The sequence below is a fragment of the Carcharhinus amblyrhynchos genome, chromosome 19 (assembly GCF_965287045.1).
Source record: "Carcharhinus amblyrhynchos chromosome 19, sCarAmb.v2.hapA, whole genome shotgun sequence".
Classification (NCBI taxonomy): domain Eukaryota; kingdom Metazoa; phylum Chordata; class Chondrichthyes; order Carcharhiniformes; family Carcharhinidae; genus Carcharhinus; species Carcharhinus amblyrhynchos.
This window is the reverse complement of record NC_137342.1, coordinates 3,319,615-3,387,053: the sequence shown is the minus strand read 5'-3', so window position 1 is coordinate 3,387,053 and position 67,439 is coordinate 3,319,615. Positions and strand designations below refer to the sequence as shown.

The 67,439-nt window shown below is 47.3% G+C and overlaps 1 protein-coding gene across 1 annotated transcript; it reads right to left on the bottom strand.

Moving 5' to 3' along the window:
• Positions 1–25,681: 25,681 nt before the first annotated feature.
• LOC145355583 (coiled-coil domain-containing protein 38-like) lies at positions 25,682–66,244 on the bottom strand. The gene is made up of 7 exons (XM_080207834.1): positions 66,038–66,244; positions 49,895–49,952; positions 43,274–43,425; positions 39,377–39,509; positions 29,366–29,568; positions 26,785–26,872; positions 25,682–25,696 (listed from the first exon to the last, which is right to left on the bottom strand). The coding sequence occupies exons 1-7, from the start codon at positions 66,046–66,048 to the stop codon at positions 25,682–25,684; spliced, it is 660 nt and encodes a 219-aa protein (XP_080063960.1). The 5' UTR covers positions 66,049–66,244.
• Between the last annotated feature and the right edge of the window lie 1,195 nt (positions 66,245–67,439).

Genomic DNA, 67,439 nt, shown 5'->3' with positions numbered 1-67,439 from the left:
TTCCCATCAAACACCACCCTCTGTCTCCTATCTGCTAGCCGATTACCCCAATTCCATTGATTATTGTTTCCAAAAATTTTAACCCACAATGAAAAAAATAAATCACCAGGCACTTGGAGAGGTTTGAGTTAATTACGGAGAGCCAGCCCGGGTTTGTAAAAGGAAAATTCTACTTGAGTTAAATTTTTGATGAAGTAATAGGTTGTTGAAGAGGATGCTATTTACATGGATTTTCAGAAAGTGGACAGAATACCAGTTGAAAGGCTTCTGTTAGCAACAGAATAAATTACCAGTAAAGTCAATGAGGAGGAGAGAAGGAATTACTTGCCCAAAGAAAGGTAAAACTAAAAGACAGCACCTTGCAGGACAATGTAACAAAGCATCTACATATTAACAGGGACTTGAGTGGCACAGTAGTTAGCACTGCTGCCTCTCAGTGCCAGGGACCCAGGTTCAATTTCTGGCTTGGGTCACTTTGTATGGAGTTTGCATGTTCTCCCAGATGCCCCAGTTTCCTCCCACAGTCTGTGTAGGTGCATCATCTCTCAGTGTACCCAAAGAGGTGCTGGAGTGTGGCAACTAGGGATTTTCACAGTTACTTCATTGCTGTGTTAACGTAGGTCTGCTTGTAAAACTAACAGTTAAACTTTGGGCACTGTGGCATAAATGTCAAGCAGAATCTGGGGTACTGGTCCATAGCTCATTAAAACTACAAGTCATGTGTACTGACGACAGTAAAGAGAATTATAGCAGATAGTGTTGAGGGATCAGTATTTTCCAATACATTCATTCCTATCCATGTGTAATTGCATTTATGATCAACAAATAAAAATGAATCTTAAGACTCATTTGCACACATACACATGTGAACTTTAAAATTTATGGTTAAAAAGTTGAGTTAATAAGATTGGGAATGTCACACTAATCTAGATTCTCATCGGCACTGAATAGGTGATTGATGTTTGAAATAAAAACTAAAAAGTATTGGAATACTCAGAATTTGAGGAGAGCAGCAGTTAATATTTTAGCCAACTGATAGTTCATTACGACAAGGAAACAATAATCAAAATGTAACAGGATTTTTAGCATGGTGTTATGTGATAGTTCAGTAAATTTGTGCCTGTAATATATATTATGCGTTTTCTACCTAAACTATATTTGGATTAAATGGTATCACTATCGCCACTGTGACTAGTCAGTGATTTATACTGGACCACAATGAGTCAATATAATTTCCGGGGGTGATTGGGAACTTGTATTGGTCACTAGTTTGAAATACTTATTTTGGTACAAGTACTGCAGGGACTCAAGTTAGATCGGCTAGGCAGCAAGATAACACATTTACATCACACAAGATCCAGGTAATGACCAAGAGAGAGTCTAACCAATTCCCTTTACGTTCAGTAGCACCACCAACATTCTGGGGGAGTTGCTGTCGATCAGAAATTTAACTGGACCTGCCCCATAAATATGCAGGTCAGAAGCAGGGAGTAACTTATTTCCTGACTCCCCAGTGCCTGTTCACTACCCAGTGGTACAAGTTGGGGGTGCGATAGAATACTCTCTGCCTGTCTAAATGAGTGTGGATCCGGTGCTCCAAAAGCTTGACTGACTGATATTCCATACAGCATGAACTTTAACATTCACTCCATCCACCAATGGCGCAGTGTCAGCCATCTGTACCATCTACAAACTGCACCCCCCAGCAACTCGATAAGGCTCCTTTGACAGCACCTACACTTGATCCCTTTCACCTAGGAGGACTAGGGTAGCAGATGATTTGGAACACCACCACTTGCAAGTTCCACTCTGAGACCCACGCTATTCTGGCTTGGAAATGTGGGTGGGATTTTACGGCCCTCTCTCGACCTGAGACCGGAAAAGTCCTGTCCAAACATCTCCATTGTCCGCCCCTCAGCCTCTCTAATTCCGTGCTGTGCAGGCGTATGTCTGTTCTTGCTGTTACCGGGCCAGAACCCTTGAGCTCCCTCCCTAACAGCACGGTGGGTCTACCTACATCACATGGACTGTAGGGGTTTCAGAAGGCATCCCCCACCCCCTCCCCTGGCCCTTCTCAAGCAATTCGGGATGGACAATTAATGCTGCTCTAGCTAGTAACGTCCACATTCCTTAAACTAACTTTAAAAAAAAATGCTGGTCTAGCCAGTGATGCCCAGATCACATGAAAGAATGAACGAGAATACCCAGGGATGGGATGGGAGACAGTAACGTTTGTGGAGATGTGTGTGGAAAATAAAATCTTTGTTGCTTTCCTGGCTAGGTCACAGTGAAATATTACAGGTCTATTTAAAACAGAAAGAGTAATTTAAAAAAAAAATTGCATTAAGAGTAGTGCGAGAGTAGAAGGCAATTTTACAATGAGCATTCCTGCTCTGTAGCTTTGCAAAGTGAGTGTACAGAATTCCACGTGACCACACAGCCTTTTAGAAGAAAACTAACATCAACAATTTGGTTTTGAGGGGTCCAGTGTTCTCTAACGCTGGGCTACCAATTAGCACTTTCTTGGAATAGAGTTTAGGAAAATGACCGTACAAGGAGCAGACCATTCAGTCTTCCCAGCTTGCTCCACTCTTCAATAAGAATATAAGAAATAGGAGCAGGAGTAGGCCATCTAGCCCCCCGAGCCTGCCCCGCCATTCAATAAGATCATGGCTGATCTGAAGTGGATCAGTTCCACTTTCTCCCCATAACCCTTAAGAACCGTAGAACCCTACAGTGCAGAAAGAGGCCCCTTGGCCCATCGAGTCTGCACCGACCACAATCCCACCCAGGCCCTACCCCCATATCCCTACATATTATACCCACTAATCCCTCTAACCTACACATCCCTGGACACTAAGGGGCTATTTCTTAGCCTGGCCAATCAACCTAACCCGCACATCTTTGGACCGTGGGAGGAAACCGGAGCACCCGGAGGAAACCCACGCAGACACGAGGAGAATGTGCAAACTCCACACAGACAGTGACCCGAGCCAGGAATCAAACCCAGGTCCCTGGAGCTGTGAAGCAGCTTAATTCCCTTGTCTATCAGAAACCTATCTACCCATGACTTAAATATATTTAGCGAGGTAGCCTCCATCACTTCAACGGGCAGAGAATTCCAGAGATTCACCACCCTTTGAGTGAAGAAGTTCCTCCTCAACTCTGATCTAAATTGCAACACACCACCACCCCCCCCCCCGCCCTTATTTTGAGGCTGTGCCCTCTAGTTCTGGTTTCTTTTCTAAGCAGAAAGAATCTCTCTACCTCTATCCTATCTAGCCCCTTCATTATCTTCTAAGTCCCTATAAGATACCCCCCCCTCAGCCTTCTAAACTCTAACGAGTACAGGCCCAGTCTATTCAATCTCTCCTCATAGTCCAACCCCCTCATCTCCGGTATCAGCCTAGTGAACCTTCTCTGCACTCCCTCCAAGGCCAATATATCCTTCCACAAGATCAAGGCTGATCTGAGTGTGACCATGTGTCTACCCTCGGTAAACTTTGCACCCCTCTCTTTATCAAGTACATATTTATTGCTTTAAAAGTATTCAAAGGCTCTGCTCCCATTTCCTTTTGAGGGAGAGAATTCCAAACACTCCTCAGATGTTCATAAGAAATGGGAGCAGAATTAGGCTACTTGGCCCATTGAATATCTTCGCCATTCGATCATGCTCCTAATCCTCATTTTCCTGCCTTCTCTCCATAACCCTTTAACCCATTACCAATTAAAAATCTAACTCCTCCTTAAATTTATTCACTGTTCCAGCATCCAACACACTTTGGAGTAGCGAACATTACAGATTCACAACCCTTTGGGAGAAGTCGTTTCTCCTCGACTGTTTTAAATTTGCTGCCCCTTATCCTAAAACTATGGCCTCTTGTCCTAAAATGCCCCACAGGAGGAAGTGACCGCTCCCCGTCTACTTTATCCATGCCGTTTATCATCTGGTACACCTCAATTTGATCTCCCCTCATTCTTCTAAATTCCAACAGGTATTGGCCTAAACTGTTCAATCTCTTCATACGACAAATCGCTCATCTCTGGAATCAATCCAGTGAATCTCCTCTGAACTGCCTCCAATGTCACTACATCTTTCCTCAAATCTTTCCCTGAACAGCTTCTAGTATAATTACATCCTTCCTTAAGAGAGGAGCCCAACACGGTACACGATACTTCAGATGTGATCTCACCAGTGCCCTGTACAACTGAAACATAACCTCTAAACCTTTGTAATCATTTCCCCTCATAACGAATAAGCTATTAACTTTCCTCATTACTCATTTTACCTGCAGCAAGTAAAGCAGAAAGTCTTTTAACATTTAAAGATGACTGGACTGTCACAGTAAAGTTTACTTTCACTTTGAGAAAGATTGTATCTCAACAGCTTTTCATTTTTTAATTTAAAGATTCCAGAAGTATTCGCTCATTTACTTACATTAGGGTACAAGCATCACAGTATCGTTTACAATAGTACAATTTTCTACAGACTCTATAGTCAATGATATGATTGGAAAAAATAAAATCAGGGTGGCACATTAGATCAACCAGAAAGAACAAATTTTCATTTCTGCAGCCTCAGGCCTCACGAGAATGAATTGGTCATTTCGAGTGCCTTATTTCCTGGATTACTGACTGAATAGTAGATGGACATTAACATAGAACACAGAACCCTACAGTGCAGAAAGAGGCCCTTCGGCCCATCGAGTCTGCACCAAACACAATCCCACCCAGGCCCTATCCCCCATATCCCTACACATTTACCCGCTAATCCCTCTAACCTACACATCCCTGGACATTAAGGGGCAATTTCTTAGCACGGCCAATCAACCTAACTCGCACATCTTTGGACTGTGGGAGGAAACCGGAGCACCCGGAGGAAACCCACGCAGACATGAGGAGAATGTGCAAACTCCACACAGACAGTGACCCGAGCCGGGAATCGAACCCAGGACCCTGGAGCTGTGAAGCAGCAGTGCTAACCCACTGTGCTGCCCTTCAGTAAATGTAGATGCTTCAGTAAATATACACATGAAATACATTTACCTGTACTGAGTGAGTGTGTGTGTGTGAGTGTGGGTGTGTGGGTGGGTGTGTGAGAGAGAGAGAGATTTCTACTCAACACTGGATTAAAACAGTGCGTATCTATTTCTTGACATGCAAATGTGTTAAAGCAGATCATGGGGTCATTTTGGAAGAACTTTTACGAATTGAACTTATCTTAAAGCTTGTAATAAATTAATTGTTCACCATTAAATTTCATACTGAAATGTGTTTATTAAATCATTCCTGACGTACTGCCAATCGTTATGACAGAGTGAAAAAAGTGAATCGGAATCAGGACTTTGCAAAGCATTATCCAGCCAACGAAGTCTTGTTGAATTGTAGTTATTTAAGTTTGGGGGAACAACAGGGACAAGGGTGTGAACTCGGAACATGTGACGATGTTTTTTTTTCCTCTGCTGTGTGTTAAGGAATTTGGTGTGAGGAACCATTACCATGGATTTGCCTGGGAGCAAAACCCAGATATACTCCACTTAGCAACAAGAGAGAATCTACCTGACAACAGCAATAGCCTACGTTGGGGCTGCTGCCTTTTCCCAGTAATGAGATTAGCAGGCATCTAGGCAAGACCACATCTGGAGTATTATGTACAGTTTTGGTCTCTCTATCTAAGAAAGGATATACTTCCCATAGAGAGGGTTCAGTGAAGGTTTACTAGACTGATTCCTGGGATGGGATGGTTGTTATAACTGGAATTTACTGGAATTTAGAAGAATGAGAGGATTGTATTGATACTCAAATTCTGACAGGGCTGGACAGGTTGGATGCAAGATGTTTCCTTTGGTTGGGGTCTAAAACAAGGGATCACAGTCTTAGGATGCATTTAGGTTTGAGATGAGTAGAAACCGCTTTCACTCATGGTAAACCTGTCGAATTCTCTACCACAGAAGGCTGTGGTGGCTAAGTCATTGAATATATTTAAAAAGGGATAGCTATATTTCTAGAATTTAAAGGCACAAAGAGTTATGGGGAAGTAGTGCCAGTATGGTACTGAGATTGATGATTAGCCATGATCATATTGAATGGCAGAGCAGACTTGAAGGGCCAAATGGCCTGGTCCTGTTTCTAGTTTCTGTGTAAGTGCCAATGAGGGTATCGTGAAACCATTCTTCACCAGGTGTGTCCAACTTTACATTCTTAATTCATTTCATGTTTACATGTCAGTAACTAATAAGACACCGTTTTAATCCAGTTTGGTCCAGTAGAAATCAATGGCTAGCGTGCCAAAACACACACCTGCGCGCACACGCACATAAGTAAATGTGTTTCACGTGTGTATACTTACTGAAAAGTCTCCAACTATACAGTCAGTAACTCAAGAAGTAAAGCACTCACCACATCCACTCTTTGCTTTTCATTTGGAAATACAACGTTCTTTGACTTTTTCTCCTGGATTGTTTTCTTGGACATTCACTCCAGTGAGATTTCAGAGCGATCCAGAAGTAAAGTATTCACAATTATCAAGAAATGCCTAAAACAGTACTAAGATTGCATGCAGAGTATATTACTTAATTTTATACTGAATTGTAATTAGCACAGCCACATACCCAGTGAGCACTGTGTGGCTCGTGGATTCGACAATACTTTAGTCCCCGCTACAATAAAAGTGATCAGTTGATGGAATGGTAACCATGCGATGTGTCACACAGTATAAAAATGCAAGCATCCGACAAACTCCCTGTGCCTTTAGAGTGACCTGTGTAAAGGCAGTCAGTGTGGACCAGGTACATCAATGTTACCAATATTAACTATGAACTGATATATCAATGAAACAATTCGCAAAACAAAGACCTGTCTGCTGTGTTAATGATCTTCAAGTCTTGGTTCTTAAGTAAAAAAGAAGCTTTCGTCATTGTCTTCCACAATTTCACTCTCCGCTACATCTTTCCTTTCATCTTTAACTTTGGGAGGTTCTGAGCGAAAGATCAGCTTTCGACCAGTCTGCAGGAAGATAAATAGTTCAAAAATTCCTCCAGGTCTCAGCCCTGCACTGCCCCAGGCATCGCAACTTGGAAAGGTGAAGGCTTTAGAGAGTGTGCAGTAAAGAGTTATGAGAATGTTTCCAGCAATGGGAGACTAGTGAACAGATTGGAGAAATTGGGGTCGTTGTCCTTAGAAAGAAAAGGTTTAGAAGAGAAAGATGTTCAAAAATCATGAGGGGTCTTGATAGAGAAAATAGAAATTGTTCCCACTGACAGGAAGGTTAACACGAGAAGAAGGATCTTTACAGGGTGAATGCTGAAGATCGGGACTGCAGTGTCTGAGTGTGTGCTGGGGGTAGATTCAGTTAAGATCGGGACTGCAGTGTCTGAGTGTGTGCTGGGGGTAGATTCAGTTACGATCGGGACTGCAGTGTCTGAGTGTGTGCTGGAGGTAGATTCAGTTAAGATCGGGACTGCAGTGTCTGAGTGTGTGCTGGGGGTAGATTCAGTTACGATCGGGACTGCAGTGTCTGAGTGTGTGCTGGGGGTAGATTCAGTTACGATCGGGACTGCAGTGTCTGAGTGTGTGCTGGGGGTAGATTCAGTTACGATCGGGACTGCAGTGTCTGAGTGTGTGCTGGAGGTAGATTCAGTTAAGATCGGGACTGCAGTGTCTGAGTGTGTGCTGGGGGTAGATTCAGTTACGATCGGGACTGCAGTGTCTGAGTGTGTGCTGGGGGTAGATTCAGTTACGATCGGGACTGCAGTGTCTGAGTGTGTGCTGGGGGTAGATTCAGTTACGATCGGGACTGCAGTGTCTGAGTGTGTGCTGGAGGTAGATTCAGTTAAGATCGGGACCGCAGTGTCTGAGTGTGTGCTGGGGGTAGATTCAGTTAAGATCGGGATTGCAGTGTCTGAGTGTGTGCTGGGGGTAGATTCAGTTAAGATCGGGACTGCAGTGTCTGAGTGTGTGCTGGGGGTAGATTCAGTTAAGATCGGGATTGCAGTGTCTGAGTGTGTGCTGGGGGTAGATTCAGTTAAGATCGGGACTGCAGTGTCTGAGTGTGTGCTGGGGGTAGATTCAGTTACGATCGGGACTGCAGTGTCTGAGTGTGTGCTGGGGGTAGATTCAGTTACGATCGGGACTGCAGTGTCTGAGTGTGTGCTGGAGGTAGATTCAGTTAAGATCGGGACTGCAGTGTCTGAGTGTGTGCTGGAGGTAGATTCAGTTAAGATCGGGACTGCAGTGTCTGAGTGTGTGCTGGGGGTGGATTCAGTTAAGATCAGGACTGCAGTGTCTGAGTGTGTGCTGGGGGTAGATTCAGTTACGATCGGGACTGCAGTGTCTGAGTGTGTGCTGGGGGTAGATTCAGTTAAGATCAGGACTGCAGTGTCTGAGTGTGTGCTGGGGGTAGATTCAGTTACGATCGGGACTGCAGTGTCTGAGTGTGTGCTGGGGGTAGATTCAGTTAAGATCGGGACTGCAGTGTCTGAGTGTGTGCTGGGGGTAGATTCAGTTACGATCGGGACTGCAGTGTCTGAGTGTGTGCTGGGGGTAGATTCAGTTACGATCGGGACTGCAGTGTCTGAGTGTGTGCTGGGGGTAGATTCAGTTAAGATCGGGACTGCAGTGTCTGAGTGTGTGCTGGGGGTAGATTCAGTTACGATCGGGACTGCAGTGTCTGAGTGTGTGCTGGGAGTAGATTCAGTTAAGATCGGGACTGCAGTATCTGAGTGTGTGCTGGAGGTAGATTCAGTTACGATCGGGACTGCAGTGTCTGAGTGTGTGCTGGGGGTAGATTCAGTTAAGATCGGGACTGCAGTGTCTGAGTGTGTGCTGGGGGTAGATTCAGTTACGATCGGGACTGCAGTGTCTGAGTGTGTGCTGGGGGTAGATTCAGTTAAGATCGGGACTGCAGTGTCTGAGTGTGTGCTGGAGGTAGATTCAGTTAAGATCGGGACTGCAGTGTCTGAGTGTGTGCTGGGGGTAGATTCAGTTAAGATCGGGACTGCAGTGTCTGAGTGTGTGCTGGAGGTAGATTCAGTTAAGATCGGGACTGCAGTGTCTGAGTGTGTGCTGGGGGTGGATTCAGTTAAGATCGGGACTGCAGTGTCTGAGTGTGTGCTGGGGGTAGATTCAGTTAAGATCAGGACTGCAGTGTCTGAGTGTGTGCTGGGGGTAGATTCAGTTAAGATCGGGACTGCAGTGTCTGAGTGTGTGCTGGGGGTAGATTCAGTTACGATCGGGACTGCAGTGTCTGAGTGTGTGCTGGAGGTAGATTCAGTTAAAATCGGGACTGCAGTGTCTGAGTGTGTGCTGGGGGTAGATTCAGTTACGATCGGGACTGCAGTGTCTGAGTGTGTGCTGGGGGTAGATTCAGTTAAGATCAGGACTGCAGTGTCTGAGTGTGTGCTGGGGGTAGATTCAGTTACCATCGGGACTGCAGTGTCTGAGTGTGTGCTGGAGGTAGATTCAGTTACGATCGGGACTGCAGTGTCTGAGTGTGTGCTGGGGGTAGATTCAGTTAAGATCAGGACTGCAGTGTCTGAGTGTGTGCTGGGGGTAGATTCAGTTACCATCGGGACTGCAGTGTCTGAGTGTGTGCTGGAGGTAGATTCAGTTACGATCGGGACTGCAGTGTCTGAGTGTGTGCTGGGGGTAGATTCAGTTAAGATCGGGACTGCAGTGTCTGAGTGTGTGCTGGGGGTAGATTCAGTTACGATCGGGACTGCAGTGTCTGAGTGTGTGCTGGGGGTAGATTCAGTTAAGATCAGGACTGCAGTGTCTGAGTGTGTGCTGGGGGTAGATTCAGTTACGATCGGGACTGCAGTGTCTGAGTGTGTGCTGGGGGTAGATTCAGTTAAGATCGGGACTGCAGTGTCTGAGTGTGTGCTGGGGGTAGATTCAGTTAAGATCGGGACTGCAGTGTCTGAGTGTGTGCTGGGGGTAGATTCAGTTAAGATCAGGACTGCAGTGTCTGAGTGTGTGCTGGAGGTAGATTCAGTTAAGATCAGGACTGCAGTGTCTGAGTGTGTGCTGGGGGTAGATTCAGTTAAGATCGGGACTGCAGTGTCTGAGTGTGTGCTGGGGGTAGATTCAGTTAAGATCAGGACTGCAGTGTCTGAGTGTGTGCTGGGGGTAGATTCAGTTACGATCGGGACTGCAGTGTCTGAGTGTGTGCTGGGGGTAGATTCAGTTAAGATCAGGACTGCAGTGTCTGAGTGTGTGCTGGGGGTAGATTCAGTTACGATCGGGACTGCAGTGTCTGAGTGTGTGCTGGGGGTAGATTCAGTTAAGATCGGGACTGCAGTGTCTGAGTGTGTGCTGGGGGTGGATTCAGTTAAGATCGGGACTGCAGTGTCTGAGTGTGTGCTGGGGGTAGATTCAGTTACAATCGGGACTGCAGTGTCTGAGTGTGTGCTGGGGGTAGATTCAGTTACGATCAGGACTGCAGTGTCTGAGTGTGTGCTGGGGGTAGATTCAGTTAAGATCGGGACTGCAGTGTCTGAGTGTGTGCTGGGGGTAGATTCAGTTAAGATCGGGACTGCAGTGTCTGAGTGTGTGCTGGGGGTAGATTCAGTTACGATCAGGACTGCAGTGTCTGAGTGTGTGCTGGGGGTAGATTCAGTTAAGATCGGGACTGCAGTGTCTGAGTGTGTGCTGGGGGTGGATTCAGTTAAGATCGGGACTGCAGTGTCTGAGTGTGTGCTGGGGGTGGATTCAGTTAAGATCGGGACTGCAGTGTCTGAGTGTGTGCTGGGGGTAGATTCAGTTACAATCGGGACTGCAGTGTCTGAGTGTGTGCTGGGGATAGATTCAGTTAAGATCGGGACTGCAGTGTCTGAGTGTGTGCTGGGGGTAGATTCAGTTAAGATCGGGACTGCAGTGTCTGAGTGTGTGCTGGGGATAGATTCAGTTAAGATCGGGACTGCAGTGTCTGAGTGTGTGCTGGGGGTAGATTCAGTTACAATCGGGACTGCAGTGTCTGAGTGTGTGCTGGGGGTAGATTCAGTTAAGATCGGGACTGCAGTGTCTGAGTGTGTGCTGGGGGTAGATTCAGTTACAATCGGGACTGCAGTGTCTGAGTGTGTGCTGGGGGTAGATTCAGTTACAATCGGGACTGCAGTGTCTGAGTGTGTGCTGGGGGTAGATTCAGTTACAATCGGGACTGCAGTGTCTGAGTGTGTGCTGGGGATAGATTCAGTTAAGATCAGGACTGCAGTGTCTGAGTGTGTGCTGGGGGTAGATTCAGTTACGATCGGGACTGCAGTGTCTGAGTGTGTGCTGGGGGTAGATTCAGTTACGATCGGGACTGCAGTGCCTGAGTGTGTGCTGGGGGTAGATTCAGTTACGATCGGGACTGCAGTGTCTGAGTGTGTGCTGGGGGTGGATTCAGTTAAGATCGGGACTGCAGTGTCTGAGTGTGTGCTGGGGGTAGATTCAGTTAAGATCGGGACTGCAGTGTCTGAGTGTGTGCTGGGGGTAGATTCAGTTAAGATCGGGACTGCAGTGTCTGAGTGTGTGCTGGGGGTAGATTCAGTTAAGATCGGGACTGCAGTGTCTGAGTGTGTGCTGGGGGTAGATTCAGTTAAGATCGGGACTGCAGTGTCTGAGTGTGTGCTGGGGGTAGATTCAGTTAAGATCGGGACTGCAGTGCCTGAGTGTGTGCTGGGGGTAGATTCAGTTAAGATCGGGACTGCAGTGTCTGAGTGTGTGCTGGGGGTAGATTCAGTTAAGATCGGGACTGCAGTGTCTGAGTGTGTGCTGGGGGTAGATTCAGTTAAGATCGGGACTGCAGTGTCTGAGTGTGTGCTGGGGGTAGATTCAGTTAAGATCGGGACTGCAGTGTCTGAGTGTGTGCTGGGGGTAGATTCAGTTAAGATCGGGACTGCAGTGCCTGAGTGTGTGCTGGGGGTAGATTCAGTTACGATCGGGACTGCAGTGTCTGAGTGTGTGCTGGGGGTAGATTCAGTTAAGATCGGGACTGCAGTGTCTGAGTGTGTGCTGGGGGTGGATTCAGTTAAGATCGGGACTGCAGTGTCTGAGTGTGTGCTGGGGGTAGATTCAGTTAAGATCGGGACTGCAGTGTCTGAGTGTGTGCTGGAGGTAGATTCAGTTACGATCGGGACTGCAGTGTCTGAGTGTGTGCTGGGGGTAGATTCAGTTACGATCGGGACTGCAGTGTCTGAGTGTGTGCTGGGGGTAGATTCAGTTACGATCGGGACTGCAGTGTCTGAGTGTGTGCTGGGGGTAGATTCAGTTACGATCGGGACTGCAGTGTCTGAGTGTGTGCTGGGGGTAGATTCAGTTACGATCGGGACTGCAGTGTCTGAGTGTGTGCTGGGGGTAGATTCAGTTACGATCGGGACTGCAGTGTCTGAGTGTGTGCTGGGGGTAGATTCAGTTACGATCGGGACTGCAGTGTCTGAGTGTGTGCTGGGGGTAGATTCAGTTAAGATCGGGACTGCAGTGTCTGAGTGTGTGCTGGGGGTGGATTCAGTTAAGATCGGGACTGCAGTGTCTGAGTGTGTGCTGGGGGTAGATTCAGTTACGATCGGGACTGCAGTGTCTGAGTGTGTGCTGGGGGTAGATTCAGTTACAATCGGGACTGCAGTGTCTGAGTGTGTGCTGGGGGTAGATTCAGTTACAATCGGGACTGCAGTGTCTGAGTGTGTGCTGGGGGTAGATTCAGTTACGATCGGGACTGCAGTGTCTGAGTGTGTGCTGGGGGTAGATTCAGTTACGATCGGGACTGCAGTGTCTGAGTGTGTGCTGGGGGTAGATTCAGTTAAGATCGGGATTGCAGTGTCTGAGTGTGTGCTGGGGGTAGATTCAGTTACGATCGGGACTGCAGTGTCTGAGTGTGTGCTGGGGGTAGATTCAGTTACGATCGGGACTGCAGTGTCTGAGTGTGTGCTGGGGGTAGATTCAGTTAAGATCGGGATTGCAGTGTCTGAGTGTGTGCTGGGGGTAGATTCAGTTACGATCGGGACTGCAGTGTCTGAGTGTGTGCTGGAGGTAGATTCAGTTACGATCGGGACTGCAGTGTCTGAGTGTGTGCTGGGGGTAGATTCAGTTAAGATCGGGACTGCAGTGTCTGAGTGTGTGCTGGGGGTAGATTCAGTTACGATCGGGACTGCAGTGTCTGAGTGTGTGCTGGGGGTAGATTCAGTTAAGATCGGGACTGCAGTGTCTGAGTGTGTGCTGGAGGTAGATTCAGTTAAGATCGGGACTGCAGTGTCTGAGTGTGTGCTGGGGGTAGATTCAGTTAAGATCGGGACTGCAGTGTCTGAGTGTGTGCTGGGGGTAGATTCAGTTACGATCGGGACTGCAGTGTCTGAGTGTGTGCTGGGGGTAGATTCAGTTAAGATCGGGACTGCAGTGTCTGAGTGTGTGCTGGGGGTAGATTCAGTTACGATCGGGACTGCAGTGTCTGAGTGTGTGCTGGGGGTAGATTCAGTTAAGATCGGGACTGCAGTGTCTGAGTGTGTGCTGGGGGTAGATTCAGTTACAATCGGGACTGCAGTGTCTGAGTGTGTGCTGGGGGTGGATTCAGTTAAGATCGGGACTGCAGTGTCTGAGTGTGTGCTGGAGGTAGATTCAGTTACAATCGGGACTGCAGTGTCTGAGTGTGTGCTGGGGGTAGATTCAGTTAAGATCGGGACTGCAGTGTCTGAGTGTGTGCTGGAGGTAGATTCAGTTACGATCGGGACTGCAGTGTCTGAGTGTGTGCTGGGGGTAGATTCAGTTAAGATCGGGACTGCAGTGTCTGAGTGTGTGCTGGGGGTAGATTCAGTTAAGATCGGGACTGCAGTGTCTGAGTGTGTGCTGGAGGTAGATTCAGTTACGATCAGGACTGCAGTGTCTGAGTGTGTGCTGGAGGTAGATTCAGTTAAGATCGGGACTGCAGTGTCTGAGTGTGTGCTGGAGGTAGATTCAGTTAAGATCGGGACTGCAGTGTCTGAGTGTGTGCTGGGGGTAGATTCAGTTACAATCGGGACTGCAGTGTCTGAGTGTGTGCTGGGGGTAGATTCAGTTACGATCGGGACTGCAGTGTCTGAGTGTGTGCTGGGGGTAGATTCAGTTACAATCGGGACTGCAGTGCCTGAGTGTGTGCTGGGGGTAGATTCAGTTACGATCAGGACTGCAGTGACTGAGTGTGTGCTGGGGGTAGATTCAGTTAAGATCGGGACTGCAGTGTCTGAGTGTGTGCTGGGGGTAGATTCAGTTAAGATCGGGACTGCAGTGTCTGAGTGTGTGCTGGGGGTAGATTCAGTTAAGATCAGGACTGCAGTGTCTGAGTGTGTGCTGGGGGTAGATTCAGTTACGATCGGGACTGCAGTGTCTGAGTGTGTGCTGGGGGTAGATTCAGTTAAGATCGGGACTGCAGTGTCTGAGTGTGTGCTGGAGGTAGATTCAGTTACAATCGGGACTGCAGTGTCTGAGTGTGTGCTGGGGGTAGATTCAGTTACGATCGGGACTGCAGTGTCTGAGTGTGTGCTGGGGGTAGATTCAGTTAAGATCGGGACTGCAGTGTCTGAGTGTGTGCTGGGGGTAGATTCAGTTAAGATCGGGACTGCAGTGTCTGAGTGTGTGCTGGGGGTAGATTCAGTTAAGATCAGGACTGCAGTGTCTGAGTGTGTGCTGGGGGTAGATTCAGTTACGATCGGGACTGCAGTGTCTGAGTGTGTGCTGGGGGTAGATTCAGTTAAGATCGGGACTGCAGTGTCTGAGTGTGTGCTGGGGGTAGATTCAGTTACAATCGGGACTGCAGTGTCTGAGTGTGTGCTGGGGGTAGATTCAGTTACGATCGGGACTGCAGTGTCTGAGTGTGTGCTGGGGGTAGATTCAGTTAAGATCGGGACTGCAGTGTCTGAGTGTGTGCTGGGGGTAGATTCAGTTAAGATCGGGACTGCAGTGTCTGAGTGTGTGCTGGGGGTAGATTCAGTTACGATCGGGACTGCAGTGTCTGAGTGTGTGCTGGGGGTAGATTCAGTTAAGATCGGGACTGCAGTATCTGAGTGTGTGCTGGGGGTAGATTCAGTTACGATCGGGACTGCAGTGTCTGAGTGTGTGCTGGGGGTAGATTCAGTTACGATCGGGACTGCAGTGTCTGAGTGTGTGCTGGGGGTAGATTCAGTTAAGATCGGGACTGCAGTGTCTGAGTGTGTGCTGGGGGTAGATTCAGTTACGATCGGGACTGCAGTGTCTGAGTGTGTGCTGGGGGTAGATTCAGTTAAGATCGGGACTGCAGTGTCTGAGTGTGTGCTGGGGGTAGATTCAGTTACAATCGGGACTGCAGTGTCTGAGTGTGTGCTGGGGGTAGATTCAGTTACGATCGGGACTGCAGTGTCTGAGTGTGTGCTGGGGGTAGATTCAGTTAAGATCGGGACTGCAGTGTCTGAGTGTGTGCTGGGGGTGGATTCAGTTAAGATCGGGACTGCAGTGTCTGAGTGTGTGCTGGGGGTGGATTCAGTTAAGATCGGGACTGCAGTGTCTGAGTGTGTGCTGGGGGTAGATTCAGTTACGATCGGGACTGCAGTGTCTGAGTGTGTGCTGGGGGTAGATTCAGTTAAGATCGGGATTGCAGTGTCTGAGTGTGTGCTGGGGATAGATTCAGTTAAGATCGGGACTGCAGTGTCTGAGTGTGTGCTGGGGGTAGATTCAGTTACGATCGGGACTGCAGTGTCTGAGTGTGTGCTGGGGGTAGATTCAGTTAAGATCGGGACTGCAGTGTCTGAGTGTGTGCTGGAGGTAGATTCAGTTAAGATCGGGACTGCAGTGTCTGAGTGTGTGCTGGAGGTAGATTCAGTTAAGATCGGGACTGCAGTGTCTGAGTGTGTGCTGGAGGTAGATTCAGTTAAGATCGGGACTGCAGTGTCTGAGTGTGTGCTGGGGGTAGATTCAGTTACGATCGGGACTGCAGTGTCTGAGTGTGTGCTGGGGGTGGATTCAGTTAAGATCGGGACTGCAGTGTCTGAGTGTGTGCTGGGGGTGGATTCAGTTAAGATCGGGATTGCAGTGTCTGAGTGTGTGCTGGGGGTAGATTCAGTTACGATCGGGACTGCAGTGTCTGAGTGTGTGCTGGAGGTAGATTCAGTTAAGATCGGGACTGCAGTGTCTGAGTGTGTGCTGGGGGTAGATTCAGTTACAATCGGGACTGCAGTGTCTGAGTGTGTGCTGGGGGTAGATTCAGTTAAGATCGGGACTGCAGTGTCTGAGTGTGTGCTGGGGGTAGATTCAGTTACAATCGGGACTGCAGTGTCTGAGTGTGTGCTGGGGGTAGATTCAGTTAAGATCGGGACTGCAGTGTCTGAGTGTGTGCTGGGGGTAGATTCAGTTAAGATCGGGATTGCAGTGTCTGAGTGTGTGCTGGGGGTGGATTCAGTTAAGATCGGGACTGCAGTGTCTGAGTGTGTGCTGGGGGTAGATTCAGTTAAGATCGGGACTGCAGTGTCTGAGTGTGTGCTGGGGGTAGATTCAGTTAAGATCGGGACTGCAGTGTCTGAGTGTGTGCTGGGGGTAGATTCAGTTACAATCGGGACTGCAGTGTCTGAGTGTGTGCTGGGGGTAGATTCAGTTAAGATCGGGACTGCAGTGTCTGAGTGTGTGCTGGGGGTAGATTCAGTTAAGATCGGGATTGCAGTGTCTGAGTGTGTGCTGGGGGTAGATTCAGTTAAGATCGGGACTGCAGTGTCTGAGTGTGTGCTGGGGGTAGATTCAGTTAAGATCGGGACTGGAGTGTCTGAGTGTGTGCTGGGGGTAGATTCAGTTACGATCGGGACTGCAGTGTCTGAGTGTGTGCTGGGGGTAGATTCAGTTAAGATCAGGACTGCAGTGTCTGAGTGTGTGCTGGGGGTAGATTCAGTTAAGATCGGGACTGCAGTGTCTGAGTGTGTGCTGGGGGTAGATTCAGTTAAGATCAGGACTGCAGTGTCTGAGTGTGTGCTGGGGGTAGATTCAGTTAAGATCGGGACTGCAGTGTCTGAGTGTGTGCTGGGGGTAGATTCAGTTACGATCGGGACTGCAGTGTCTGAGTGTGTGCTGGAGGTAGATTCAGTTAAGATCAGGACTGCAGTGTCTGAGTGTGTGCTGGGGGTAGATTCAGTTAAGATCGGGACTGCAGTGTCTGAGTGTGTGCTGGGGGTAGATTCAGTTACAATCGGGACTGCAGTGTCTGAGTGTGTGCTGGGGGTAGATTCAGTTACGATCGGGACTGCAGTGTCTGAGTGTGTGCTGGGGGTAGATTCAGTTACAATCGGGACTGCAGTGTCTGAGTGTGTGCTGGGGGTAGATTCAGTTAAGATCGGGACTGCAGTGTCTGAGTGTGTGCTGGAGGTAGATTCAGTTAAGATCGGGACTGCAGTGTCTGAGTGTGTGCTGGGGGTAGATTCAGTTACAATCGGGACTGCAGTGTCTGAGTGTGTGCTGGGGGTAGATTCAGTTAAGATCGGGATTGCAGTGTCTGAGTGTGTGCTGGGGGTAGATTCAGTTACGATCAGGACTGCAGTGTCTGAGTGTGTGCTGGGGGTAGATTCAGTTAAGATCGGGACTGCAGTGTCTGAGTGTGTGCTGGGGGTAGATTCAGTTACAATCGGGACTGCAGTGTCTGAGTGTGTGCTGGGGGTAGATTCAGTTAAGATCGGGATTGCAGTGTCTGAGTGTGTGCTGGGGGTAGATTCAGTTAAGATCGGGACTGCAGTGTCTGAGTGTGTGCTGGGAGTAGATTCAGTTACGATCGGGACTGCAGTGTCTGAGTGTGTGCTGGAGGTAGATTCAGTTACGATCGGGACTGCAGTGTCTGAGTGTGTGCTGGGGGTAGATTCAGTTACAATCGGGACTGCAGTGTCTGAGTGTGTGCTGGGGGTAGATTCAGTTACGATCAGGACTGCAGTGTCTGAGTGTGTGCTGGGGGTAGATTCAGTTAAGATCGGGACTGCAGTGTCTGAGTGTGTGCTGGGGGTGGATTCAGTTACGATCGGGACTGCAGTGTCTGAGTGTGTGCTGGGGGTAGATTCAGTTACAATCGGGACTGCAGTGTCTGAGTGTGTGCTGGGGGTAGATTCAGTTAAGATCGGGATTGCAGTGTCTGAGTGTGTGCTGGGGGTAGATTCAGTTAAGATCGGGATTGCAGTGTCTGAGTGTGTGCTGGGGGTAGATTCAGTTAAGATCGGGACTGCAGTGTCTGAGTGTGTGCTGGAGGTAGATTCAGTTAAGATCGGGACTGCAGTGTCTGAGTGTGTGCTGGGGGTAGATTCAGTTAAGATCGGGACTGCAGTGTCTGAGTGTGTGCTGGAGGTAGATTCAGTTAAGATCGGGACTGCAGTGTCTGAGTGTGTGCTGGAGGTAGATTCAGTTAAGATCAGGACTGCAGTGTCTGAGTGTGTGCTGGAGGTAGATTCAGTTAAGATCGGGACTGCAGTGTCTGAGTGTGTGCTGGGGGTAGATTCAGTTACGATCGGGACTGCAGTGTCTGAGTGTGTGCTGGGGGTAGATTCAGTTAAGATCAGGACTGCAGTGTCTGAGTGTGTGCTGGGGGTAGATTCAGTTAAGATCAGGACTGCAGTGTCTGAGTGTGTGCTGGGGGTAGATTCAGTTACAATCGGGACTGCAGTGTCTGAGTGTGTGCTGGGGGTAGATTCAGTTAAGATCGGGACTGCAGTGTCTGAGTGTGTGCTGGGGGTAGATTCAGTTAAGATCGGGACTGCAGTGTCTGAGTGTGTGCTGGGGGTAGATTCAGTTACGATCGGGACTGCAGTGTCTGAGTGTGTGCTGGGGGTAGATTCAGTTAAGATCAGGACTGCAGTGTCTGAGTGTGTGCTGGGGGTAGATTCAGTTAAGATCGGGACTGCAGTGTCTGAGTGTGTGCTGGGGGTGGATTCAGTTAAGATCAGGACTGCAGTGTCTGAGTGTGTGCTGGGGGTAGATTCAGTTAAGATCGGGACTGCAGTGTCTGAGTGTGTGCTGGAGGTAGATTCAGTTAAGATCGGGACTGCAGTGTCTGAGTGTGTGCTGGGGGTAGATTCAGTTAAGATCGGGACTGCAGTGTCTGAGTGTGTGCTGGGGGTAGATTCAGTTAAGATCGGGACTGCAGTGTCTGAGTGTGTGCTGGGGGTGGATTCAGTTACGATCGGGACTGCAGTGTCTGAGTGTGTGCTGGGAGTAGATTCAGTTACGATCGGGACTGCAGTGTCTGAGTGTGTGCTGGAGGTAGATTCAGTTAAGATCGGGACTGCAGTGTCTGAGTGTGTGCTGGAGGTAGATTCAGTTACGATCGGGACTGCAGTGTCTGAGTGTGTGCTGGGAGTAGATTCAGTTACGATCGGGACTGCAGTGTCTGAGTGTGTGCTGGGAGTAGATTCAGTTAAGATCGGGACTGCAGTGTCTGAGTGTGTGCTGGAGGTAGATTCAGTTACGATCGGGACTGCAGTGTCTGAGTGTGTGCTGGGAGTAGATTCAGTTACGATCGGGACTGCAGTGTCTGAGTGTGTGCTGGAGGTAGATTCAGTTAAGATCGGGACTGCAGTGTCTGAGTGTGTGCTGGGGGTAGATTCAGTTAAGATCGGGACTGCAGTGTCTGAGTGTGTGCTGGAGGTAGATTCAGTTACGATCGGGACTGCAGTGTCTGAGTGTGTGCTGGGAGTAGATTCAGTTACGATCGGGACTGCAGTGTCTGAGTGTGTGCTGGAGGTAGATTCAGTTAAGATCGGGACTGCAGTGTCTGAGTGTGTGCTGGGGGTAGATTCAGTTAAGATCGGGACTGCAGTGTCTGAGTGTGTGCTGGAGGTAGATTCAGTTAAGATCGGGACTGCAGTGTCTGAGTGTGTGCTGGGGGTAGATTCAGTTAAGATCGGGACTGCAGTGTCTGAGTGTGTGCTGGGGGTAGATTCAGTTAAGATCGGGACTGCAGTGTCTGAGTGTGTGCTGGAGGTAGATTCAGTTACGATCGGGACTGCAGTGTCTGAGTGTGTGCTGGGGGTAGATTCAGTTACAATCGGGACTGCAGTGTCTGAGTGTGTGCTGGGGGTAGATTCAGTTACGATCGGGACTGCAGTGTCTGAGTGTGTGCTGGGGGTAGATTCAGTTAAGATCGGGATTGCAGTGTCTGAGTGTGTGCTGGGGGTAGATTCAGTTAAGATCGGGACTGCAGTGTCTGAGTGTGTGCTGGGGGTAGATTCAGTTAAGATCAGGACTGCAGTGTCTGAGTGTGTGCTGGAGGTAGATTCAGTTACGATCGGGACTGCAGTGTCTGAGTGTGTGCTGGAGGTAGATTCAGTTAAGATCGGGATTGCAGTGTCTGAGTGTGTGCTGGGGGTGGATTCAGTTAAGATCGGGACTGCAGTGTCTGAGTGTGTGCTGGGGGTAGATTCAGTTAAGATCGGGACTGCAGTGTCTGAGTGTGTGCTGGGGGTAGATTCAGTTACGATCGGGATTGCAGTGTCTGAGTGTGTGCTGGAGGTAGATTCAGTTACGATCGGGACTGCAGTGTCTGAGTGTGTGCTGGAGGTAGATTCAGTTACGATCGGGACTGCAGTGTCTGAGTGTGTGCTGGAGGTAGATTCAGTTACGATCGGGACTGCAGTGTCTGAGTGTGTGCTGGGGGTAGATTCAGTTACGATCGGGACTGCAGTGTCTGAGTGTGTGCTGGGGGTAGATTCAGTTACGATCGGGACTGCAGTGTCTGAGTGTGTGCTGGGGGTGGATTCAGTTACGATCGGGACTGCAGTGTCTGAGTGTGTGCTGGGGGTAGATTCAGTTACGATCGGGACTGCAGTGTCTGAGTGTGTGCTGGGGGTAGATTCAGTTAAGATCAGGACTGCAGTGTCTGAGTGTGTGCTGGGGGTAGATTCAGTTAAGATCGGGACTGCAGTGTCTGAGTGTGTGCTGGGGGTAGATTCAGTTAAGATCGGGACTGCAGTGTCTGAGTGTGTGCTGGGGGTAGATTCAGTTACGATCGGGACTGCAGTGTCTGAGTGTGTGCTGGGGGTAGATTCAGTTAAGATCAGGACTGCAGTGTCTGAGTGTGTGCTGGGGGTAGATTCAGTTACGATCGGGACTGCAGTGTCTGAGTGTGTGCTGGGGGTAGATTCAGTTAAGATCGGGACTGCAGTGTCTGAGTGTGTGCTGGGGGTAGATTCAGTTACGATGGGGACTGCAGTGTCTGAGTGTGTGCTGGGGGTAGATTCAGTTAAGATCGGGACTGCAGTGTCTGAGTGTGTGCTGGGGGTAGATTCAGTTACGATCGGGACTGCAGTGTCTGAGTGTGTGCTGGGGGTAGATTCAGTTAAGATCAGGACTGCAGTGTCTGAGTGTGTGCTGGGGGTAGATTCAGTTAAGATCGGGACTGCAGTGTCTGAGTGTGTGCTGGGGGTAGATTCAGTTAAGATCGGGACTGCAGTGTCTGAGTGTGTGCTGGGGGTAGATTCAGTTAAGATCGGGACTGCAGTGTCTGAGTGTGTGCTGGGGGTAGATTCAGTTACGATGGGGACTGCAGTGTCTGAGTGTGTGCTGGGGGTAGATTCAGTTAAGATCGGGACTGCAGTGTCTGAGTGTGTGCTGGGGGTGGATTCAGTTAAGATCGGGACTGCAGTGTCTGAGTGTGTGCTGGGGGTAGATTCAGTTAAGATCGGGACTGCAGTGTCTGAGTGTGTGCTGGGGGTAGATTCAGTTACGATGGGGACTGCAGTGTCTGAGTGTGTGCTGGGGGTAGATTCAGTTAAGATCGGGACTGCAGTGTCTGAGTGTGTGCTGGGGGTAGATTCAGTTACGATCGGGACTGCAGTGTCTGAGTGTGTGCTGGGGGTAGATTCAGTTAAGATCAGGACTGCAGTGTCTGAGTGTGTGCTGGGGGTAGATTCAGTTAAGATCAGGACTGCAGTGTCTGAGTGTGTGCTGGGGGTAGATTCAGTTACAATCGGGACTGCAGTGTCTGAGTGTGTGCTGGGGGTAGATTCAGTTAAGATCGGGACTGCAGTGTCTGAGTGTGTGCTGGGGGTAGATTCAGTTAAGATCGGGACTGCAGTGTCTGAGTGTGTGCTGGGGGTAGATTCAGTTACGATCGGGACTGCAGTGTCTGAGTGTGTGCTGGGGGTAGATTCAGTTAAGATCAGGACTGCAGTGTCTGAGTGTGTGCTGGGGGTAGATTCAGTTAAGATCGGGACTGCAGTGTCTGAGTGTGTGCTGGGGGTGGATTCAGTTAAGATCGGGACTGCAGTGTCTGAGTGTGTGCTGGGGGTAGATTCAGTTAAGATCGGGACTGCAGTGTCTGAGTGTGTGCTGGAGGTAGATTCAGTTAAGATCGGGACTGCAGTGTCTGAGTGTGTGCTGGGGGTAGATTCAGTTAAGATCGGGACTGCAGTGTCTGAGTGTGTGCTGGGGGTAGATTCAGTTAAGATCGGGACTGCAGTGTCTGAGTGTGTGCTGGGGGTGGATTCAGTTACGATCGGGACTGCAGTGTCTGAGTGTGTGCTGGGAGTAGATTCAGTTACGATCGGGACTGCAGTGTCTGAGTGTGTGCTGGAGGTAGATTCAGTTAAGATCGGGACTGCAGTGTCTGAGTGTGTGCTGGAGGTAGATTCAGTTACGATCGGGACTGCAGTGTCTGAGTGTGTGCTGGGAGTAGATTCAGTTACGATCGGGACTGCAGTGTCTGAGTGTGTGCTGGGAGTAGATTCAGTTAAGATCGGGACTGCAGTGTCTGAGTGTGTGCTGGAGGTAGATTCAGTTACGATCGGGACTGCAGTGTCTGAGTGTGTGCTGGGAGTAGATTCAGTTACGATCGGGACTGCAGTGTCTGAGTGTGTGCTGGAGGTAGATTCAGTTAAGATCGGGACTGCAGTGTCTGAGTGTGTGCTGGGGGTAGATTCAGTTAAGATCGGGACTGCAGTGTCTGAGTGTGTGCTGGAGGTAGATTCAGTTACGATCGGGACTGCAGTGTCTGAGTGTGTGCTGGGAGTAGATTCAGTTACGATCGGGACTGCAGTGTCTGAGTGTGTGCTGGAGGTAGATTCAGTTAAGATCGGGACTGCAGTGTCTGAGTGTGTGCTGGGGGTAGATTCAGTTAAGATCGGGACTGCAGTGTCTGAGTGTGTGCTGGAGGTAGATTCAGTTAAGATCGGGACTGCAGTGTCTGAGTGTGTGCTGGGGGTAGATTCAGTTAAGATCGGGACTGCAGTGTCTGAGTGTGTGCTGGGGGTAGATTCAGTTAAGATCGGGACTGCAGTGTCTGAGTGTGTGCTGGAGGTAGATTCAGTTACGATCGGGACTGCAGTGTCTGAGTGTGTGCTGGGGGTAGATTCAGTTACAATCGGGACTGCAGTGTCTGAGTGTGTGCTGGGGGTAGATTCAGTTACGATCGGGACTGCAGTGTCTGAGTGTGTGCTGGGGGTAGATTCAGTTAAGATCGGGATTGCAGTGTCTGAGTGTGTGCTGGGGGTAGATTCAGTTAAGATCGGGACTGCAGTGTCTGAGTGTGTGCTGGGGGTAGATTCAGTTAAGATCAGGACTGCAGTGTCTGAGTGTGTGCTGGAGGTAGATTCAGTTACGATCGGGACTGCAGTGTCTGAGTGTGTGCTGGAGGTAGATTCAGTTAAGATCGGGATTGCAGTGTCTGAGTGTGTGCTGGGGGTGGATTCAGTTAAGATCGGGACTGCAGTGTCTGAGTGTGTGCTGGGGGTAGATTCAGTTAAGATCGGGACTGCAGTGTCTGAGTGTGTGCTGGGGGTAGATTCAGTTACGATCGGGATTGCAGTGTCTGAGTGTGTGCTGGAGGTAGATTCAGTTACGATCGGGACTGCAGTGTCTGAGTGTGTGCTGGAGGTAGATTCAGTTACGATCGGGACTGCAGTGTCTGAGTGTGTGCTGGAGGTAGATTCAGTTACGATCGGGACTGCAGTGTCTGAGTGTGTGCTGGGGGTAGATTCAGTTACGATCGGGACTGCAGTGTCTGAGTGTGTGCTGGGGGTAGATTCAGTTACGATCGGGACTGCAGTGTCTGAGTGTGTGCTGGGGGTGGATTCAGTTACGATCGGGACTGCAGTGTCTGAGTGTGTGCTGGGGGTAGATTCAGTTACGATCGGGACTGCAGTGTCTGAGTGTGTGCTGGGGGTAGATTCAGTTAAGATCAGGACTGCAGTGTCTGAGTGTGTGCTGGGGGTAGATTCAGTTAAGATCGGGACTGCAGTGTCTGAGTGTGTGCTGGGGGTAGATTCAGTTAAGATCGGGACTGCAGTGTCTGAGTGTGTGCTGGGGGTAGATTCAGTTACGATCGGGACTGCAGTGTCTGAGTGTGTGCTGGGGGTAGATTCAGTTAAGATCAGGACTGCAGTGTCTGAGTGTGTGCTGGGGGTAGATTCAGTTACGATCGGGACTGCAGTGTCTGAGTGTGTGCTGGGGGTAGATTCAGTTAAGATCGGGACTGCAGTGTCTGAGTGTGTGCTGGGGGTAGATTCAGTTAAGATCAGGACTGCAGTGTCTGAGTGTGTGCTGGGGGTAGATTCAGTTAAGATCGGGACTGCAGTGTCTGAGTGTGTGCTGGGGGTAGATTCAGTTAAGATCGGGACTGCAGTGTCTGAGTGTGTGCTGGGGGTAGATTCAGTTACGATGGGGACTGCAGTGTCTGAGTGTGTGCTGGGGGTAGATTCAGTTAAGATCGGGACTGCAGTGTCTGAGTGTGTGCTGGGGGTAGATTCAGTTACGATCGGGACTGCAGTGTCTGAGTGTGTGCTGGGGGTGGATTCAGTTAAGATCGGGACTGCAGTGTCTGAGTGTGTGCTGGGGGTAGATTCAGTTAAGATCGGGACTGCAGTGTCTGAGTGTGTGCTGGGGGTAGATTCAGTTAAGATCGGGACTGCAGTGTCTGAGTGTGTGCTGGGGGTAGATTCAGTTAAGATCGGGACTGCAGTGTCTGAGTGTGTGCTGGGGGTGGATTCAGTTACGATCGGGACTGCAGTGTCTGAGTGTGTGCTGGGGGTAGATTCAGTTACAATCGGGACTGCAGTGTCTGAGTGTGTGCTGGGGATAGATTCAGTTAAGATCGGGATTGCAGTGTCTGAGTGTGTGCTGGGGGTAGATTCAGTTAAGATCGGGATTGCAGTGTCTGAGTGTGTGCTGGAGGTAGATTCAGTTACAATCGGGACTGCAGTGTCTGAGTGTGTGCTGGGGGTAGATTCAGTTACAATCGGGACTGCAGTGTCTGAGTGTGTGCTGGGGGTAGATTCAGTTACAATCGGGACTGCAGTGTCTGAGTGTGTGCTGGGGGTAGATTCAGTTAAGATCGGGACTGCAGTGTCTGAGTGTGTGCTGGGGGTGGATTCAGTTAAGATCGGGACTGCAGTGTCTGAGTGTGTGCTGGAGGTAGATTCAGTTACGATCGGGATTGCAGTGTCTGAGTGTGTGCTGGGGGTAGATTCAGTTACGATCGGGACTGCAGTGTCTGAGTGTGTGCTGGGGGTAGATTCAGTTACAATCGGGACTGCAGTGTCTGAGTGTGTGCTGGGGGTGGATTCAGTCATGACTTTCAAAAGGGAATCGGATAAAACACCCAGAAACAAATGGCAGAGAAGGTGAGGATGTGAGCTGAGCTGAGTTGCTCTTGCAGTGAGCTAGCATGGGCACAATGGGATGAATGGCCTTCCTTCTGTGCTGTAAACATGGAACTCCGTTCGTTTGAGAGCCGAGAGAAACTGGAATACTGTCATTCTCCTGAAAGCTGTGATTAAGAGAAGAGATAATACAGGTGTTCAAAATCACAGAGTAAAGACGACAAAATATTTTCAGTGCAGGAGGGTTGGCAATCAGAGGGCACAGATTTAAGATAATTGGCAAAAAACCAGAGGAGGGAAGAAGAAGAATTGTTTTCTTTGTACAATGAGTTGTGCTCTGGAATTTATACTTGAAGAAGAAAGAAAATGCAGGGTTCATGGAAAACAACATCGGTATGGTGTTAATTGAATAGTTCTTTCAAAAACCTAGCATTGATGTGAGGGGCCAAATGGTCTCCTACTTTATTTTGATGATATTTCTGGAGTTGCTGGCATTAAAAGATCCCAGATTCAGAATGTATCCAGCACTGAGGCACCCATGTTAACAGCAGCTTTCTGCGTACACCCAGGAGTTAATTAAACTCAAAAAGAGCAAGGCAGCAAGTAAAGAAAGCAGAAATGTGTTGGCTGAATTAGAACATAGAAAAACTACAGCACAAACAGGCCCTTCGGCCCACAAGTTGCACCAATGATATCCCTACTACTAGGCTTACCTATAACCCTCAATCCTATTAAATCCCATATACTCATCCAGAAGTCTCTTAAAAGACCCTATCGAATTTGCCTCTACCACCACCGACGGCAGCCGATTCCACTCACTCACCACCCTCTGAGTGAAAAACTTACCCCTGACATCTCCTCTGTACCTGCTCCCCAGCACCTTAAACCTGTGTCCTCTCGTAGCGACCATTTCAGCCCTGGGAAATAGCCTCCGAGAATCCACCCTATCTATTCCTCTCAACATTTTATAAACCTCTATCAGGTCGCCTCTCAACCTTCGTCTCTCTAAGGAGAAAGAACGAGCTCTCTCAACCTATCTTCATAAGGCATGCCTCCCAATCCAGGCAACATCCTTGTAAATCTCCTCTGTACCCTCTCAATAGCTTCCACATCCTTCCTGTAGTGAGGTGAACAGAACTGAGCTCTGGCTATAGGATGGACACATCCATTTACACCCTCAGCAACTCAGAGCCAGTAATGTGCTCAGTTTGGAGATGAGAGCATTTCACACGATTTGCATTTGAAAAATTATTACCATTCTCTTTTTGTGGCACTTTTGTGAATCCAGCTTCAGTCTTCCTTCTGTAGGTTGTTTCATCCGAGCCATCGCCTCCTCACGCAGCCTGTGGTAAAGTACAGAACATGCACCTTAACACTATCCACATGGACAAGGCTAAACCTAGCGGCCGATCAGAATTAAATCATGTGAACAATGCATAAAAAAACAAGAACAAGGACAGCTGTGACCATTGATGGGCCAACAATCCCTTCTTCAATTTTCAATATGGAAAAGCATATCTCCAACTTTGAATCTGATGTCTCGGATTGTGTGCCTGTGATCGTGGCTCAGTCAGTGATGCCTCTCGTGTTGAGGTCCCAACATAACCGCAATCTGAGCTCAAAATCCAGCCTGAACTCCAGGATGGTCCTACGGATTATCACATTCCTGCTTGCGGGAGCTGGTGGTTTGCAATTAGCTGTCATGTTCCCTACATCACAATCCTGACTAGACTTCAAGAAGTAAACTGGCTGTAAAGCACTTTGAGACACCTTGAGGGTCTGAAAGGCACTACAGAAATGCAATTCTTACTTGTTAGATTGCCCACTAATCAATGCCATTGAGAAGAGTCCTTTTATACTGAGGGGCAGGTTGTAGATCTTAAGCACCTTGCGCTGGAACATAATCCAGCAGTGCGGGAACCATTATATGTGAAACATGTGAAACACGTGAAACACCAGCAACAAAGGTTGGTGGGTTATTTCCAAAAATATACTTTGTACATAGAATCAATTGTACAATTTGTAAAAGTAAACTCTGTAACTGTTCAAATCTGACATTGTTCTTGATGTATCCATGGGATGTTGGTGTCACTGGCTAGGCTGGAGAGCCTATTGAGAATCCCTAATTACTCTTCAGAAGGTGGTGAGCTGCCTCCTTGAACCCTGAGATGTAGGTACACCCACGTTGCTGTTAGGGAGGGAGTCCCAGGATTTTGACCTATTTACAGTGAAGGAAAGGCAGGATGGGTGAGTAGCTTGAAGGAAACTTGCAGGTGGTGTTGTTCCCAGCTATCTGCTGTCCTTGTTGTTCAAGGCTGTGGGTTTTGAAGGTGCCATCAAAAGAACCTTGTTGAGTTATCACAGTGCATCTTGTAGGTGGTATAAGTGATGGGTGGTGCAGTGGCATAGTGGTTAGCACTGCTGCCTCACCATGCCAGGGACCCGATTTCGATTACTGGTTTGGGTCACTGTGCAGTGTCTGCACATTCTCCTCGTGTCTGCGTGGGTTTCCTCTGGGTGGTCCAGTTTCCTGCCACAGTCCAAAGATGTGCGGGTTAGGTTGATTGGCCTTGCTCAACTGACCCCAATGCCAGGGGATTAGCAGGGTAAATATGTGGGGTTACTGAAATAGGCCTGGATGGGATTGTGGTCGGTGCAGACTTGATGGGCCAAATGGCCTCCTCCTGCACGGTAGGGATTCTATGAATCTGTGCCACTTCACATTAGTGGTGAAGGGAGTGATTGTGGGTGGGGTGCCGATCAAGTGGCCAATTTGTTGCGATGGTGTCAAGCCTCTTTAGTATTGTTGAAACTGCACTCATCCTTGCAACGGGAGGCTAAACCCTCACACTCCGTCCAGTGGGGAGTCAGGAGGTGAATTACTCACCGCTTGATTCCCAGCTTCTGATCTGTTCCTGTAGCCGCAGTATTTACCTGGCTGGTCCAGTTCAGTTTCTGGTCACACTGGGTGATTCAGTGAAGGTAATGCCATTGAATGCCAAGGAGAGACAGTTGGATGGTCTTGAGAGATAGTCATTGCTGGTACTTCTATGTTATTTGCTACTCAGCCCAAGCGAGGATATAGTCCAGGTCTTGCTGTGCTTGGACACAGACTGCTGCAGTATCTGAGGAATCATGAATGGTGCTGAACATGGAATTGTCTACAACAATCTTCATCAACAGCTCTTTGCGCTGGAAGATTAAAGAGCATCTTTCGCTAAGTTGGTGAGCCTCTGGCAGCTATCGATGTTTACCTTGGTGTGTGGCATTGGGAACATCCACACAGCTGCTCAGGGTGAAACTCAACTGAAACCACAGCAAGTCTTTCTAGACCTCTTTTGCAAAGACACATTCCAGGAGGAGGTGGATGACAGTCTCCTCCCCACTGCAGCTTCTTCAAAGGAGATTCTAGCTGTGAACAAGGGGCCTGATGGGGGAGTGCCCTTTTCTCCAAGCTAAGCCTTGGATCTTGTATGAGAGTTCTGGCGTTGAGGCATTCTGCCAAAATGACTTTTGACGGTCTGCTTTGGGGAACTATACCATCTCCCTTTCCCACAGGGCCGCGAGCACATCACATCCAGGCCACCGCCTGACTGACATGTGGCCAACCTGTCAGTCACCAGCACTGAGAGGCAGCAGTGCCAACTGTCTCACCTGGCCCTGGCCCAAACCTGATAAAAGAGACAGCACCCCTGCTGATTCCCTGCTCAGATAAACACAGTTTTCATTGCAATGCGGGAGGGGGGGAGGGATGCTTTTCGAAGAGTGGTGGAATTTACTCTGAGCTATCGAACAGGAGGTCTATCTAATAAACATTAGTATTTAAATGTCCTCACCTTTCTCTCTTTTCCTTCTTTAATCTCTTCAGAATAGTGCTGATCTTCTGTGATGCAACTGTGTCAATACAGTCCAACCGTCTGCTTATCTCAGTCTCAATATTCCGTATTTTCTGAAATATATCCGCAGGCACCTTGGCATCTTTGATGTAGGCCTGATGCAGTTTATAAAGCCCCAGGTCCAACTGTTTAATCACATCTTCCTAAAATACAAATTGTTGATGTGTGACAACAGCTCACAAATAATTTGATTCTAATTTGGCAACAACTTTATTTATATAAAGCACCTTTAACGTAGCAAAACATCTGAAGAGGTTTCGAACTTTAAAGGTTTGGATATTCTGTAGTAAAATTCTCTAAATTTGCACCCCCTTTATTGTGGAGTCCAGAGGCGTAGACAAAAGTGTTAGGTAGGAGGAGGATTGGAATGAGGCGCTCACTGAGTGTTAACACGGGCAGCGTGGGTTTGTAGGGCCGAATGGCCTGTTTCCTGTGCTGTGTTGTTCTTTGTCATTGTGACTTATTGAAAAGTAATGAATGAAGGACTTTGTTTAAATTTGTTTCTAAATGTCTTCTACTGTCACTGGTTCATTGGGCATAAAGTGTATAGCGGGCATGGAAATGCCATACCTTAACAAGGGGACATGAGGAAACGTGGTTGGAAGGGGTATGAGGTCACATGGAGCATGTGTGTGGAGTGAGAGGGACGAAGGCTGGAAAACCTCTCTGTTTTTATTTTAACTGCGACCAAGGCTCTCAGTATTAAGGCCAACTTTTCAAACAGCCCATCACACCCTGTGGATGCCTCCAAACACGCCCAGGTCGGTTAACCTAACCCCAGCCCGCACCCATCCCCCCTCACCCTGCAGACAAGTTCTCCCGAGGAGGGAGGGCCGAGGTGGCAACTCTTCTAACCCCTGGCACCCTCTCCAGTGAGGGAATTCCAGCCGGATAAGCAAAACCTTGGCCAAAAGAGATAGGTTTTAGAAGTACCACTGTTAAAAATAGCGGCTTCTATGGGCGGCACGGTAGCACAGTGGGTTAGCACTGCTGCCTCACAGCTCCAGGGACCTGGGTTCGATTCCCGGCTCGGGTCACTGTCTGTGTGGAGTTTGCACATTCTCCTCGTGTCTGCGTGGGTTTCTTCTGGGTGCTCCGGTTTCCTCCCACAGTCCAAAGATGGGCAGGTTAGGTTGATTGGCCGTGCTAAGAAATTGCCCTTAGTGTCCTAAGATGCTTAGATTAGAGGGATTAGTGGGTATAATATGTAGGGATATGGGGGTAGGGTCTGGGTGGGATTGTGTTCGGTGCAGACTCGATGGGCCGAAGGGCCTCTTTCTGCACTGTAGGGTTCTATGATTCTAACATTTCCCTACAGCAGATGTAAGGCTAACTGGCCTGTAGTTTCCTGCTTTCTGAACAAAGGAGCTAAATTTGCTATCTTCTACTGTAATGGAACCTTCTCCACATTAAGGGAATTTTGGAAAATTAAAATCAATGCATCAACTATCTCATTAGCCATTTATTCCCAGATCTTCGGGTGGAGTTCATCCGGACTCAGGGATTTGTGAGCCCACTTTCCCAACAATTTGCTCAATTCCACTTCCCCGACTTATTGTAATTTTCCTGAGTTCCTCCCTCTCTTTCATTTCCTGATTTACAGCAATTTCTGGCACGTTACTTGTGTCCTCTATGGTGAGGACTGATGCAAAATGCCTGTTGAATTCATCTGCCATAGCCGTTCCTTTACCAATTGCTCAGACATACTTTCTATTGGAGCAATGCTCACTTTGCTAGCTGCTGTCTTAGTTACAAACCTATAGAAACTCTTTATATTACTGGCTAGCTTTTTCTAGTTTTCTCTTCCTTATCAGTCTTTGCATCATTCTTTTTATTCTTTCCAATATTCTGATCTGCCACTTGTCCTTGTGCTAACATTAGGAGGTATGGTGGCACAGTGGTTAGTATTGGTACCTCACAGCGCCAGGGACTCGGGTTCAATTCTAGGTTTGCATCACTGTCTGTTGGAGTTTGCACGTTCTCCCCACGTCTGCATGAGTTTCTTCCGGGTGCTCCGGTTTCCTCTCACTGTCCAAAGATGTGCGGGTTAGGTTGATTAGCCGTGCTAAATTGCCCCTCAGTGTCAGGGAGATAAGCAGGATAAATACACGGGCTGTGGGGTTGGCGTAGACACGATGAGCTGAATGGCCTCTTTCTGCACTGTAGGGATTCTATGAGATTATTTTCCTTTGGATTTAATACTGTCTTTACTCCCCATGGAATTGTTTTCTTCTCTTTGCAATGAGTCTATTCTGTATATTCTGAAATATCTCTTTAAAGGTTGGCAACTGAACCTCTATTGATCTGTCCGTTAATCTAAGTTGTAAGTTTATTTTTGCCAGCTGTGCTTTCATATCTTCACAATCGCCCTTATTTAGGTTTAAAATACTTGTGTTGGACGCACTCCTCTTTCAATCTGAATGTAACACTATGATCACTAGCACACCTTCATTACGGGGTCATTAATTAATCCTATCTTGTTGCATAATACCAGGTAGGGTATAGCCTGCCCTCTGTTGGCTCCAGAACCTATCGTTCTAAGAAATATCTCAAAACCACTAATTCTACTAATTCCTCATCTGTGCTACATTTGCACATCTGTTTTTTCCAATCTGTATCCATGATTATCACCGCACTTTTTTGACAAACTCCCTGTAGATGGGATTTAACAGTGGAAGGGATTAAGTAGATTAGGGATTAGTTATAGAAATCAGATAAACAGCTGTTTTATGTAAGTAACTGAATTATATTAACATTTTTAATATAAGATTTTTTTTTAAAGGTTTCTTTATATGAATGAGTTAAAGTTTATTTATTAGTCACAAGTAAGGCTTACATTAACACTGCAATGAAGTTACTGTGAAAATCTCCGATTCAACATTATTATAAATGTTGAATATTCATTCAAGGACAAGGTGCAAAATAAATTCAAACTCAGATGAAAGATGTAGCAAACTGGTAAACAGGCTAAGAAAGACGATGGACTTTTTGATTGAGAAACTGCAGATTGTAACCTGAAGTATGAAATATTCGGGGATGAAAGCCAGACAGCCGGTCAAGGTACAAGAAAACCAGTTTTAATGAGAAAAATTGCTAACACATAATACATGATAAAGCCTCAAGACACATAGCAATAAGAAGCATCTTTAATGAGACACAGATTTAATCAGTCTGATTTAATGGATAACATCAAATATATTTAAAATTGTATATAGTTAAATAAATTTATTTATATTTAAATATATTTTACCTATATTTAAAATTGTCAAGCTATAATTAAATACAGGACATGTCATTGTCATATTGACAGAATTGAGAGTGAATAAAATTGCTTCTAATTAAGAGCTGGGCTGTAAAATCTGTTATAGAAAATGTATAACTGATTTGCTTTTTGGCATAAAATTGAAGATCTTTTGAGAAAGCCCAATAGTGCATTAACTGTGTAGGTGGAACCCTAGATCTCCCATATCTTGTCCTAATTGTATGTTTATATTTCTTTTTAATATTAATTTGTAATGTTGTTTTATTCAAACATTTCAATGTTTTTAGTAAAGCTAGTATAATTAAAAAATTTCACTGAATTGAACAAACTATTTTTTCTGCCTTTGTGAAAGTAAAATGTTAATGAAAAGACTGAGTCTTTAAATTAATCAGGCCACCTAGAAGAATTCCCACAGCACTCCCACTATCTCTTCTTTAAAATACTCTGCCCTACTGTGTAGTTACAATTAGGGGCTGCATATCCTTCCCGCAAATGCCTTTATCATTTCTCATCTCAGCCCAAACTGCTTCACCATCCAGGGTTCCTGAACTTAGTAATGCATTCAGACCATCATTAACTAACAGAGTCACCTCCCAACTTTTCCTCACTCCCTGTCCTTCCCAAATATCCTGTACCCTTCAATGCTCAATCTGAATCAGCGTTACTGGGTGGCTTTGTCTGGAATGGCTTACAGATCACCCTTATGCATTAAGGTTTTGGAGGATTGTAGGCAACATGCACCCTTATTTGTTTTGGACTGCATGAGGGATTTATTTGTATCTGCCCCCTTTCCTTTTTTTTTTAAACATGGTTGTACACGTACAGTAGCTTGAAGGGATTTGTTTGTGCAATGTTTAGTTGCTGCACAGCTGTGTGCTTTGAAAGGACATTGCTGGTGGGGTCAGGGAAGATTACAGACACCGGGTGGGGAGTGTGGCGAGGCCATGAGGGGGTTTGAAAAATAAGGACGGGGAGTTTAATATCAACGTGTTGCTCAACTGAGAACCAACGTAGATCAGCGAGCACAGGGTGATGGGTGGACAGGGATTAACGTGAGCTAGGATTTCCGCAACAGAATTTTTGATGAAGTTAATTCTCAGTCGGATAAAAGATCGAGGCTGGCTAGGAGAGCTCTGGATTGGTCACATCGAAATGTAACAAAAGCTTGGATGAGGATTTCAGAGACGCTGAAGCAGGGGCAGGATTGGGTGATGTTAGTGAGGTGAATGTAGCAATGTCAGTGACAGTGTCGGCTGATGGTGGATAATTCTTTTTCAGGTGAAATAAAGTTGGAAAAAGTCTAGTTCAATCTCAGACGGTTGTTGGGGAGACGGATAGAGCCGGGGGCTAGAAATGGCAGTGAATGGGTGGGATTTCCCTGCCCCTGGAGGCGAACCCCGTGACCGGAGCTCCCTGGCAGCAGGGTGAGTAAATCATACAAAATGCCATCGACCTTGGTGGGACTGGAAGATCTCACCAGCAGCCAATGGCGAGATATCTCCTCTGCTGGAAAACCCGCTGTGGGAGAGCCGGAAAATCCCAGCCAATGGCTTTGGTCTTTCTGATATTGAGGTGGGGGAAAGTTCTGCCCAGCCAATACTGAACAAGCAGTCTGGCTAATCAGGGACAGGGGCAGGGTCAAGAAGAGTTGGCAGTTAGATAGCAGGGTAACAGGAAGAGTAACAAATAACCAAGAGTTCTGTAGTCCTGCCACACTCCAGATATGAATGGTGGTGGACAATTAAACAACTCACTGGAGGAGGAGACTCCACAAATATCCTCAATGATGGGGGAGCCCATCAGTGCAAAAGATGAATCATTCACAGTAATCTTCAGCCAGAAATGTCAAGTGGATGATCCATCTCTGCTTCCTCCAGCAGTCCCCAGGATCACAGGTTTCCTATTTCTTAAGTGGAACTAAACCACTATCAGATCAGCCATGATCTTATTGAACAGCGGGGCAGGCTCGAGGGGCTAGAGGCCAACTCCTGCTCCTATTTCTTATGTTCTTATGTGTCAGCCTTCAGCCAATTCGATTCATTCCACATCATATCAAAAAAAAAGCAGTTGAAACACTGGGTGCAGCAAAGGCAATGCTCTGATAATATTCCAGCAATAGTACTGAAGACCCGTGTTTCAGAACTTCCTGCTCCCCTAACCCGCCTGGTCAAGAGGTCAGTCAGAGCACACCCTACAGCTGGAAGCTCTGGACGAACCTGTATCTGAGGTCATCACTGCAGATGTCAGAGCAGTTTTCTCGAAGGTTAACGCGTGGAAAGTGACTGTCTCGGACGGGATACCTGGATGAGCCCTCAGATCCTGCCCGGATCAGCTGGCAACAGGGGTTTTCACAGACATCTTCAATCTATCTTTACAACAATCTGAGGTCACTATCTGCTTCCTGAAGACGACCATCACCCAGTACCAAAGAAAAACCAAGCAGCGTGCCTTAATGACTATCGGCCGGTGGCTCTGACGTCCATCATTATGAAGTGCTTCGAAAGGTTAGTCATTAATGAATCAATTCCAGCCTCCCAGTTTGCCTGGATCCACTACAGTTCGCCTATCGCCGCAACACGTCCACAGCAGATGCCATCTCCCTGGCCCTGCACTCAACCCTGGAACACCTCGATAACAAGGACACCTATATCAGACTCTCTGTTTATTGATTACAGCTCAGCCTCCAACACTAGTATTCCCACAAAACTCATCTCCAAACTCCATGGCCTGGGCCTCGGCTCCTCCCTCTGCAACAGGATCCTGAACTTCCTAACCCACAGACCACGACCAGTAACTGGACCAGATACTGGGCAACACGACAGCTCAGTGACTATCACTGGGATGTACAGATGGATTTGGACCGGTGTCTGTGGGAGTTTGCGCATTCTCCCCGTGCTTGCGTGGGTTTTCTCCGGGTGCTCCAGTTTCCTCCCACACCCCAAAGATGTGCTGTTAGGCTGATTGGCAGGAATAAATTGTCCCTAAATCAGTTTCCCTCAACCTGGATGGCCATAAAACATTAGATAGGGGTCATGGGTGGAGAGGGGAATTGGTGGTGTTGAGATGGCGGCACGGGCTCGTTGGGCCGAAGGGCCTGTTTCCTGGGCTGATTTTGTTCTTTGTTAGGCAACACCACCCCCTCCATGATCATCCTCAACACCAGTACTTCACAAGACTGTGTTCTCAGCCTCTTACTAAATTCCTTATACACCCATGACTGTGTTGCCAAATTCCCCTCCAACTTGATCTTTAAGTTTGCTGATGACACCACTGTAGTGGGTCGGATCTCAAACAATGACGAGACAGAGTACAGGGATGAGAGAGAGAATCTGGTGCAGTGACAATAATCTCTCCCTCAATGTCAATAAAATGAAGTAGATTGTCATCGACTTCAGGAAGTGTAAAGGAGAACATGCCCCGTCTACATCAACAGGGAATGAGGCAGCAAGGGTTGAGAGCTTCAAGTTTTTAGGTGTCCAGATCACCAACAACCTGTCCTGGTCCCTCCTTGCTGATCCTACATAAGAACATCCTATAGTTAAGAAAGCCCACCAACACCTCTACTTTCTCAGAAGACTGCGGAAATTTGGCATGCCAGCTATGACTCTCACCAACATTTACAGATACACCATAGGAAGCATTCTTTCTGGTCAGTATGGGATTCTGTTCTGCCCAAGACTGCAGAAACTACAAAAGGTTGTGAATGTAGCCCAATCCATCAGGCAAACCAGCCTCCCATCCATTGACTCTGCCTACACTTCCTGCTGCCTCAGCAAAGCAGTCAGCATGATTAAGGACCCCACACACCTCTCTTCCACCTTCTTCCATCGGGAAAAAGATACAAAGGTCAGAGGTCACGTACCAGTCAACTCAAGAACAGCTTCTTCTGTTACCATCACATTTCTGAATGAACTTACCTCGCATTAAGTTGATCTTTCTCTACACCCTAGTTATGACAGTAACACTACATTCTGCACTGTCTCATTTCCTTCTCTATGAATGATATAGCACGTAAGAAACAATACTTTTCATTGTTTACCAATACATGTGACAATAAACCAAATCAAAAAGCTTTTCCAGTACAGTTACAACACTGGCATCTACTCGATAATGTGGAAAATTGCCCAGTTATATCTTGTATACAAAAAACCAGGACAAATCCAACCCAACCAACCTAGCCCAGTCTACTCTCGAGCGTCAGTAAAGTGATTGAGGGGGGGTCATCAACAGCGCTATCAAGCAGCGCTCACTCAGTAATAACCTGCTCAGTGACGTCCAGTTTGGGTTTCACCAGGGTCATTCAGTTCCTGACCTCATTGGTTCAAACACGGACAAAAGAGCTGAATTGCAGAGGTGAGGTGAGAGTGACTGCCCCTGACATCAAGGCTGCATCCGACTGAGTGTAGCATCAATGAACCCTAGCAAAACTGGAATCAATGGCTATCAGGGGATAAACTCTCTACTGGTTGAAGTCAGACCTAGCACAAAGGGATGTAAGTGTGGATGTGGAAGCTCAGTCATTTCAGCTCCAGGAAAATCTCTGCAGGAGTTCCTCAGGGTTAATGTCCAAGGCCCAACCTATCTTCAGCTATTTCATCAACGACCTTCCCTCCATCACAAGGTCAGAAGTGGGGATGTTCGATGGTTGTACAATGTTCAGCACCATTCGCAACTCCTCAGATACTGAAGCAGACCAGGTCCAAAGGCAACAAGATCTGGACAATATCCAGGCTTGGGCTGACAAGTGGGGCAGCACAGTGGTTAGCACTACTGCCTCACAGCGCCAGGGACTCGGGTTCGATTCCAGGCCTGGGTCACTGCCTGTTTGCACGTTCTCTGTGTGTTTGCACGGATTTCCTCCAGGTATTTCAGTTTCCCCCCACTACAATCTAAAGATGTGCAGATCAGGTGAATTGGTGGTGATAAGTTCTCCCTCAGTGTACCAGAATAGCCGTCAGACTGCGGCGACGAGGGGATTTTCACAGTAACTTAACAGCAGTGTGAATGTAAGCCTACTTGTGACTAATAAATAAAAGCTTTATTTTACAAATGGCAAGTACCATTCACGCCACACAAATGCCTGGCAATGACCATCACCATTAAGAGACACTCTAAACACTGCCCCTTGATAGTCAATGGTGTAACCATCCCCGAATCCCCCACTGTTAACATCCTTGGGGTTACCATTGACCAGAAACTCAACTGGACACCCCACATAAACACCATGGCAACAAGAGCAGGTCAGAGGCTGGGAATCCTGCGGGGAGTAACTCACCTCTCAACTCCCACCATCTACAAGGCACAAGTCACGATGTGATGGAATATTTTCCATTTGCCTGGATAGGTGCAACTCCAGCAACACTCGAGAAGCTTGACACCATCAACAAAATGTCCCCGCTTGATTAGCACCATGTCCAGAAACATCCATTCCCTCCACCACCGACACTCCGTAGCAGCAGTGTGTACTGTCTACATGATACATCGCAGCAATTCACCAAAGATCCTTAGACAGCACCTTCCAAACACATAACCACTGCCATCTAGAAGAACAAGGGCAGCAGATTCATGGAAAGACCACCAGCTGCAAGTTCCCCTCCAAGCCACTCATCGTTCTGACACGGAATATCTCACTGCGGCTGGGTCTAAATTCTGGAATTTCCTACCCATTGGCATTGTGGGTCAGCTCACAGCACGTGGCCTGCAGTGATTCGCCACTGCCTTCCCCAGGGCAATGAGGAATGGGCAAGAAATGCCAGCCTAGCCAGCCACACACACGTCCCACAACTGAATAAAAGAAATAAGAGGCGGCCAAGGATCGACCCTTGGGACTCCAGTCGTCAGTGAGAGTAGGACGAGAAACCACTGAAGGTGTTTCTCTGGTGATGGCTGGATGGGTAAGAACGGTACCAGGTGAATGCAGACCCAGCCAGCTGGATGACGGGGTGGGGGAGAGAGGGGGACAGGGGGAGAGAGGGGGACAGGGGGAGAGAGGGGGACAGGGGGAGAGAGGGGGACAGGGGGAGAGAGGGGGACAGGGGGAGAGAGGGGGACAGGGGGAGAGAGGGGGACAGGGGGAGAGAGGGGGACAGGGGGAGAGAGGGGGACAGGGGGAGAGAGGGGGACAGGGGGAGAGAGGGGGACAGGGGGAGAGAGGGGGACAGGGGGAGAGAGGGGGACAGGGGGAGAGAGGGGGACAGGGGGAGAGAGGGGGACAGGGGGAGAGAGGGGGACAGGGGGAGAGAGGGGGACAGGGGGAGAGAGGGGGACAGGGGGAGAGAGGGGGACAGGGGGAGAGAGGGGGACAGGGGGAGAGAGGGGGACAGGGGGAGAGAGGGGGACAGGGGGAGAGAGGGGGACAGGGGGAGAGAGGGGGACAGGGGGAGAGAGGGGGACAGGGGGAGAGAGGGGGACAGGGGGAGCCTCTGGAGGAGAAAGCTGTGACTGATCCTGTTTTAGAAATATGCTATTTCAGTCGTGTCACAGGTTGGATATGTGACCCTTTAAGAGCTGCTGGATGCCAGGCTTCAATTCCTTTGTACAATGGGTGCAGGAATATTATTGTATCTGCTGTACAATCCGGACATATCTGCAAGCCTCATCACTTCAGCTCAGAAACGTACCATTCACAATTTTATTCAGTGTTTGTAATGATAATAATATTCAATAAGAGTTAAAAAAGCAGTCTTTACCTCATCTTCATTGGACACCCCCCAGGAGAACATCTTGGTGAGAAACTTTATATCTGCTGTTTCACGTTCCATTTTCGCAATGGTTTCCTCGTAGTATTTAACCTGATTCTTCAAACAAAATATTTCTTTGTTCCTATAGGATAACATAACCTATTAGACACGAGTATTTTTGACTTTCTCTCCTCATTATTGACCAAAGAACCGGCTATCTCTTTGGTAACTCCTGGTCCAGGCATTGGCTTTGGGCTTTGTCATTGGGAATAAAATATCATTATTCAATCAATATATGCACAGCATAAAAAGTCTGGAAAATTAGTGAAGCAAATGAAGACTGCGGTGAGATTCCAAGATAAATGAGCAATTGAAACAGTCAATATAAGCATCACTTGACCCTCAAAACCACTTTGGATAGTTCAATCACTCAACTTTAACAATACTATACAACATTCATGTTTAAGCTCAGTAGACAATTGAACATTAAAGTCACCACAGTCCCAGATAAATCATAGAATCCCTACAGTGCAGGAGGTTATTTAGCAAGCCTGCACCAACAACAATCTCACCAGGCCCTATTCCCATAACTTCATGTAATTACCCTGCTAATCCCCTGACACAAGGCCAGTCAACCTAACCCGCACAAACGCGAGGTGATGCATTTTGGTAGATTGAACCAGTTAATGGTAGGGTGTTGGGGAGAGTTACAGAACAAAGAGATCTAGGGGTACATGTTCATAGCTCCTTGAAAGTGGAGTCACAGGTGGACAGAGTGGTGAAGAAGGCAGTCGGCATGCTTGGTTTCATCGGTCAGAACATTGAATACAGGAGTTGGGGCGTCTTGTTGAAGTTGTACAAGACATTGGTCAGGCCACATTTGGAATACTGTGTCCAATCCTGGTCACCCTGTTACAGAAAGGATATTATTAAACTAGAAAGAGTGCAGGAAAGATTTACTAGGATGCTACCGGGATTTGATGGATTGAGTTGTAAGGAGAGGCTGGATAGACTGGGACTTTTTTTCTCTGGAGTGTAGGAGGTTAAGGGGTGATCTTATAGAGGTCTATAAAATAATGAGGGACACAGATCAGCGAGATAGTCAATATCCTTTCCCAAAGGTCAGGGAGTCTAAAACGAGAGGGTATAGGTTTAAGGTGAGAGGAGAGAGATACAGAAGTGTCCAGAGGGGCAATTTTTTCACACAGAGGGTGGTGAGTGTCTGGAACAAGCTGCCAGAGGTAGTAGTAGAGGCGGGTACAATTTTATCTTTTAAAAAGCATTTAGAGAGTTACATGGGTACGATGGGATATGGGCTAAATGCAGGCAATTGGGATTAGCTTAGGGGTTTTAAGTTGGCCTTGGACAAGTTGGGCCAAAGTGTCTGTTTCCATGCTGTAAACCTCTATGACTATCTTTGGACTGTGGAAGGAACCCAGAGCACCTGGAAGGAACCCATGCAGACATGGGGAGAACATGCAGTCTCCACACAAGTTGCCAGAGGCTGGAATTGAACCTGGCCCTGTGAGTTAGACTGTGCTGCCCCCATAGTCTGCTCTTCTCTTTGAGATGATTTAACCTGAGGATCATCACACCTCAGGGCAAGAGGGAAGTGGAGGGGGGGGGGGGGTTCGAGCCTTCATGAGTAACGTCAGCTGTATAGGAATTGAACCCGTGTGCTACTGGCATTGTTCTGCATTTCAACTGAGCTAACCAGCCCCACTGGGCACTAAGTAGTGCTGAAAAAGAGACAGAACTATGAGATTTATAATTGAGAAAGGTGCACAGACATATTCCTGTTGCTTGCAGACAAACAAAAGCATGAGTGAGAATAGCCTCCTCGTGTATTTCCCATGGCCATGTCTCAATCAGTGCTGAATAGCCAATCAGCACCTTTGCTCACGCAGTGTAAATTGATGGTCCCTTTGAAATTTGGTATTCTTGTGTTTGTCCTGATGCGTGCAAGAGGAAAAGCTTCAACAGGATGTCAATAATTAGCAATTGTAAATCTGATGGTAGAGTTTTCACAATTTTAGCCAAATTTAATTTTAACGTTCAGATTAACATCCATACTGCCTTTTCCAATTGATGAACTTTAATCTGTGGGGCAAACTGCTGCAGAAAATGTTTCGTGAGAATGGCTGTTCTTAAGGCACCCAAGTGATTTGAATCGATCACCTCAGGAGGAGGCCACTCAGTCCCTCATGTACAGCTGCACTGACATTAATGACTGGGATGAGCTTGCGGTCAATTGTTCAAAATGGCGACAGGATGGGCTATCAAGCTTCATCATTCCTCGAGTCACAACATCTTAGAATCATACATACCTACAGTGCAGAAAGAGGCCATTCAGCCCATCGAGTCTGCACCGAACACAATCCCACCCAGGCCCAATCCACATATTATACCCACTAATCCCTCTAACCTACACATCCCTGGACACTAAGGGGCAATTTCTTAGCACGGCCAATCAACCTAACCCGCACATCTTTGGACTGTGGGAGGAAACTGGAGTAGGGGGCGGCACAGTAGCACAGTGGGTTAGCACTGCTGCTTCACAGCTCCAGGGTCCTGGGTTCAATTCCTGGCTTGGAATGTGTGGAGTTTGCACATTCTCCCCGTGTCTGCGTGGGTTTCCTCCCACAGTCCAAAGATGTGTGGGTTAGGTTGATTGGCCGTGCTAAGAAATTGCCCCTTAGTGTCCAGGGATGTGTAGGTTAGAGGGATTAGTGGGTATAATATGTAGGGATATGGGGGTAGGGCCTGGGTGGGATTGTGTTCGGTGCAGACTCGATGGGCCGAAGGGCCTCTTTCTGCTCTGTAGGGTTCTATGATTCTACCCGGAGGAAACCCATGCAGACACGAGGAGAATGTGCAAACTCCACACAGGCAGTGACATCTTAATGATGATGCAGATTGGCGACAGGGAAGGAAAGAAAAAGAAGTAAATTCTGCACTCTGGATCCCAGAACCACACGGGACATTCTGCTCCGTCTGCCTGATGATCAGTGGGTGGAGAGTCAGCCTGTCCGGTCACACAAAGATTCACGGCAGGAAGCCATGAACCCCAGTCGATGTCACCTTCACCTTTCAATTGAGGGACATCCGATGATGATAACGAGTTTGGAGCTGAGTGGCCCTGACAGAACCCAAACGGGGCACTGGTGTGCTGAGCAAGGTGATGATTCCTTCATTACTTTACCGATGACTGAGAGTAGGCCGACGGAGCTGTAATAGAATCTGTCCTCCTGTTTGTGGACGGGACATTGTTGGGCAGTTTTCCATATTGTTGGGTAGATTTCGCGGTGGTATCTGTACCGGAACAGCTTGGCTGGTGGGGTGCAGGACTTTCTATCAGTGGTTGTCAGTGTAATCCAACGGGTAGAATAAAAAGCCTCGTTTCACCTTTCTCCAAGATGATAAGTATGTAATCAACTGTAATCACTGTTTTAATATAGGAAACGGGCTAGACAAGGAGTTCTCAGAAAGACAGCAGTGGGGTGAAATAGCAATCTGTTCTTGTGATGTTAGTTGAGAAACGGATGTTGGCCTGGACACTGGGCTCTATCAGCCAGCACTGTGGGATCTTTCATATCCACCCAAAAAGGACAGGTTTAATATCTCATCCAGATGGTGATGACACCTCTCACTGGATTTACAACCTGGACTGTGTGCTCAGGTCTCCAGAGCGTGTCTGAACCCCCAGTCACTGCCGATGGCACCCAGCTCCACGTTCTTACCATTCAAAGAAATCCCTCCAAAACCGTCTGTCACCTACAACTTAGTGTTGTTACCGTCATTCATTCTCAAACAGTTCCCCCCGCCCCCCCCCCCCCCAAACACAAACACGTGAACGATTTCTTTGTTAATAAGGATAATGGATAAACACTGAAAGGTCACACATACATGGCTTTCTGTACGCTTTCCAATTGCTGATCAACTTGATCAATGTCCTCCTCAGCTTCACGGCAATACTGGATAAGTGAAAGTATCTTTTCTTCCAAAAGATAGAAGATGTCCATTATTTCCTGTGGGTCCTTAAAATACAGCTTTTCTTCCTTAGAGTGAAATAAAACCAACTAGTTAGTCCATATTTTAACAATTTACACAGCACCCCTCAATATAGGGAAACAGCGTTGCAGTACGTGAAGGAACTAATGTTAAATGTGAAGATTGCAATAGAATATTCCTAATGTTAAAAAAATGACTATTGTTATTCAGAGACACTTCACACATAATCATTGAATCCTACAGTGTAGAAAAGTTCATTCGATCCATTGAGTCCATACAGACTCTCTGACAGAGTATCTTACCCAGATCCTCTTCCTCACCCTATCCCTGTAATCCCGCACATTCACCATGGCTAATCCGTTTAACCTTGGAATGCTAAGGGCCAATTGAGCATGGCCAACCCACCTCATCTACACATCCCTGGACTGTGGGAGGAGACAGAAGCACCCAGAGGAAACCCATGCAGATACTGGGAGACTGTGCAAACTCCACACAGTTCCCCAGGCAGGAGTTGAACCTTGGCACTGTGAGGCAGCCGTGCTAACCACTGTGTCACTTCATATACTCTTATCTAAAAAGCATCTTTTGTAGAAATGTATGACATATCTTGGTAATACACCGGCAGACTAACATTAAGCAGAAAGCAGGTATTATAAACTTACTGATTGGTCTAAGTTTTTTTCTGGTGTGGCTCACTTTGTACAAATGTAGAGACTCTGCAGACATTCCATTTAATTATTATACATTTGGTTAATGTTAAAAATAATTATTTTATCATAAACTGTGTCAAACCTCTCTAAAATGTAAGTTTATCATTCCAAAAGTTATACTTCACAACGTGGCTTTTCTTACAGCCCAGTTACTAAGTTATTGTAAGTATTATTAATAAGCAACGATCTGCAGTTTATTTTGGTAGATGAAAACCGAACAGAATTATCAGACAAATGTTCCAGAAATGCCTCGATGCTCCAGAATCTCACTACCAATCCCCACTTTCTGCTTCTATTTTCTCATAAAATTGGTAGAATATTAATGATCTTCAATGAGAAACAAACTACAGTTTGTTTCAACAGAATTTGTCTCACACTGTGGTAAATAGCTCTTGGAGGTGGTACGGGGGGAGAACCTGCACACTGTGCACAGACAGTGACCCAAAGCTGGGAACTGAACCTGGGTCTCTGGTGCTGTGAAGCAGCAGTGCTAACCGTTGTGACATTGTGCTACAATGAGATCTGGGTGTCCTCGTACACCAGTTGTGAAGCTTAGCACTGCTGCTTCACAGGACCAGAGTTCGATTCCTGGCTTGGGTCACTGTCTGTGCGGAAACTGCACACTCTCCCAGTATCCGCATGGGTTTCCTCCAGGTGCTCCACAGTCTGAAAGATATGCTGGTTAGGAGCACTGGCCAGGCTAAATTCACCCTCAGTGTACCCAACAGGCACTGGAGTGTGGTGACTAGGGGATTTGCACAGTAACTCTATTGCAGTGTTAATGTAAGCCTACTTGTGACACAAATAACTTAATAATTAATAAACACGAGCATTATTTTGTTTGCTCTGTTTGCTTTTAAGCCCAGTTCCTTTACAGCACAACCATAGACTGTGGTTTGAGGGATTTGAGTTACAATCTTGTAACTCCACCTCTGACCCAGCAGCCTTTACAATGCAGTAACCCCCCCCCCGCCAGGTTCACTGAGTTATTGCTTATTTCTTTACACCTGCGCTATGGAAGTTCCACCAAATATTTGCTTGTGGCCAACCCTACCCAATCTCCCAGGTTTGTCCGTGACGGCCAGACAACAGCTGCCTCACAGTTTGCCCATACCTGCCCAAGCTCAAGCAACTGGAGCAACCAAACTGGCACCAGCTTTGGGGCACTCATCTCTCAACAGGACAGTGAGTGAGATGTTGTAAGTTCAGGCAAGTCACGGGGGTTACAGATAGTGCGACATGAACCCAAGATCCCGGCTGAGACCGTCCTCACGTGTGCGGAACTTGGCTATCAGTGTTCTCCAAGGCAGTCTTCACGACACACGACAGCGCAGAGTCGCTGAACAGAGACTGATAGCCAAGTTCCGCACACATGAGGACGGTCTCAACAAAGATCTTGGGTTCATGTCGCACTATCTGTAACCCCCGTGACTTGCCTGGGTTTGCAAAACCTCACTTACTGTACTGTCTGCAGACAATACACATCTCTTTAACCTGTGATCAGTGCTCCTTCCACTCACATTGTCGGCATCTTTAAGACTTGAACAGCAGGTTAGGTGTAAGGATTCACATTCTAATCAGTAATCTGTAAACTGTCCGTGCTGTTATATGCTCTGTCTGAGGCCAGAACTCTCCATTCACCTGACGAAGGGCAAACCCTGAAAGCTTGTGAGTTTATTATCAAATAAATTGGTTGCACTTTAACCTGGTGTTGTCAGGCTTCTTACTGTGTTTACCCCAGTCCAACACGCCAGCACGACATTGCGGGACCTGCCTCCTAACTTTTAATCTCAATCGGTCTAAAAACAAGGCAGCAAAACCCAGCCACTCCGCCAACAGTCTACCTTCCATCTGTCCTACCCGAGAGGACACTTTGCCAAAACGTGGCAGAGTTTTGCCCCTGATCTCCAGCGGGGTGTCACACTATTCTGTATCAGCCGGGCTCCCGGTCACTGGTCCAAACCATGGGGCCCTTTAAAGAGCTGGTCTCGATCTTGTTCCAGGTAAAAACTTAATGATTATATTTAAATTGATTCAAAGTCAGGATTCCCGTTAATCATTGGCAGGGGCCGGGAGACAATTGATCAAGAAATCCCACCAACGTAAAATTTATTTTACAACTCGGTGCGATTCGCTGACCCCCCGCTGATGTTCACACCCCATGAAAACAAGAGTAGAAAATCCCTCCCGGTTATTTGTGCGGTTTGCAGGCTTGTAAGACGAGAAGAATTTAGTTTGGAGTTCTGTCTCCCAACTGACAATGTTTAAACCCCAAACTTCCTACGTCTTTGTAAGTGGGAAGGAACCAAAGTCACGTAGGAGGGTTGGGGAAGTGAAGTGCAGATAACTAATGAGACCTGAACACATGAAGGGAACAAGTTTCAGGTCCTTACCGTCATTGTAGTACATGTGCCTGAACAGGTTACCCCGGAGAACCCACTATCTGTTAAACAATTGCACACTCATACAGTGAGAATGTGAAAAGAAAAAAGATTGACAAAGACAAACGTAGGTCCCTCACAATCAGAAACAGGGGAATTAATAATGGGGACCAAAGAAAATACCAGAAATGTTGAGGAACACAGGGTTTAGTTAGAGAGAAGGAATGAAGAAAATTAGCATTCGTAGAGGAATGGTGTTGGAGAAATTGATTGGATTAAAGGCTGATAATTCAACAGGGCATAATAATCAATATGATAATCGATGTCCCAGGGTACTTAAGGAAGTGGCCCTTGGAATAGTGGATTCTTTGGTGGTCATCTTCCAAAATGCTATAGATTTGGGACTGTTTTCTACAGATTGGAGGGCAGCTGATATAACCCCAGTATTTAAAAAGGGAGGTGGAGAGAAAACAGGGAATTATAAACCAGTCAGCCTGGTGTCGGTAGTGGGGAAAAGCCTGCAATCCATTAGCAAAGATTTTATAGCAGATACTTGATAAATAGTGGCAGGATCAGACAGAGTCAGCATGGATTTGTGAACGAGAAATCATTCTTTATAAATGGACTGGAATTCTTTGAGGATGTAATTACTGGACTTGATGAAGGGAAGCCAGTGGATGTGGTTTTTTTGGACTTTTGATAAAGTTTCATATAGGAGATTAGCATATAAAATTAAAGCACATGGGATTGGGTATTGTGGATCGAAATGGATAGAAAACCAATTGGCAGACAGGAAATAAAGAATGGGAATATATAAGGTAATTTTCTGAATGGCAGACGGTGGTTCGTGGGGTACTGCAGGGATCTGTGCTATGATCTCAATTCACAATTAATGATTTAAATAGAGGACCAAATGCAATGTCACAAAGCTGGGTGGGAGGGTGAGCTGCGAGGAGGTTGCAAATATACTTCGGTGTGCTTTAGACAAGCTGAGTGAATGGGTAAATGCACAGCAGATGCAGTGTAATGTGGTTAAATGTGAGGTTATTTATTCTGGTTGTAAAAAACAGGAAGAAAGATAAAGAGGGGGTAATGGTTGAGTTTTTAAGTTTATCTTTTAGTGTCGTAAGTAAGCTAACATTAACACTGCAATGAAGTTACTGTGAAAGTCCTCTAGTTGCCACACTCTGGCGCCTGTTTGGGTTACACTGAGGGAGAATTTAGCACGGCCAATACATCGAACCAGCTCAGACTGTGGGAGAAAACCGGAGCACCTGGAGGAAACCCACGCAGACACGAGGAGAAGGTACAGACTCCGCATAGACAATGACCCAGGGCCCTCTTGCTGTGAGGCAACAGTGCTAACCACTGTGCTGCCACATTGCAATGAGATCTAGGTGTCCCCGTACACCAGTTGTGACAGTAAGCAGGCAGGTGCAGTAGATGGGGAAAAAAGGCAAATGGTATGTTGGCTTTCATAGCGCGAGGGTTCGATCAGGGATTTCTTGCTGCAGTTACACAGGGCCTCGGTGAGGCCACTACTGCAGTTTTTATTCCCTTATCTGAGGGAGGATGTCCTTATTATCATGATAATCAAAGATAATCACCTTCAAATCAAGGGCCCTCACTAAGACAGACTCGTTCAGACCAAATTGAGAAGGAATTCCTCCTCACTCTAGTTTCCACTCGTCATAAATTTCATGACTTTATAAATGGTAAGTATTAAAGCTGATCAACTGTCACTCATCACTATTCTTCATGCTGCATCTATACAACAGCAGTACGTAACAGAACATAAAACAGTACAGCACAGTACAGGCCCTTCGACCCTCGATGTTGTGCTGAGCTATGTCCAAACCCAAGATCAGTCTGTCCCACTCCCTATCATTCTGGAATGCTCCATGTGCCTATCCAATAACCACTTAAAAGTTCCGAAAGTGTCCGACTCCACTATCACAGCAGGCAGTGTATTCCACACCCCAACCACTCTGAGTAAAGAATCTACCTCGGACATCCCTCCTATATCTCCCACCATGAACCTTATAGTTATGCCCCCTAGTAACAGCTACATCCACCCGAGGAAATAGTCCCTGCACGTCCACTCTATCAATCCCTCTCATCACCTCATAATGCTCAAACTGCAATGCTGTAACCTCTGTATTGTCTACAAGCACCGTAAGGAGCTGAACCTTGCTGATGCCTTTCCAGAGCCTTCCTACTCGCCACTCAGATCCTGAGGAGGACACTGACATCATATCCACTCAGGGACTTGTGTCAAATCAAACAATGTAAGGATGCCCTAGAGATGGATGTCACATTCAGGCAACTCAACAATGTCTTTATAAATGGCTGCCTGAGTCCTCAAAAGGAGCTTCCTTTATGAAACAGGAGGGAAACATACAAGATAGATGGTACAGAAGGGGGTCAGGTGCCTGGGGGTTCAGCATGTAAGAGCTGCTCAGTGTTATCAATAATCTTTATTGTTGTTAGCCTCTGGTCACTAGTTACTGCAACTCAATAACTTCCACTAACATCACAGACAACCATGGGGCCAAGGACCCTGACAGTCAGAGAGAGGACTGTGGGAAGCCAGGCCCATGCTCAGACTGGCTGGGCCTCTGTTCGTGGAAGATTCAGGACCCTCAGACCATCCTGGTGGGGGTGAAGACGCAGGGAGATGGGTTCTTCCTGCTGTAGAAGAGACAATTTGTGTTCGACAACTGGAAGACCATGGAGACCATCAGAGGAGGTACCAGTGTAGGAGGGGAGAGGTCCTTGTACATCCTCTAATAGTGTCTTCACAACGTGAATATCCATCTTAATAGAGCCTCATTTTAAACCTCATTTAAAAGGAGAAGCTCTGGGATACGGCACCTCCTCTATGCTGACTCTACAATGTAGAACGCCCTCTGTATTGCCTCTCTGACAGTAAACAGTCTCCTAGCATTGCTCCACTCCCTTAGTGCCTTCCCAGTCTCAGTGCAGCACTCCCTCAGCACTGCCTCTTTAACAATGCAGCGCCTCCTCAGTACGACCCCTCTGACTGGGCAGTGCTCCCTCAGTGCCTTCCCAGTCTCAGTGCAGCAATCCCTCAGCACTGCCTCTTTAACAATGCAGCGCCTCCTCAGTACGACCCCTCTGACTGGGCAACGCTCCCTCAGTGCCTTCCCAGTCTCAGTGCAGCAATCCCTTAGCACTGACCTTCCTGACAATGCAGCACTCCCTCTGCACTACACCCCCAACAGTGCAGCACTCCCTCAGTACTGACTCACCCGACAATGTAGCATTGCCCCGGTACTACTCATTCTCAACAGAAAACGGCAGAATAGCTTCGTCACTCGACAGAAGGAGGGTGAACAGGATCTAGTATCAATACTGAACCTGGAAAGTCCAGGACATTTATGCTGAAGTCATTTCCAACGTACCGTTAGATTATCATCAGGTTTGCTTTCCTTTGCCACTTCTTCAGAATCTAGTTGATTTCTGATTTAAAAAAATAAATATGCTTAATTTTATTACAAATGAAGAAAAATAAGTTGAAAATATTTAGACACAGATCAGCAACCTCGGTGAGCACGGGACTGATTAGTCCTACAGCAGCTTCAATGTAATGATGCCAGGACTAGGGAAACTGGGAATCCCATTCTGTTTTCCCAGCATTGTCCTGCACTCCCACACTGACCACACACAATGTCCAAGAACTTAATTTTACAAAATGAAGCTTCTGAGCAGCAATAAAAACGTCACGCTCAGTCCAAAGATGTGAGGGTTAGGTTGATTGGCAGTGCTAAATAGCCCGTTGGTCAGGGTAAATGTGTGTGGGGGGGGGTTACCGGAATGGGCCTGTCATCGGTGCGGACGCGATGGGCTGAGTGGCCTCCTTCTGCACTGTCAGGATTCTAAGATTCTCTAAACCAATATCCCAAATAAAATTATCTGCATATTTGACTAGAAATAAGAGATCACATGACTACTGAGCATTCAATGGGATTACAGCTTGGGATTCAACTCTGTAATAGGACTTCAGAGGCAGAAGACCCTTCATCACAATCAAAGAACAAACAAAGAACAAAATCAGCCCAGGAAACAGGCCCTTCGGCCCAACGAGCCCACGCCGCCATCTCAACACCACCAGTCCCCCTCTCCCCCCATGACTCCTGTCTATAAATCCCTTCATCTACAATTCTACCAGCAGTCTACAGAGTGCTATCAGTCAGCAGTCTACCCTCGGGAGCACCAGGGGAACTGACACTCCCAGTTAACTACAAGGAGAAGACTCCCTGATTGATTAAGGAGTTAATTGATAGGCTAAAGAGTTGATATTCCAATAGCCCGATCTCAATGGCCTGATCTGATTCATTACATTTCCGCCCCCATCCCCCCCCCTCCAAAGTTTGTGGAATCCCCATGGTCCGGGCATTTCCCAGGTCTCTTTCTCCTTTTCCGTCCAGGTCCTGATCCTCCAATTCAGCGTCCGATGGGGGGGGTGGGTGGTGGGGGGGGGGGTGTATCTGCTCCGTACTTGCTTCTTCCATCGTGAACACCAGAGAGCCGGTTCACTCTTCCTCAGGCAGTATGGGGACAGCCGCAGCTTCATCCCCATCTCGGACTCCGAGGTCCTCTCCAGGGGTACCGGAGAGGCAGTGCTGACCCATCAGGGAAGATTCTCCTCGGTCCTTGGTCCGGTGGACAGAGTTGGCTCTGGGAATGGACGATGAACGCGAGGCCCGCACCTGGTCTAGATACTTTGTTAAGACGGCCTCTCCCACATGTATTCAACAGGACACAGGCCCTGTCCTGGACTTGACCGTCCCTGCTATCCACACGTGACCATGTGTGAAGTTCCTCACCCAGACTTTTTCACCAGCATCGAAAAGCCTCTCTTGGTGACTGTAGTCATTCGTGATCCCTGCAATGGGCCTCCTGGTATTTTTCCACCTTCCTCCCCAGATTTGGGAATAGCAGGTTCAGCCTGGTGTGGAGATGTCTGCCCCAAGCAGTTCCGCCAGTATTCCAGTGTGGCATGTGGGGTTATCCTGTAATCAAACAGCCAGCGGGAGAGTTTGGGTCTATTGATGCCACTGGCTGTTCCTTTAACCCGGCTTCTGAAGTCTAGACAGCTCTCTCCACAAGCCCATTCCGTGCTGGATGATACGGTGCCTCCGGATGTTTCGAACCCGTGAAAGCCGATCCGTTGTCCGAATCCAGAATCTCTGGAATTCCTTGTGTGGAGAACGAGGTGTGCAGCTTCTCGATGGTTTGCTGAATTCACCTTGTGGACATCCAACCTTTTTGAATAACTATCACCAAGGACGTGAAGCCCATAAACAGGCCTGCAAATTCGACGTGCAGTTGAGTCCGTGGTTTTCCTGCCCTTCCCAGCGGGATTGCCCCGGCACCTTCTGCCCTTGTTGGCATTCCAGGTGCTGACCCACCAATTCCGTGATAACTGTGTCCAAGTCCGGCCACTGGACATGGTTCCTGGCCAGCGTCTTCATCTTGGACACTCCTGGGTGCCCACGATGTAGTTTGGCCAGTTTAGCCTGATGGCCCTGACTCGGGACAATGACCCGTTCCCCTCATAACAACATCTTCCAAAGTGATCTCCTTTCTTCTGCTTCAGTAGAGATGGATTTGTGGTTGGTTTTTCCATGTCCCTGTCAGTACCAGGTGTTTCACTTTTGCGAGTACGGGGTCCTTTTGTATCCAGAGGCACACGTTGTCCACGGTTACTGAGAGGATATCCAGAAAGGTCATCACCATTTCTCTTACTCTGGGTACTAACGGTGGGGTCTCCAGTAATGACAGCCTGCTTCGGGCATCGGCATTTGCCACCCGAGTTCTCGGCCGGTGCTCCAGCTGATGCTGGTTCACTGCCAGAGATCAGACCAGCTGGATCCGGGCTGATGGTATCGGTGCCACCACTTTGTCCTCTTTTAGCAAACACTGATCACAAATCAATGCTGAATTTCCGCCCACACAGATACCGGTGAAATTTCTTCACTGCAAAAATTACGACCAATCCTTCTTTTTTGATCTGGGCGTACTCCCATTCCGCCATTGCTAGGGGCCTGGAGGTGTAGCTATAGGCCTTTCCTCTCCATTTTGCCATCTATGTGCCAGAACAGCACCAACGCCATACGGAGACGCATCACAAGTGAGCACCAACTCTTTCCTGAAGTCCTAATGCCCTAAAACATTTGCTGAGAAGTTGTTTTGTTTGGTTTTCTTGAAGGCCCAGTCTTGGCGATCAAACCATTCCCAGGCTTGTCCTTGCTAATGGAGGGGATCCGAGATGGAGGCCCTGTTCTATATGAATTCCCCATAATACATCAGCAGCCCGTAACTCCAGGATTGTGATGGAGCCTGGGGCATCTTTGATCCTCCTGATCCTCCAGAGGATGTAGGCCCGACTTATCAACTTTGTAGCCCAGATTGGTTACTTGCGGCACTAAGAAAACATATTTCTCCCTCTGAGTGCACACCCGCTGCTGAAAATCTTCTAAGGACTTCCTCCAGGTTCTGCCCTTGTTTTCCCAGTGATGGAGGTACACGGTGACCTGTGGTGACCCTTGTAGGATGTTCTCCATCGTTCTCTGAAACATCGCACAGGCTGACGATACCCCGGAATGTAATCTTATCAACTGAAAAAGTGGGTTGATTGTGGAGAATTTTTGTGAGTCTTTGTCCAGTTTTAGTTGTAGGTACGTGTGACCCGTGTCTAAATTAGAGAATAAGAATCCTCCTGCCAGCTTTGTGTACAGATCCTCAGTCCGGGGAAGTGGGTATTTATCCAGTTGTGAATGGCGATTTATTATCTGTTTGAAATCTCCACAAAGACTAACTGAGCTGCCCGGCTTTAGAATCTGCTCCATGGGTGCTGCCCATTCTGCAGACTGGACTGATTTTGTTAAGCCTCCGCGTTCCAATCTTTTGATTCCCATATCCTTTTCCCTACGTGAATGGTACCAGCCGGGCCTTGCAACGTTTTGGGACTGCCTCTGGGTCGATATGTGAAGTTGCTTTTGCTTCTTTAATCGTTCCTAGCCCTTCTGGAAAGACCCCCGGGAATTTGAGTAGGACTTCACTCGGGCGACTATTTTCCAGCTGGAAAATGTTTTTCCAGTCTAGTCGGATCTACTTCAGCCAATTCTGTCCCAAGGAGCTCAGTCCCGAACCTTTCGCTACAATCAATGGTTTGATTGAAACCAGCTGTTTTCCATGAGGTTTGTGTCCAACACGCTCAGTGTTTCCCCTGTGTAAGTCCTCAGTCTTGCCAAGGTCTTGGTTAGGGATAGAGGTTGGAGTCCAATGCAAACAGTGAACACTGTTTCCCCTAACACAATTACAGCTGTGCTTGTGTCAGCCTCCATTATTATTGGACGTCAGTTCACTCTTATGGATAATAGGTTCAGATTTGTTATGCAAAGTAGTTGATCTTCCTTGGAGATAGGTGGAGCTTCCAGGATGTGCAGTCTCCTGTACCCCGCTCTACGTCTCATTTCCTGCTTTGGAAGTTTATTTTTCTTCTCTGACTCTGGATAATGGTAACAGCTTCAATATCTGGTTAGGACTCTGCAGGGGCTGTTGTGTCTAGTCCTTATTGGGCCTTGTTTAGGAGTGGCTCTGATGGCCAACCTGGGTCCCTTGTATCCGAATCCTTCCTGAGGATGGTTGTATAGTTGCTTGCCCTGTAATGGTAGTCCCTTAACTCAGTTACACTGGTATGGGCGTCTACCCCCATCAGGATACCCTGTAACTCATTTGTTCTGCTCACCACTTTTTACCAAGGACAAAGCCAGCTGCAGTGCTGGTTTGCAGTCCAGCTGGGTCTCCGCCAGACAGTCATATTATTATAATTATGGTCATATTATTCATTCTGCACATCAGTCAGTCTCAAAACATCTCATTTAATGTCAATCTGAATTCACAAGCCTCCACTAATCATCTTAATCTCATCAGGAAACTAATAATTGACTCCTCCATTTCTTGGGCTGCTGAGTAAAACCAGTACCTTCACAGGATCAGAGGTGACTTAGGGTCATAATACTCTTTTACTCAGTCCATCAATCCCTATTAGATTTGTGTGTCCGATGCCTCTGGAAAGGTTAAACAGCGAAAGCTGACGGTCCACCAGTGGTCAGAAAAAAACCATTGCTTTTCATAAGAACATAAGAAATAGGAGCAGGAGTAGGCCATCTAGCCCTTCGAGCCTGCCCCGCCATTCAATAAGATCATGGCTGATCTGTCGTGGCTCAGTTCCACTTTCCCGCCCTCTCCCCATAACCCTTAATCCCCTCTCTTATCAAAAACCCATCAACCCGCGTCTTAAAAATATTTAGCGAGGCAGCCTCCACCACTTCAACGGGCAGAGAATTCCAGAGATACACCACCCTTTGAGTGAAGAAGTTCCTCCTCAACTCCGTTCTAAACCGCACCCCCTTTATCTTGAGGCTGTGCCCTCTAGTCCTACTGTCCTTTCTGAGCGGGAAGAGCCTCTCCACCTCTATCCTATCCATCCCATTCATCATCTTATACGTCTCAATGAGATCTCCCCTCATTCTTCTAAACTCTAACGAGTACAAGCCCAGTTTATTCAGCCTCTCCTCATAGCTCAACCCCCTCAACTCCGGTATCAGCCTAGTAAACCTCCTCTGCACTCCCTCCAAGGCCAAAATATCCTTGCGTAAGTGCGGCGCCCAAAACTGCACTCAGTACTCCAGCTGCGGCCTCACCAATGCCCTATACAGCTGCAGCAAGACCTCCCTACTTTTATATTCAATCCCCCTCGCTATGAAGGCCAGCATCTGAGAATATGGTGTTAGCTCTGAAGAAATAACTCATCTGTTCTACATATTGGGCCCAGTCTTCCACGGCACGGTTAAAAGAATCCAATTTCCTGAACAGATGCATGTTTGCCAGGCAACTTTCAGCATATAGCGGCTGATAGCAAACACTGGGTCATTCCCTTTTCCTCGTCGCCACTGTAATAAGTCTTCAGAGGCAGGAGTCCCTTCACCAAGATCCCTTTATTTACAATTCCAACAGCAGTACACAGAGTGCTGTCAGTCAGCAGTCTTCCTTTGGGAGTGCCAGAGGAACTGACACTCCTGGTTAAATAGAAGGAAAAGACTCCCTGATTGGTCCATCAATTGACTCCTTAAATCAGGGAATTCATATTCCAAAAGGCCAACCTCAACGGAGTCATTACAAACTCCATTTCCCTGCCCCTTGTCACATTATTCCCTGCAACATCATCTGTCCATCCAAAGCCAGTATTTGAGTGATGAAATATCATCTCACTCTAATCCTAAGTGACTGACACTGAACCCCGTGTTTCAGACCTGTGACCAATGAAAACAAGATCTCAGCAACCATCCCCTCAAATCCCTTCAGAATCTTGTTGGTTTTATGGAAATTTTTCTCTCGTTCTTCTAAACTCCAGAGAACATCGGCCCAATTTACTCATCACAGGACAACCCCATCAGGCCAAACCTATCTGAGGGGGGAGTGGCTGCTTGTAAATGTACGGCAATCCCTGTGGATGAAAGATAACCGACTTTATCAAATGACCCCCAACAAAGAATTTACAAGATTTCGCTTTAAATTGAACACAAATCGGAATCAGCACAAATTAAACAGGGTTCAATAAAATGGTAAATTACATTTAAATAGTCAAATCAAAAGGAAATATCTCACAGGGCCACAAACACTCACACCATTCCCTACACAAAATAATAGCGCTACATAGCTCCACTGTTCCACACTCTGTTATTCCTTATTTACAGAGGTAGCTAAGGATTCTAATCTGAGAATAGTTGTCACCTCTGAACTCTCCAAGTGCAATTATCATTATCAGGGCAGCCCTCCTTGAACACTCTCCCCCTCGGGATCAACAATCCTGATGGTGTAGCTTTCCAGAGTTCCTTTTCAACCTGGTCATAGTGCGGTTACTCGTGGAGAAACACCCAAGTCATTCTCATATAAGAACATAAGAAATAGGAGCAGGAGTCGGCCATCTAGCCCTTCGAGCCTGCCCCGCCATTCAATAAGATCATGGCTGATCTGAAGTGGATCAGTTCCACTTTCTCCCCATAACCCTTAATTCCCCTTGTCTAAGCTGTATCCAAGCTATTCCCACAGCTTTCCAGGTTTGTGCCCCCTTTCAATCAATTTGCACACCGTGTCTAAGAGATCTTGTTTTCTGTCAAACAATAAAACAGGCCTCTCCCTGAGCGGCTCGTTCCTTAACCTCAAGAATACTCTTGTAGATGATAGACGAGCTTTGGGGAATCAGGTGGTGATTTCTCTCCAGAGTATTCCTGGCCACTGAGCTGCTCTTGTCGCCACTGTATTCACACAGCTGGTCCTGTGGAGCTTCTGGACAATTGTAACCCCCGGGATGTTGACTGTGGGGGACTCAGTGATGGGTAATGCCACTGAATCTCAAGGAGCAATGGTTTGTCTCATGTTGGAGATAGTCATTGCTTGGCAACTGTTATCAGTGTTAATTGTGCAGATGTTACCCGTATTTCTTATTGTCCAAGATACACATGGCAGCACAGTGGTTAGCACTGGTGCCTCACGGTACCAGGGACCCAGGTCTGATTCCTGGTTTGGGTCACTGTGTGTGGAGTGCGCACACTTTCCCAACGTCTGCATGTGTTTCCTCCGGGTGCTCCGGTTTCCTCCCCCAGTCCGAAAGACGTGGTCAGGTGGATTGGCTGTGCTAAATTGCCCCTTAGGGAGACTAACTAGGGTAAGTGTATGAGGTTATGGGGTTGGAGCTTGGGTAGGATTGTGGATGGTGCTGACCCAATGGGCTGAATGGTCTCCTTCTGCACTGGAGAGATTCTACGATACAATCGATCAATCTCTTTAAAACTGATGCAAACTCTAAAAAATATTGTTTTCTACAAACAATTACAGATTCCAGTTTTTGAAAAAAATGACAAATTTTCCTTTCTACACTGTTTCCAGGTCAAAAGGTTATCACTGATGTTAGATGGAGAACCTGGGACAGTGGGGATTAAAGGGGAGAATGGTAAGTAGCTGGTGACCAGTGAGCACAGAGGGGGAAGGTACGATCTGGGAAGTGCTGCTGAAAGAGCAGTGGAAGCAGATTCAATAGGAACTTTCAAAAACAGATTGGATAAAGACTTGGAAAAGGAGAAACTCACAGGACTATTAGTAAACGGATTAACTGGATTAGCTATTCACAAAATATCATTGAGCTGAAGGGTCAAAGGAACATCCTCAGTTCTATATTACTCTGCGATTTTCTGCCTACACATTTTGGAGATTTTATTGCACTTTTGTTGACCTGACAGTTAAGTGTGTACATTAAGAGAAAAATAGCTAAACTATCACATTGTGAATCACAGGAGAGAGTTGGTTCAGAACACAGAAACAGAAGGAAGCCATTCAGAGCCTCTGGCCTGTTCTTCTTTGCAAGTTTTCAGGACTAGAGGGCACAGCCTCAAGATAAAGGGGGGGGGGGGGGCAGTTTAGATCGGAGTTGAGGAGGAACTTCTTCACTCAAAGGGTGGTGAATCTCTGGAATTCTCTGCCCATTGATGTGGTGGAGGCTACCTCGCTAAATATATTTAAGTCACGGGTAGATAGGTTTCTGATAGACAAGGGGATTAAGGGTTATGGGGAGAAAGCGGGAAAGTGGAACTGATCCACTTCAGATCAGCCATGATCTTATTGAATGGCGGGGCAGGCTCGAAGGGCTAGATGGCCTACTCCTGCTCCTATTTCTCATGTTATTAAGAGATGATATTTGGTCTGTGCTGTAACTCTGTACCTTGCTTTTGATCCATATCCCTTAGCACGTTTGTTTATTAAAAATTTTGCCACCTCAGATTTAGATGAATCATTAACCCAGCAACAACTGTGGTGCAGAGTTCCAAAGTGCTACTAACCCTTTGTGAGCAGAAGGATTTGCTAATTTGATTGCTGAAAGGTTTAACTGCAATTTCCAAATTATCCCCCTGCTCCGAGAATCTTCCACAGACAAGGGGAGGTTCTACATAAGAACATAAGAAATAGGAGCAGGAGTAGGCCATCCAGCCCTTCGAGCCTGCCCCGCCATTCAATAAGATCATGGCTGATCTGAAGTGGATCAGTTCCACTTTCCCGCCCTCTCCCCATAACCCTTAATCCCCTCTCCTATCAAAAACCTATCAACCCGTGTCTTAAAAATATTTAGCGAGGCAGCCTCCACCACTTCAACGGGCAGAGAATTCCAGAGATTCACCACCCTTTGAGTGAAGAAGTTCCTCCTCAACTCTGTTCTAAACCGCACCCCCCCCCTTTATCTTGAGGCTGTGCCCCCTAGTCCTACTATCCTTTTTGAGCGGGAAGAGTCTCTCCACCTCTATCCTATCCATCCCATTCATCATCTTATACGTCTCAATGAGATCTCCCCTCATTCTTCTAAATTCTAACGAGTACAAGCCTAGTTTATTCAGCCTCTCCTCATAGCTCAACCCCCTCAACTCCGGTATCAGCCTAGTAAACCTCCTCTGCACTCCCTCCAAGGCCAAAATATCCTTGTGTAAGTGCGGCGCCCAAAACTGCACACAGTACTCCAGCTGCGGCCTCACCAATGCCCTATACAGCCGCAGCAAGACCTCCCTACTTTTATATTCAATCCCCCTCGCTATGAAGGCCAGCATCTGAGAATATGGTGTTAGTTCTGAAGAAATAACTCATCTGTTCTACATACTGGGCCCAGTCTTCCACGGCACGGTTAAAAGAATCCAATTTCCTGAACAGACGCATGTTTGCCAGGCAACTTTCAGCATATAGCGGCTGATAGCAAACACTGGGTCATTCCCTTTTCCTCGTCGCCACTGTAATAAGTCTTCAGAGGCAGGAGTCCCTTCACCAAGATCCCTTTATTTACAATTCCAACAGCAGTACACAGAGTGCTGTCAGTCAGCAGTCTTCCTTTGGGAGTGCCAGAGGAACTGACATTCCTGGTTAAATAGAAGGAGAAGACTCCCTGATTGGTCCATCAATTGACTCCTTAAATCAGGGAATTCATATTCCAAAAGGCCAACCTCAACGGAGTCATTACAAACTCCATTTCCCTGCCCCTTGTCACATTATTCCCTGCAACATCATCTGTCCATCCAAAGCCAGTATTTGAGTGATGAAATATCACCTCACTCTAATCCTAAGTGACTGACACTGAACCCCGTGTTTCAGACCTGTGACCAATGAAAACAAGATCTCAGCAACCATCCCCTCAAACCCCTTCAGAATCTTGTTGGTTTTATGGAAATTTTTCTCTCGTTCTTCTAAACTCCAGAGATCATCAGCCCAATTTACTCATCACAGGACAACCCCATCAGGCCAAACCTATCTGAGGGGGGAGTGGCTGCTTGTAAATGTACGGCAATCCCTGTGGATGAAAGATCAGTGAAATAACCGACTTTATCAAATGACCCCCAACAAAGAATTTACAACAAGATTTCACTTTAAATTGAACACAAATCGGAATCAGCACAAATTAAACAGGGTTCAATAAAATGGTAAATTACATTTAAATAGTCAAATCAAAAGGAAATATCTCACAGGGCCACAAACACTCACACCATTCCCTACACAAAATAATAGCGCTACATAGCTCCACTGTTCCACACTCTGTTATTCCTTATTTACAGAGGTAGCTAAGGATTCTAATCTGAGAATAGTTGTCACCTCTGAACTCTCCAAGTGCAATTATCATTATCAGGGCAGCCCTCCTTGAACACTCTCCCCCTCGGGATCAACAATCCTGATGGTGTAGCTTTCCAGAGTTCCTTTTCAACCTGGTCATAGTGCGGTTACTCGTGGAGAAACACCCAAGTCTTTCGCATATAAGAACATAAGAAATAGGAGCAGGAGTCGGCCATCTAGCCCTTCGAGCCTGCCCCGCCATTCAATAAGATCATGGCTGATCTGAAGTGGATCAGTTCCACTTTCTCCCCATAACCCTTAATTCCCCTTGTCTAAGCTGTATCCAAGCTATTCCCACAGCTTTCCAGGTTTGTGCCCCCTTTCAATCAATTTGCACACCGTGTCTAAGAGATCTTGTTTTCTGTCAAACAATAAAACAGGCCTCTCCCTGAGTGACTCGTTCCTTAACCTCAAGAATACTCTTGTAGATGATAGACGAGCTTTGGGGAATCAGGTGGTGATTTCTCTCCAGAGTATTCCTGGCCACTGAGCTGCTCTTGTCCCCACTGTATTCACACAGCTGGTCCTGTGGAGCTTCTGGACAATTGTAACCCCCGGGATGTTGACTGTGGGGGACTCAGTGATGGGTAATGCCACTGAATCTCAAGGAGCAATGGTTTGTCTCATGTTGGAGATAGTCATTGCTTGGCAACTGTTACCAGTGTTAATTGTGCAGATGTTACCCGTATTTCTGATTGTCCAAGATACACATGGCAGCACAGTGGTTAGCACTGGTGCCTCACGGTACCAGGGACCCAGGTCTGATTCCTGGTTTGGGTCACTGTGTGTGGAGTGCGCACACTTTCCCAACGTCTGCATGTGTTTCCTCCGGGTGCTCCGGTTTCCTCCCCCAGTCTGAAAGACGTGGTCAGGTGGATTGGCCGTGCTAAATTGCCCCTTGGTGTAAGGGAGACTAACTAGGGTAAGTGTATGAGGTTATGGGGTTGGAGCTTGGGTAGGATTGTGGATGGTGCTGACCCAATGGGCTGAATGGTCTCCTTCTGCACTGGAGAGATTCTACGATACAATCAATCAATCTCTTTAAAACTGATGCAAACTCTAAAAAATATTGTTTTCTACAAACAATTACAGATGCCAGTTTTTGAAAAAAATGACAAATTTTCCTCTCTACACTGTTTCCAGGTCAAAAGGTTATCACTGATGTTAGATGGAGAACCTGGGACAGTGGGGATTAAAGGGGAGAATGGTAAGTAGCTGGTGACCAGTGAGCACAGAGGGGGAAGGTACGATCTGGGAAGTGCTGCTGAAAGAGCAGTGGAAGCAGATTCAATAGGAACTTTCAAAAACAGATTGGATAAAGACTTGGAAAAGGAGAAACTCACAGGACTATTAGTAAACGGATTAACTGGATTAGCTATTCACAAAATATCATTGAGCTGAAGAGTCAAAGGAACATCCTCAGTTCTATATTACTCTGCGATTTTCTGCCTACACATTTTGGAGATTTTATTGCACTTTTGTTGACCTGACAGTTAAGTGTGTACATTAAGAGAAAAATAGCTAAACTATCACATTGTGAATCACAGGAGTGAGTTGGTTCAGAACATGGAAGCAGAAGGAAGCCATTCAGACCCTCTGGCCTGTTCTTCTTTGCAAGTTTTCAGGACTAGAGGTCACAGCCTCAAGATAAAGCCGGGGGGGGGGGGGGGCAGTTTAGATTGGAGTTGAGGAGGAACTTCTTCACTCAAAGGGTGGTGAATCTCTGGAATTCTCTGCCCGTTGAAGTGGTGGAGGCTACCTTGCTGAATATATTTAAGTCACGGGTAGATAAGTTTCTGATAGACAAGGGGATTAAGGGGAGAAAGCGGGAAAGTGGAACTGATCCACTTCAGATCAGCCATGATCTTATCGAATGGCGGGGCAGGCTCGAAGGGCTAGATGGCCTACTCCTGCTCCTATTTCTCATGTTATTAAGAGATGATATTTGGTCTGTGATGTAACTCTGTACCTTGCTTTTGACCCATATCCCTTCGCACGTTTGTTTATTAAAAATCTTGCCACCTCAGATTTAGATGAATCATTAACCCAGCAACAACTGTGGTGCAGAGTTCCAAAGTGCTACTAACCCTTTGTGAGCAGAAGGATTTGCTAATTTGATTGCTGAAAGGTTTAACTGCAATTTCCAAATTATCCCCTTGCTCCGAGAATCTTCCACAGACAAGGGGAGGTTCTACATAAGAACATAAGAAATAGGAGCAGGAGTAGGCCATCTAGCCCTTCGAGCCTGCCCCACCATTCAATAAGATCATGGCTGATCTGTCGTGGCTCAGTTCCACTTTCCCGCCCTCTCCCCATAACCCTTAATCCCCTCTCTTATCAAAAACCCATCAACCCGCGTCTTAAAAATATTTAGCGAGGTAGCCTCCACCACTTCAACGGGCAGAGAATTCCAGAGATTCACCACCCTTTGAGTGAAGAAGTTCCTCCTCAACTCCGTTCTAAACCGCCCCCCCTTTATCTTGAGGCTGTGCCCCCTAGTCCTACTGTCTTTTCTGAGCGGGAAGAGTCTCTCCACCTCTATCCTATCCATCCCATTCATCATCTTATACGTCTCAATGAGATCTCCCCTCATTCTTCTAAACTCTAACGAGTACAAGCCCAGTTTATTCAGCCTCTCCTCATAGCTCAACCCCCTCAACTCCGGTATCAGCCTAGTAAACCTCCTCTGCACTCCCTCCAAGGCCAAAATATCCTCGTTCTCCCTGTCTAACCTATCAATTCCCCTTAAACAAAGTCATCCCTTAACCTTCTACATTCCAGGTAAACTGTCCTATTTGATGTAATCTTCCTCCATAAATTAACCTTTGGAGTCCAAGTATCATTTCGGAAAATTCCTAGAGGAATTTCTGTGGGATTTATCCCACGACGCTGCCCGTCCAGCTCCATAACATCGCCTGGCTTCATTCCTGTTTCACTTCATCTGTTGCTTCACTACTCACTGATACCTTTGTTAACTCTACACTCGACTATTCCAACACGTTCCTCAATAGTCTCCCCATTCTACCCTCTGGAATTTTAAGATCAACCGAAACTCTGCTCCCGTGTCTTAACTTGTAGCAATTTTTATTATCCTATCACCCCTGATTGTTGACTTTAAAATTCTCTCCATTGTTTTCAATTCCCTCTATGTCTTTTCTCCTCCCTATCTCTATAATCTCCTCCAGTCCCACAACTATCCAAATCCCTGCACTCTTCCAAATCCTGACCTCTTGTGCATTCCCAATTATAATCACTCCTCTGGAGTTTCATTTACCTTGGCCCCCCCCCAAGCTCTGGAAATCACCCAAATTTCTCCACCTCACTTTCCTCCTTCAGAATCTTTCGAATCAAGCTCTTTGATTAGGCTTTTGTCCATCTGACCTAATGTGTGGCTTGGTGTCATAACAATCCTTGAAATATTCCATTAGCCGAAAGGTGCTGGATAAAAGTTTTATTATTGTAAATCTGTCCCCTGTCTAAATCCAAAGATGTGTGGGTTAGGTGGATTGACCGTACAAAAGGTGCAGGGTTAGGGGGGTAGAATCATAGAACCCTACAGTGCAGAAAGAGGCCCTTCGGCCCATCGAGTCTGTACCGAACACAATCCCACCCAGGCCCTTCCTCCATATCCCTACATATTATACCCACTAATCCCTCTAACCTACACATCCCTGGACACTAAGGGGCAATTTCTTAGCACAGCCAATCAACCTAACCTGCACATCTTTGGACTGTGGGAGGAAACTGGAGCACCCGGAGGAAACCCACGCAGACACGAGGAGAATGTGCAAACTCCACACAGACAGTGACCCGAGCCGGGAATCGAACCCAGGACCCTGGAGCTGTGAGGCAGCAGTGCTAACCCACCATGCCACCCATTTTTTTAAACCCAATCCCACTCAGGCTCTCTCCCCATAACCCCATGTATTTACCCTAGCTAGCCCCTCAGACACTAAGGGACAATTTAGCATGGCCAATCCACCGAACCTGCACATGTTTGGCTGTGGGAGGAAACCCACGCAGACACGGAGAGAACGTGCCAACTCCGCACAGGCAGTGACCCAAAGCTGGAATTGAACCTGGGTCCCTGACACTGCGAAGCAGCAATGCTAACCACTGTGCCGCCACAGTAGGGTGTAGGGGAGAGCCTGGGTGGGAAACCCTTTCGGGGAGTCAGTGCAGACTCGATGGGGCAAATTGCCTCTTTCTGCCCTGTAGGAATTCTATGTTTCTATAGCTATATCCCTCCACGGCTAGTCAGGCGTAATGCCCAGACTTCAGTTTCATTTGAGGAAGTAATGTCATGTTGAAGAGTTTGTTTGTTTTTGATCTGTTTAAACCAATGCTTCATAGCAATTAAGAGCAGAAGTGGGCAGATTCAGCCCTATGAGCCTACTCCACCATTCAGTCAGATCATGGCTGATCTCACCCTGATCACAAATCCACCTCCCACCTTTTCCTCATATCCCTCTTTCCTTTTTTGTTAGAAATATGTCTATCTCCCTCTTGAAACCATTCAAAGATTCAGACTCTACCATGCTGTGGGGCAGTGAGCTCCACAGATTCACCACCCCCTGCGCCAAGTCGTTCCTCCTCATCTCAGTTTTAAATCAGTCGCCTCTCAACCTGTGACCGCTTGTTCTAGATTGCTCCATAAGAGAAAACATTTGGTCTACATTTACTCTATCAATCCCCTTCAACATTTTATATACCTCGATCACATCCCCTCTCATCCATCTAACCTCTAGCGAGTACAAGCCCTCATATATCAAACAGCTCCAGAATCAAACTGGTGAACCTCCCCTGAACTGCCTCCAATGCCACCACATCCTTCTTCAAATAAGGAGACCAAAACTGGAGACAATACTCCAGATGTGGTCTCACCAACACCCTATACAATTGCAACAACATTTCTCTACTTTTAGCAATAAATGCCAACATCCCATTTGCCTTATTTATTACTTGCTGCACCTGCGTACCGTCCTTCTGTGATTCATCAACGCAGACTGCCAAGTGCCAAAGCTGGAAAGACCAGCTTTACCTCAGTTGTGTTGTTAAATATTAGGCTGTCTCAGACGCACCCCTCATAACCCCACTCACTCCACGTTAACTCATGCCTTTCCACCTCCTGAAATGGTCTTTGTACCCTCCGCATAAACACATATCCCCCACGCATCCTAACAGCCCCTTATAAACCCTACACTAACTCAGTGTCAACTCATGACTTCCCCCCAGCACACTTTGTCCACACCCACTTCATGGTGATGCTCCCTCAGCATCCACCACGAGCAGACCTCCTCAGCCATGCTCCGCTCAATGACCCACACCGAAGTGCTGGTGGACCAGGAGCCAACCTTAAAATGCTCATCCAGATTTTCAAAGCCCCTACCCGCTCCCCCTTCCTCTGTGACCTACCTCAGGCCTGTCTCTGCATAAATCACATTCTGGCCTCTTTTGATTTTGCTCCAGCTTTAGCCGTCTGAACTCAGAGATCTTGAATTCTTTTCCAAAACAGTGCCATCTCTACCCCTCTCCCTCTTCTCCTTTAAGATGCTTCTCTTCAACCATAGAGCCAATTACAGCTCAAGGAGCTCCTTGTCTGCGCCAAACCATTTCTTGCCTAAAACTTTAACCAATCTTTTGGTATCTGATTTAATAATGTCTGACATTGCCCCGTCTGAGTCTCTCTGGGATGTTTCACTGTGTTAAAGTCCCGTGGCCAGCAGGAACGGAACAAAGAACCACAGAACTTACAACTGTTTTGGTGTTCTCTCCTTTCTGTTCCCCTGTTAAGTGACTAAGTAAAAATGATTTTGAAGCATTATCATTTGTCTTACTCTAATTCCATCCAGGTAATAACTGAGTTAGGTGGTGTGGGCTCCAACACTGAAGACAAGGGCTTTGAGCTCGGATGCACTCTTTTCTTTTTATACAGGCTTGATTTACGAGATGACGGTTCTGAAACATGACAAAGTAGAACAAATATCAACAACTAATAACGTATTTCATTCTTTTTCTGCACTCAATACACAGTTTGGGTGGCACGGTAGCACAGTGGGTTAGCACTGCTGCTTCACAGCTCCAGGGTCCTGGGTTCGATTCCCGGCTCGAGTCACTGTCTGTGTGGAGTTTGCACATTCTCCTCGTGTCTGCGTGGGTTTCCTCCGGGTGCTCCAGTTTCCTCCCACAGTCCAAAGATGTGCGGGTTAGGTTGATTGGCCATGCTAAGAAATTGCCCCTTAGTGTCCAGGGATGTGTAGGTTAGAGGGATTAGTGGGTAAAATGTAGGGATATGGGGGTAGGGCCTGGGTGGGATTGTGTTCGGCGCAGACTCGATGGGCCGAAGGGCCTCTTTCTGCACTGTAGGGTTCGATGATTTCTAATGAGGCATTGAGAAAAATCGCAACCCAATCAGGCAGTGTTCAGATGATTTTGTGAAAGGGAAATCGTGTCTAACTAATTTGTTGGTGTTTTTTGAGGGAGTAACAAGCAACGTGGATCAAGGCAGACCAGTGAACGTGCTAAAGTTGGAGAGTGCCAGAGAGATTTGACAAGGTGCCACAATGAAGGGGAGGCAGTGGAATTACCACTGGGCAAGCAATCCAGAGACCAGCTTAACGCGTGCGGACTTGGGTTCGAACCCCATCACAGCAGACGGTGAAATTTCAACTCAATAAAAATTTGGAATTAAAAGTCTAATGGTGACCATCATTGCCGTAAAAACGCATCTGGTTCACTAATATTCTTTAGGGGAGGAAATCTGCCATCCTTACCCGGTCTGGCCTACATGTGACTCCAGACCCTCAGCAATGTGGCTGACTCTCAACTGCCCTTCAAAATAGAGGGTAATTAAGGATGGGCAATAAACATTCACCCAGTCAGTGACCCCCACATCCCATAAAATGAATTGAAAAAAAGGTTATTGTACAAAACCAGAGCTCACGGTAACATTTTAGCGTGGATAGCGGATTGGTTAATGAAAGCACAAATGGATCATTTTCGGGTTGGTAAGATGATGTGCCACACGGAATCAGTACAATTTATATCAATGATGTGGGTGAAGGGACTGAATGTATAGTGGCTGAGTTTGCTGATGACGCAGAGGTAGGTTGGAGAGTAGGTTGTAAAGAGAGCGTGGAGGGGTTTTCAGGGCCCGTCTGCTTTGGATACAAACTCCTGTCAGAGACTTTCCTCAGCCAGCGACACAATCAGGTTCACATCCAGCCAGGTTTGTGGGGT

What these genes read in the sequence shown, in the direction of transcription:
- LOC145355583 (XM_080207834.1), bottom strand. An exon ending in GAAAGCGTACAGAAAGCCAT is followed by an intron (nt 39,510 to 43,273) that starts GTATGTGTGACC and finishes GTTATCCTATAG; the next exon opens with GAACAAAGAAATATTTTGTT. An exon ending in GGGTGTCCAATGAAGATGAG is followed by an intron (nt 29,569 to 39,376) that starts GTAAAGACTGCT and finishes TTTGTATTTTAG; the next exon opens with GAAGATGTGATTAAACAGTT.